This window comes from Oncorhynchus keta, unplaced genomic scaffold, assembly GCF_023373465.1.
Source record: "Oncorhynchus keta strain PuntledgeMale-10-30-2019 unplaced genomic scaffold, Oket_V2 Un_scaffold_18837_pilon_pilon, whole genome shotgun sequence".
Lineage (NCBI taxonomy): Eukaryota > Metazoa > Chordata > Actinopteri > Salmoniformes > Salmonidae > Oncorhynchus > Oncorhynchus keta.
The window spans coordinates 1-69,488 of NW_026290842.1; the positions used below are offsets into that span (position 1 = coordinate 1).

At 43.0% G+C, this 69,488-nt stretch overlaps 30 non-coding genes and 13 pseudogenes across 30 annotated transcripts; all 43 read right to left on the reverse strand.

Moving 5' to 3' along the window:
- Positions 1-552: 552 nt before the first annotated feature.
- LOC127927910 (uncharacterized) lies at positions 553-672 on the reverse strand (annotated as a pseudogene).
- Positions 673-885: 213 nt separating this feature from the next.
- LOC127927917 (uncharacterized) lies at positions 886-1,004 on the reverse strand (annotated as a pseudogene).
- A 522-nt stretch (positions 1,005-1,526) lies between these two features.
- LOC127927915 (uncharacterized) lies at positions 1,527-1,643 on the reverse strand (annotated as a pseudogene).
- Positions 1,644-1,942: 299 nt separating this feature from the next.
- Positions 1,943-2,061, reverse strand: LOC127927886 (5S ribosomal RNA). Its single transcript, XR_008129446.1, has one exon. It is a non-coding gene; the product is annotated as a 5S ribosomal RNA (ribosomal RNA).
- Positions 2,062-2,302: 241 nt separating this feature from the next.
- Positions 2,303-2,421, reverse strand: LOC127927887 (5S ribosomal RNA). Its single transcript, XR_008129447.1, has one exon. It is a non-coding gene; the product is annotated as a 5S ribosomal RNA (ribosomal RNA).
- A 240-nt stretch (positions 2,422-2,661) lies between these two features.
- LOC127927888 (5S ribosomal RNA) lies at positions 2,662-2,780 on the reverse strand. Its single transcript, XR_008129448.1, has one exon. It is a non-coding gene; the product is annotated as a 5S ribosomal RNA (ribosomal RNA).
- A 239-nt stretch (positions 2,781-3,019) lies between these two features.
- LOC127927889 (5S ribosomal RNA) lies at positions 3,020-3,138 on the reverse strand. The gene has a single exon (XR_008129450.1). It is a non-coding gene; the product is annotated as a 5S ribosomal RNA (ribosomal RNA).
- Positions 3,139-3,370: 232 nt separating this feature from the next.
- Positions 3,371-3,489, reverse strand: LOC127927890 (5S ribosomal RNA). The gene has a single exon (XR_008129451.1). It is a non-coding gene; the product is annotated as a 5S ribosomal RNA (ribosomal RNA).
- Positions 3,490-3,722: 233 nt separating this feature from the next.
- Positions 3,723-3,841, reverse strand: LOC127927891 (5S ribosomal RNA). The gene has a single exon (XR_008129452.1). It is a non-coding gene; the product is annotated as a 5S ribosomal RNA (ribosomal RNA).
- A 241-nt stretch (positions 3,842-4,082) lies between these two features.
- Positions 4,083-4,201, reverse strand: LOC127927893 (5S ribosomal RNA). Its single transcript, XR_008129454.1, has one exon. It is a non-coding gene; the product is annotated as a 5S ribosomal RNA (ribosomal RNA).
- A 238-nt stretch (positions 4,202-4,439) lies between these two features.
- LOC127927894 (5S ribosomal RNA) lies at positions 4,440-4,558 on the reverse strand. Its single transcript, XR_008129456.1, has one exon. It is a non-coding gene; the product is annotated as a 5S ribosomal RNA (ribosomal RNA).
- Positions 4,559-4,797: 239 nt separating this feature from the next.
- Positions 4,798-4,916, reverse strand: LOC127927895 (5S ribosomal RNA). Its single transcript, XR_008129457.1, has one exon. It is a non-coding gene; the product is annotated as a 5S ribosomal RNA (ribosomal RNA).
- A 241-nt stretch (positions 4,917-5,157) lies between these two features.
- On the reverse strand, positions 5,158-5,276 carry LOC127927885 (5S ribosomal RNA). Its single transcript, XR_008129445.1, has one exon. It is a non-coding gene; the product is annotated as a 5S ribosomal RNA (ribosomal RNA).
- Positions 5,277-5,977: 701 nt separating this feature from the next.
- Positions 5,978-6,096, reverse strand: LOC127927896 (5S ribosomal RNA). Its single transcript, XR_008129458.1, has one exon. It is a non-coding gene; the product is annotated as a 5S ribosomal RNA (ribosomal RNA).
- Positions 6,097-6,338: 242 nt separating this feature from the next.
- LOC127927897 (5S ribosomal RNA) lies at positions 6,339-6,457 on the reverse strand. The gene has a single exon (XR_008129459.1). It is a non-coding gene; the product is annotated as a 5S ribosomal RNA (ribosomal RNA).
- A 241-nt stretch (positions 6,458-6,698) lies between these two features.
- LOC127927898 (5S ribosomal RNA) lies at positions 6,699-6,817 on the reverse strand. The gene has a single exon (XR_008129460.1). It is a non-coding gene; the product is annotated as a 5S ribosomal RNA (ribosomal RNA).
- Positions 6,818-7,059: 242 nt separating this feature from the next.
- On the reverse strand, positions 7,060-7,177 carry LOC127927908 (5S ribosomal RNA). The gene has a single exon (XR_008129472.1). It is a non-coding gene; the product is annotated as a 5S ribosomal RNA (ribosomal RNA).
- A 240-nt stretch (positions 7,178-7,417) lies between these two features.
- LOC127927918 (uncharacterized) lies at positions 7,418-7,534 on the reverse strand (annotated as a pseudogene).
- Positions 7,535-7,769: 235 nt separating this feature from the next.
- On the reverse strand, positions 7,770-7,888 carry LOC127927899 (5S ribosomal RNA). Its single transcript, XR_008129462.1, has one exon. It is a non-coding gene; the product is annotated as a 5S ribosomal RNA (ribosomal RNA).
- A 239-nt stretch (positions 7,889-8,127) lies between these two features.
- Positions 8,128-8,244, reverse strand: LOC127927911 (uncharacterized; annotated as a pseudogene).
- Positions 8,245-8,485: 241 nt separating this feature from the next.
- On the reverse strand, positions 8,486-8,604 carry LOC127927913 (uncharacterized; annotated as a pseudogene).
- Positions 8,605-8,837: 233 nt separating this feature from the next.
- LOC127927919 (uncharacterized) lies at positions 8,838-8,954 on the reverse strand (annotated as a pseudogene).
- Positions 8,955-9,195: 241 nt separating this feature from the next.
- On the reverse strand, positions 9,196-9,314 carry LOC127927920 (uncharacterized; annotated as a pseudogene).
- An 882-nt stretch (positions 9,315-10,196) lies between these two features.
- Positions 10,197-10,315, reverse strand: LOC127927901 (5S ribosomal RNA). The gene has a single exon (XR_008129464.1). It is a non-coding gene; the product is annotated as a 5S ribosomal RNA (ribosomal RNA).
- A 203-nt stretch (positions 10,316-10,518) lies between these two features.
- On the reverse strand, positions 10,519-10,637 carry LOC127927916 (uncharacterized; annotated as a pseudogene).
- A 657-nt stretch (positions 10,638-11,294) lies between these two features.
- LOC127927881 (5S ribosomal RNA) lies at positions 11,295-11,413 on the reverse strand. Its single transcript, XR_008129440.1, has one exon. It is a non-coding gene; the product is annotated as a 5S ribosomal RNA (ribosomal RNA).
- A 242-nt stretch (positions 11,414-11,655) lies between these two features.
- On the reverse strand, positions 11,656-11,774 carry LOC127927892 (5S ribosomal RNA). Its single transcript, XR_008129453.1, has one exon. It is a non-coding gene; the product is annotated as a 5S ribosomal RNA (ribosomal RNA).
- A 242-nt stretch (positions 11,775-12,016) lies between these two features.
- Positions 12,017-12,133, reverse strand: LOC127927912 (uncharacterized; annotated as a pseudogene).
- A 257-nt stretch (positions 12,134-12,390) lies between these two features.
- Positions 12,391-12,509, reverse strand: LOC127927903 (5S ribosomal RNA). Its single transcript, XR_008129466.1, has one exon. It is a non-coding gene; the product is annotated as a 5S ribosomal RNA (ribosomal RNA).
- A 241-nt stretch (positions 12,510-12,750) lies between these two features.
- On the reverse strand, positions 12,751-12,869 carry LOC127927914 (5S ribosomal RNA). Its single transcript, XR_008129475.1, has one exon. It is a non-coding gene; the product is annotated as a 5S ribosomal RNA (ribosomal RNA).
- A 241-nt stretch (positions 12,870-13,110) lies between these two features.
- Positions 13,111-13,229, reverse strand: LOC127927923 (5S ribosomal RNA). The gene has a single exon (XR_008129477.1). It is a non-coding gene; the product is annotated as a 5S ribosomal RNA (ribosomal RNA).
- Positions 13,230-13,892: 663 nt separating this feature from the next.
- LOC127927922 (uncharacterized) lies at positions 13,893-14,008 on the reverse strand (annotated as a pseudogene).
- A 233-nt stretch (positions 14,009-14,241) lies between these two features.
- Positions 14,242-14,360, reverse strand: LOC127927902 (5S ribosomal RNA). The gene has a single exon (XR_008129465.1). It is a non-coding gene; the product is annotated as a 5S ribosomal RNA (ribosomal RNA).
- A 204-nt stretch (positions 14,361-14,564) lies between these two features.
- Positions 14,565-14,683, reverse strand: LOC127927904 (5S ribosomal RNA). Its single transcript, XR_008129468.1, has one exon. It is a non-coding gene; the product is annotated as a 5S ribosomal RNA (ribosomal RNA).
- Positions 14,684-14,887: 204 nt separating this feature from the next.
- LOC127927905 (5S ribosomal RNA) lies at positions 14,888-15,006 on the reverse strand. Its single transcript, XR_008129469.1, has one exon. It is a non-coding gene; the product is annotated as a 5S ribosomal RNA (ribosomal RNA).
- A 204-nt stretch (positions 15,007-15,210) lies between these two features.
- On the reverse strand, positions 15,211-15,331 carry LOC127927921 (uncharacterized; annotated as a pseudogene).
- Positions 15,332-15,542: 211 nt separating this feature from the next.
- Positions 15,543-15,661, reverse strand: LOC127927906 (5S ribosomal RNA). The gene has a single exon (XR_008129470.1). It is a non-coding gene; the product is annotated as a 5S ribosomal RNA (ribosomal RNA).
- Positions 15,662-15,864: 203 nt separating this feature from the next.
- LOC127927907 (5S ribosomal RNA) lies at positions 15,865-15,983 on the reverse strand. The gene has a single exon (XR_008129471.1). It is a non-coding gene; the product is annotated as a 5S ribosomal RNA (ribosomal RNA).
- A 382-nt stretch (positions 15,984-16,365) lies between these two features.
- On the reverse strand, positions 16,366-16,484 carry LOC127927882 (5S ribosomal RNA). Its single transcript, XR_008129441.1, has one exon. It is a non-coding gene; the product is annotated as a 5S ribosomal RNA (ribosomal RNA).
- A 240-nt stretch (positions 16,485-16,724) lies between these two features.
- Positions 16,725-16,843, reverse strand: LOC127927883 (5S ribosomal RNA). The gene has a single exon (XR_008129442.1). It is a non-coding gene; the product is annotated as a 5S ribosomal RNA (ribosomal RNA).
- A 241-nt stretch (positions 16,844-17,084) lies between these two features.
- Positions 17,085-17,203, reverse strand: LOC127927884 (5S ribosomal RNA). The gene has a single exon (XR_008129444.1). It is a non-coding gene; the product is annotated as a 5S ribosomal RNA (ribosomal RNA).
- Positions 17,204-17,656: 453 nt separating this feature from the next.
- Positions 17,657-17,775, reverse strand: LOC127927909 (uncharacterized; annotated as a pseudogene).
- A 242-nt stretch (positions 17,776-18,017) lies between these two features.
- Positions 18,018-18,136, reverse strand: LOC127927900 (5S ribosomal RNA). The gene has a single exon (XR_008129463.1). It is a non-coding gene; the product is annotated as a 5S ribosomal RNA (ribosomal RNA).
- Between the last annotated feature and the right edge of the window lie 51,352 nt (positions 18,137-69,488).

Consider the following 69,488-nt stretch of genomic DNA (forward strand, 5'->3'; position numbering starts at 1 on the left):
GCGTACTCAGGCCGGTGTGGTCGTAAGCGAGAAACTATCTCTTGGTGCACTATATAAAGTCAGAGTGAGTCTGATTACCAGCTGTTGCATTTCATCATTTAGATAAGCATCTTTGTCACTCAAAAAGTGGAAGAAGTACATACAGCCATAATTTATGCTTCAAGATGTTGAACAAGTACAAACTCGTCTTGCTTGCATGACTAAGCGAGGCACATATTTCAGCCTTGCTGGAAGAAGCTGGACAAGAGTTGACAAAAACTTACAACTCATGTTTAAAGTAGTCCATCATGAAGTACTAACTAGGCCGGCCTGCTTAGCTCCGAGATCAGACGAGATCAGGCGTACTCAGGCCGGTGTGGTCGTGAGAAACTATCTCTTGGTACTATATAAAGTCAAGTGAGTGTGATTAGCAATGTTGCATTTTCACCATGTAGATAAGTATCTTTGTGTCAGTCAAAAAAGTGAAGAAATCAAACTAATCTTGCTTACTTATTTCAAAGCGAGGCACATATTTCAGCCCTTGTGGGAAGAAACGGACAAAGAGTTGACAAAAGCTTACAACACCTGGTATTCCCAGGCGGTCTCCCATCCAAGTACTAACCAGGCCCGACCCTGCTTAGCTTCTGAGATCCAGACGAGATCAGGCGTACTCAGGCCGGTGTGGTCGTTTTTATATATAAAGTGAGTGTGATTAACAGCTGTTGCATTTTCACCATGTAGATAAGTATCTTTGTGTCAGTCAAAAAGTGGAAGAATTGCATATACTGCAGCCATAATTTGTAGCACGGATTGTTGGATGAAATACAAACTAATCTTATCTTACTTATTTCAAGCGAGGGCACATATTTCCGCCTTGTGGGAAGAAACGGACAAAGAGTTGACAAAAAAGCACAACACCTGGTATTCCCAGGCGGTCTCCCCATCCAAGTACTAACCAGGCCCGACCTGCTTAGCTTCTGAGATCAGACGAGATCAGGCGTACTCAGGCCGGTGTGGTCGTAAGTGAGTGTGATTAACAGCTGTTGCATTTTCACCATGTAGATAAGTATCTTTGTGTCAGTCAAAAAGTGGAAGAAATTGCATATACTGCAGCCATAATTTGTAGCACAGATTGTTGGATGAAATACAAACTAATCTTGCTTACTTATTTCAAAGCGAGGGCACATATTTCCGCCTTGTGGGAAGAAACGGACAAAGAGTTGACAAAAGCTTACAACACCTGGTATTCCCAGGCGGTCTCCCATTCAAGTACTAACCAGGCCGACCCTGCCCAGCACAGAGATCAGGCAGATCAGTACTCAGGCAGGTGTGGTAGAAGTAAGTGAGTGTGATTAACAATGTGCATTTTCACCATGTAGATAAGTATCTTTGTGTCAGTCAAAAAGTGGAAAGAAATTGCATATACTGCAGCCATAATTTGTAGCACAGATTGTTGGATGAAATACAAACTAATCTTGCTTACTTATTTCAAAGCGAGGGCACATATTTCCGCCTTGTGGGAAGAAACGGACAAAGAGTTGACAAAAAGCTTACAACACCTGGTATTCCCAGGCGGTCTCCATCCAAGTACTAACCAGGCCCGACCTACTTAGCTTCTGAGATCAGACGAGATCAGGCGTACTCAGGCCGGTGTGGTTGTAAGTGGTGTGATTAACAGCTGTTTGCATTTTCACCATGTAGATAAGTATCTGTGTCAGTCAAAAGTGGAAGAAATTGCTGCTACTGCAGCCATAATTTGTAGAGATTGTTTGGATGAAATACAAACTAATCTTGCTTACTTATTTCAAGCGAGGGCATATTTCCACTTGTGGGAAGAAACGACAAAGAGTTGACAAAAGCTTACAACACCTGGTATTCCCAGAGCGGTCTCCCATCAGTGCCCAAGCCCAGGCCGAGCCTGCTTAGCCTGAGATTGGGAAGAAACGGACAAAGAGTTGACAAAAGCTTACAACACCTGGTATTCCCAGGCGGTCTCCCATCCAAGTACTAACCAGGCCCGGCCCTGCTTAGCTTCTGAGATCAGACGAGATCAGGCGTACTCAGGCCGGTGTGGTCGTAAGCGAGAAACTATCTCTTGGTGCACTATATAAAGTCAAAGTGAGTGTGATTAACAGCTGTTGCATTTTCACCATGTAGATAAGTATCTTTGTGTCAGTCAAAAAGTGGAAGAAATTGCATATACTGCAGCCATAATTTGAGCACAGATTGTTGGATGAAATACAAACTAATCTTGCTTACTTATTTCAAAGCGAGGGCACATATTTCCGCCTTGTGGGAAGAAACGGACAAAGAGTTGACAAAAAGCTTACAACACCTGGTATTCCCAGGCGGTCTCCCATCCAAGTACTAACCAGGCCCGGCCCTGCTTAGCTTCTGAGATCAGACGAGATCAGGCGTACTCAGGCCGGTGTGGTCGTAAGCGAGAAACTATCTCTTGGTGCACTATATAAAGTCAAAGTGAGTGTGATTAACAGCTGTTGCATTTTCACCATGTAGATGTATCTTTGTGTCAGTCAAAAAGTGGAAGAAATTGCATATACTGCAGCCATAATTTGTAGCACAGATTGTTGGATGAAATACAAACTAATCTTGCTTACTTATTTCAAAGCGAGGGCACATATTTCCGCCTTGTGGGAAGAAACGGACAAAGAGTTGACAAAAAGCTTACAACACCTGGTATTCCCAGGCGGTCTCCCATCCAAGTACTAACCAGGCCCGGCCCTGCTTAGCTTCTGAGATCAGACGAGATCAGGCGTACTCAGGCCGGTGTGGTCGTAAGCGAGAAACTATCTCTTGGTGCACTATATAAAGTCAAAGTGAGTGTGATTAACAGCTGTTGCATTTTCACCATGTAGATGTATCTTTGTGTCAGTCAAAAAGTGGAAGAAATTGCATATACTGCAGCCATAATTTGTAGCACAGATTGTTGGATGAAATACAAACTAATCTTGCTTACTTATTTCAAAGCGAGGGCACATATTTCCGCCTTGTGGGAAGAAACGGACAAAGAGTTGACAAAAGCTTACAACACCTGGTATTCCCAGGCGGTCTCCCATCCAAGTACTAACCAGGCCCGGCCCTGCTTAGCTTCTGAGATCAGACGAGATCAGGCGTACTCAGGCCGGTGTGGTCGTAAGCGAGAAACTATCTCTTGGTGCACTATATAAAGTCAAAGTGAGTGTGATTAACAGTGTTGCATTTTCACCATGTATCTTTGTGTCAGTCAAAAGTGGAAGAAATTGCATATACTGCAGCCATAATTTGTAGCACAGATTGTTGGATGAAATACAAACTAATCTTGCTTACTTATTTCAAAGCGAGGGCACATATTTCCGCCTTGTGGGAAGAAACGGACAAAGAGTTGACAAAAAGCTTACAACACCTGGTATTCCCAGGCGGTCTCCCATCCAAGTACTAACCAGGCCCGGCCCTGCTTAGCTTCTGAGATCAGACGAGATCAGGCGTACTCAGGCCGGTGTGGTCGTAAGCGAGAAACTATCTCTTGGTGCACTATATAAAGTCAAAGTGAGTGTGATTAACAGCTGTTGCATTTTCACCATGTATCTTTGTGTCAGTCAAAAAGTGGAAGAAATTGCATATACTGCAGCCATAATTTGTAGCACAGATTGTTGGATGAAATACAAACTAATCTTGCTTACTTATTTCAAAGCGAGGGCACATATTTCCGCCTTGTGGGAAGAAACGGACAAAGAGTTGACAAAAGCTTACAACACCTGGTATTCCCAGGCGGTCTCCCATCCAAGTACTAACCAGGCCCGGCCCTGCTTAGCTTCTGAGATCAGACGAGATCAGGCGTACTCAGGCCGGTGTGGTCGTAAGCGAGAAACTATCTCTTGGTGCACTATATAAAGTCAAAGTGAGTGTGATTAACAGCTGTTGCATTTTCACCATGTAGATAAGTATCTTTGTGTCAGTCAAAAAGTGGAAGAAATTGCATATACTGCAGCCATAATTTGTAGCACAGATTGTTGGATGAAATACAAACTAATCTTGCTTACTTATTTCAAAGCGAGGGCACATATTTCCGCCTTGTGGGAAGAAACGGACAAAGAGTTGACAAAAGCTTACAACACCTGGTATTCCCAGGCGGTCTCCCATCCAAGTACTAACCAGGCCCGGCCCTGCTTAGCTTCTGAGATCAGACGAGATCAGGCGTACTCAGGCCGGTGTGGTCGTAAGCGAGAAACTATCTCTTGGTGCACTATATAAAGTCAAAGTGAGTGTGATTAACAGCTGTTGCATTTTCACCATGTATAAGTATCTTTGTGTCAGTCAAAAGTGGAAGAAATTGCATATACTGCAGCCATAATTTGTAGCACAGATTGTTGGATGAAATACAAACTAATCTTGCTTACTTATTTCAAAGCGAGGGCACATATTTCCGCCTTGTGGGAAGAAACGGACAAAGAGTTGACAAAAGCTTACAACACCTGGTATTCCCAGGCGGTCTCCCATCCAAGTACTAACCAGGCCCGGCCCTGCTTAGCTTCTGAGATCAGACGAGATCAGGCGTACTCAGGCCGGTGTGGTCGTAAGCGAGAAACTATCTCTTGGTGCACTATATAAAGTCAAAGTGAGTGTGATTAACAGCTGTTGCATTTTCACCATGTAGATGTATCTTTGTGTCAGTCAAAAAGTGGAAGAAATTGCATATACTGCAGCCATAATTTGTAGCACAGATTGTTGGATGAAATACAAACTAATCTTGCTTACTTATTTCAAAGCGAGGGCACATATTTCCGCCTTGTGGGAAGAAACGGACAAAGAGTTGACAAAAGCTTACAACACCTGGTATTCCCAGGCGGTCTCCCATCCAAGTACTAACCAGGCCCGGCCCTGCTTAGCTTCTGAGATCAGACGAGATCAGGCGTACTCAGGCCGGTGTGGTCGTAAGCGAGAAACTATCTCTTGGTGCACTATATAAAGTCAAAGTGAGTGTGATTAACAGCTGTTGCATTTTCACCATGTAGATAAGTATCTTTGTGTCAGTCAAAAAGTGGAAGAAATTGCATATACTGCAGCCATAATTTGTAGCACAGATTGTTGGATGAAATACAAACTAATCTTGCTTACTTATTTCAAAGCGAGGGCACATATTTCCGCCTTGTGGGAAGAAACGGACAAAGAGTTGACAAAAGCTTACAACACCTGGTATTCCCAGGCGGTCTCCCATCCAAGTACTAACCAGGCCCGACCCTGCTTAGCTTCTGAGATCAGACGAGATCAGGCGTACTCAGGCAGGTGTGGTCGTAAGCGAGAAACTATCTCTTGGTGCACTATATAAAGTCAAAGTGAGTGTGATTAACAGCTGTTGCATTTTCACCATGTAGATGTATCTTTGTGTCAGTCAAAAAGTGGAAGAAATTGCATATACTGCAGCCATAATTTGTAGCACAGATTGTTGGATGAAATACAAACTAATCTTGCTTACTTATTTCAAAGCGAGGGCACATATTTCCGCCTTGTGGGAAGAAACGGACAAAGAGTTGACAAAAAGCTTACAACACCTGGTATTCCCAGGCGGTCTCCCATCCAAGTACTAACCAGGCCCGGACCCTGATAATTTGTAGCACAGATTGTTGGATGAAATACAAACTAATCTTGCTTACTTATTTCAAAGCGAGGGCACATATTTCCGCCTTAACCAGGCCCGGCCCTGCTTAGCTTCTGAGATCAGACGAGATCAGGCGTACTCAGGCCGGTGTGGTCGTAAGCGAGAAACTATCTCTTGGTGCACTATATAAAGTCAAAGTGAGTGTGATTAACAGCTGTTGCATTTTCACCATGTAGATAAGTATCTTTGTGTCACTCAAAAGTGGAAGAAATTGCATATACTGCAGCCATAATTTGTAGCACAGATTGTTGGATGAAATACAAACTAATCTTGCTTACTTATTTCAAAGCGAGGGCACATATTTCCGCCTTGTGGGAAGAAACGGACAAAGAGTTGACAAAAAGCTTACAACACCTGGTATTCCCAGGCGGTCTCCCATCCAAGTACTAACCAGGCCCGGCCCTGCTTAGCTTCTGAGATCAGACGAGATCAGGCGTACTCAGGCCGGTGTGGTCGTAAGCGAGAAACTATCTCTTGGTGCACTATATAAAGTCAAAGTGAGTGTGATTAACAGCTGTTGCATTTTCACCATGTAGATAAGTATCTTTGTGTCACTCAAAAAGTGGAAGAAATTGCATATACTGCAGCCATAATTTGTAGCACAGATTGTTGGATGAAATACAAACTAATCTTGCTTACTTATTTCAAAGCGAGGGCACATATTTCCGCCTTGTGGGAAGAAACGGACAAAGAGTTGACAAGAAGCTTACAACACCTGGTATTCCCAGGCGGTCTCCCATCCAAGTACTAACCAGGCCCGGCCCTGCTTAGCTTCTGAGATCAGACGAGATCAGGCGTACTCAGGCCGGTGTGGTCGTAAGCGAGAAACTATCTCTTGGTGCACTATATAAAGTCAAAGTGAGTGTGATTAACAGCTGTTGCATTTTCACCATGTAGATAAGTATCTTTGTGTCAGTCAAAAAGTGGAAGAAATTGCATATACTGCAGCCATAATTTGTAGCACAGATTGTTGGATGAAATACAAACTAATCTTGCTTACTTATTTCAAAGCGAGGGCACATATTTCCGCCTTGTGGGAAGAAACGGACAAAGAGTTGACAAAAGCTTACAACACCTGGTATTCCCAGGCGGTCTCCCATCCAAGTACTAACCAGGCCCGGCCCTGCTTAGCTTCTGAGATCAGACGAGATCAGGCGTACTCAGGCCGGTGTGGTCGTAAGCGAGAAACTATCTCTTGGTGCACTATATAAAGTCAAAGTGAGTGTGATTAACAGCTGTTGCATTTTCACCATGTAGATAAGTATCTTTGTGTCACTCAAAAAGTGGAAGAAATTGCATATACTGCAGCCATAATTTGTAGCACAGATTGTTGGATGAAATACAAACTAATCTTGCTTACTTATTTCAAAGCGAGGGCACATATTTCCGCCTTGTGGGAAGAAACGGACAAAGAGTTGACAAAAAGCTTACAACACCTGGTATTCCCAGGCGGTCTCCCATCAAGTACTAACCAGGCCCGGCCCTGCTTAGCTTCTGAGATCAGACGAGATCAGGCGTACTCAGGCCGGTGTGGTCGTAAGCGAGAAACTATCTCTTGGTGCACTATATAAAGTCAAAGTGAGTGTGATTAACAGCTGTTGCATTTTCACCATGTAGATAAGTATCTTTGTGTCACTCAAAAAGTGGAAGAAATTGCATATACTGCAGCCATAATTTAGCACAGATTGTTGGATGAAATACAAACTAATCTTGCTTACTTATTTCAAAGCGAGGGCACATATTTCCGCCTTGTGGGAAGAAACGGACAAAGAGTTGACAAAAAGCTTACAACACCTGGTATTCCCAGGCGGTCTCCCATCCAAGTACTAACCAGGCCCGACCCTGCTTAGCTTCTGAGATCAGGCGAGATCAGGCGTACTCAGGCGGTGTGGTCGTGGCGAGAAACTATCTCTTGGTGCACTATATAAAGTCAAAGTGAGTGTGATTAACAGCTGTTGCATTTTCACCATGTAGATGTATCTTTGTGTCAGTCAAAAAGTGGAAGAAATTATATACTGCAGCCATAATTTGTAGTACAGATTGTTGGATGAAATACAAACTAATCTTGCTTACTTATTTCAAGCGAGGGCACATATTTCCGCCTTGTGGGAAGAAACGGACAAAGAGTTGACAAAGCTTACAACACCTGGTATTCCCAGGCGGTCTCCCATCCAAGTACTAACCAGGCCCGGCCCTGCTTAGCTTCTGAGATCAGACGAGATCAGGCGTACTCAGGCCGGTGTGGTCGTAAGCGAGAAACTATCTCTTGGTGCACTATATAAAGTCAAAGTGAGTGTGATTAACAGCTGTTGCATTTTCACCATGTAGATAAGTATCTTTGTGTCACTCAAAAGTGGAAGAAATTGCATATACTGCAGCCATAATTGTAGCACAGATTGTTGGATGAAATACAAACTAATCTTGCTTACTTATTTCAAAGCGAGGGCACATATTTCCGCCTTGTGGGAAGAAACGGACAAAGAGTTGACAAAAGCTTACAACACCTGGTATTCCCAGGCGGTCTCCCATCCAAGTACTAACCAGGCCCGACCCTGCTTAGCTTCTGAGATCAGGAGATCAGGCGTACTCAGGCAGGTGTGGTCGTAAAGCGAGAAACTATCTCTTGGTGCACTATATAAAGTCAAAGTGAGTGTGATTAACAGCTGTTGCATTTTCACCATGTAGATAAGTATCTTTGTGTCAGTCAAAAAGTGGAAGAAATTGCATATACTGCAGCCATAATTTGTAGCACAGATTGTTGGATGAAATACAAACTAATCTTCTTACTTATTTCAAAGCGAGGGCACATATTTCCGCCTTGTGGGAAGAAGCGGACAAAGAGTTGACAAAAGCTTACAACACCTGGTATTCCCAGGCGGTCTCCCATCCAAGTACTAACCAGGCCCGACCCTGCTTAGCTTCTGAGATCAGACGAGATCAGGCGTACTCAGGCAGGTGTGGTAAAAGAAACTATCTCTTGGTGCACTATATAAAATCCAAAGTGAGTGTGATTAACAGCTGTTGCATTTTCACCATGTAGATAAGTATCTTTGTGTCACTCAAAAAGTGGAAGAAATTGCATATACTGCAGCCATAATTTGTAGCACAGATTGTTGGATGAAATACAAACTAATCTTGCTTACTTTTCAAGCGAGGGCACATATTTCCGCCTTGTGGAAGAAACGGACAAGAGTTGACAAAAAGCTTACAACACCTGGTATTCCCAGGCGGTCTCCCATCCAAGTACTAACCAGGCCCGACCCTGCTTAGCTTCTGAGATCAGACGAGATCAGGCGTACTCAGGCAGTGTGGTGTAATGAGAAATTATCTCTTGGTGCACTATATAAAGTCAAAGTGAGTGTGATTAACAGCTGTTGCATTTTCACCATGTAGATAAGTATCTTTGTGTCAGTCAAAAAGTGGAAGAAAGTGCATATACTGCAGCCATAATTTGTAGCACAGATTGTTGGATGAAATACAAACTAATCTTGCTTACTTATTTCAAAGCGAGGGCACATATTTCCGCCTTGTGGGAAGAAACGGACAAAGAGTTGACAAAAAGCTTACAACACCTGGTATTCCCAGGCGGTCTCCCATCAAGTACTAACCAGGCCCCGGCCCTGCTTAGCTTCTGAGATCAGACGAGATCAGGCGTACTCAGGCCAGTGTGGTCGTCGTGAGAAAAACCTATCTCTTGGTGCACTATATAAAGTCAAAGTGAGTGTGATTAACAGCTGTTGCATTTCACCATGTAGATAAGTATCTTTGTGTCAGTCAAAAAGTGGAAGAAATTGCATATACTGCAGCCATAATTTTTTTTTTTTGTTGGATGATAAAACTAATTTTTATTTCAACAGAGGCACATATTTTCCTATTGGGGAAGAAACGGACAAAGAGTTGACAAAAGCTTACAACACCTGGTATTCCCAGGCGGTCTCCCAAAAGTACCTAACTAACCAGGAATACCAAACTTCTGAGATCAAAGATCAGGCGTACTCAGGCCGGTGTTATTATTATTATTAAATTATCTCTTGGTGCACTATATAAAGTCAAAAAGTGTGATTAACAGCTGTTGAATACAAATATATACAGTATCTTTGTGTCGGTCAAAGTGGAAAAATTGCATATACTGCAGCCATAATTTCTACACAGATTGTTGGATGAAATACAAACATCTTGCTTACTTATTTCAAAGCGAGGCACATATTTCCGCCTTGTTTACAGAAACGGACAAAGAGTTGACAAAACCTTACAACACCTGGTATTCCCCAGGCGGTCTCCCATCCAAGTACTAAAACATTTACCCTGCTTAGCTTCTGAGATCAGACGAGATCAGGGGTACTCAGGCCTCGTAAGGAGTGTGATTAACAGCTCCACATATTTTTCACCATGTAGATAAGTATCTTTGTGTCAGTCAAAAAGTGGAAGAAATTGCATATACTGCAGCCATAATTTGTAGCACGGATTGTTGGATGAAATACAAACTAATCTTGCTTACTTATTTCAAAGCGAGGGCACATATTTCCGCCTTGTGGGAAGAAACGGACAAAGAGTTGACAAAAGCTTACAACACCTGGTATTCCCAGGCGGTCTCCCATCCAAGTACTAACCAGGCCCGACCCTGCTTAGCTTCTGAGATCAGACGAGATCAGGCGTACTCAGGCCGGTGTGGTCGTAAGTGAGTGTGATTAACAGCTGTTGCATTTTCACCATGTAGATAAGTATCTTTGTGTCAGTCAAAAAGTGGAAGAAATTGCATATACTGCAGCCATAATTTGTAGCACAGATTGTTGGATGAAATACAAACTAATCTTGCTTACTTATTTCAAAGCGAGGGCACATATTTCCGCCTTGTGGGAAGAAACGGACAAAGAGTTGACAAAAGCTTACAACACCTGGTATTCCCAGGCGGTCTCCCATCCAAGTACTAACCAGGCCCGACCCTGCTTAGCTTCTGAGATCAGACGAGATCAGGCGTACTCAGGCCGGTGTGGGTGTGGTGCACTATATAAAGTAAGTGAGTGTGATTAACAGCTGTTGCATTTTCACCATGTAGATAAGTATCTTTGTGTCAGTCAAAAAGTGGAAGAAATTGCATATACTGCAGCCATAATTTGTAGCACGGATTGTTGGATGAAAACCATGTAGATAAGTATCTTTGTGTCAGTCAAAAAGTGGAAGAAATTGCATATACTGCAGCCATAATTTGTAGCACAGATTGTTGGATGAAATACAAACTAATCTTGCTTACTTATTTCAAAGCGAGGGCACATATTTCCGCCTTGTGGGAAGAAACGGACAAAGAGTTGACAAAAGCTTACAACACCTGGTATTCCCAGGCGGTCTCCCATCCAAGTACTAACCAGGCCCGACCCTGCTTAGCTTCTGAGATCAGACGAGATCAGGCGGTCGTAAGCGAGAAACTATCTCTTGGTGCACTATATAAAGTCAAAGTGAGTGTGATTAACAGCTGTTGCATTTTCACCATGTAGATAAGTATCTTTGTGTCACTCAAAAAGTGGAAGAAATTGCATATACTGCAGCCATAATTTGTAGCACAGATTGTTGGATGAAATACAAACTAATCTTGCTTACTTATTTCAAAGCGAGGGCACATATTTCCGCCTTGTGGGAAGAAACGGACAAAGAGTTGACAAAAAGCTTACAACACCTGGTATTCCCAGGCGGTCTCCCATCCAAGTACTAACCAGGCCCGACCCTGCTTAGCTTCTGAGATCAGACGAGATCAGGCGTACTCAGGCCGGTGTGGTCGTAAGCGAGAAACTATCTCTTGGTGCACTATATAAAGTCAAAGTGAGTGTGATTAACAGCTGTTGCATTTTCACCATGTAGATAAGTATCTTTGTGTCAGTCAAAAAGTGGAAGAAATTGCATATACTGCAGCCATAATTTGTAGCACAGATTGTTGGATGAAATACAAACTAATCTTGCTTACTTATTTCAAAGCGAGGGCACATATTTCCGCCTTGTGGGAAGAAACGGACAAAGAGTTGACAAAAAGCTTACAACACCTGGTATTCCCAGGCGGTCTCCCATCCAAGTACTAACCAGGCCCGACCCTGCTTAGCTTCTGAGATCAGACGAGATCAGGCGTACTCAGGCCGGTGTGGTCGTAAGCGAGAAACTATCTCTTGGTGCACTATATAAAGTCAAAGTGAGTGTGATTAACAGCTGTTGCATTTTCACCATGTAGATAAGTATCTTTGTGTCAGTCAAAAAGTGGAAGAAATTGCATATACTGCAGCCATAATTTGTAGCACAGATTGTTGGATGAAATACAAACTAATCTTGCTTACTTATTTCAAAGCGAGGGCACATATTTCCGCCTTGTGGGAAGAAACGGACAAAGAGTTGACAAAAAGCTTACAACATGGTATTCCCAGGCGGTCTCCCATCCAAGTACTAACCAGGCCCGACCCTGCTTAGCTTCTGAGATCAGACGAGATCAGGCGTACTCAGGCCGGTGTGGTCGTAAGCGAGAAACTATCTCTTGGTGCACTATATAAAGTCAAAGTGAGTGTGAGTCAAAGTGAGTGTGATTAACAGCTGTTGCATTTTCACCATGTAGATAAGTATCTTTGTGTCAGTCAAAAAGTGGAAGAAATTGCATATACTGCAGCCATAATTTGTAGCACAGATTGTTGGATGAAATACAAACTAATCTTGCTTACTTATTTCAAAGCGAGGGCACATATTTCCGCCTTGTGGGAAGAAACGGACAAAGAGTTGACAAAAGCTTACAACACCTGGTATTCCCAGGCGGTCTCCCATCCAAGTACTAACCAGGCCCGACCCTGCTTAGCTTCTGAGATCAGACGAGATCAGGCGTACTCAGGCCGGTGTGGTCGTAAGCGAGAAACTATCTCTTGGTGCACTATATAAAGTCAAAGTGAGTGTGATTAACAGCTGTTGCATTTTCACCATGTAGATAAGTATCTTTGTGTCACTCAAAAGTGGAAGAAATTGCATATACTGCAGCCATAATTTGTAGCACAGATTGTTGGATGAAATACAAACTAATCTTGCTTACTTATTTCAAAGCGAGGGCACATATTTCCGCCTTGTGGGAAGAAACGGACAAAGAGTTGACAAAAAGCTTACAACACCTGGTATTCCCAGGCGGTCTCCCATCCAAGTACTAACCAGGCCCGACCCTGCTTAGCTTCTGAGATCAGACGAGATCAGGCGTACTCAGGCCGGTGTGGTCGTAAGCGAGAAACTATCTCTTGGTGCACTATATAAAGTCAAAGTGAGTGTGATTAACAGCTGTTGCATTTTCACCATGTAGATAAGTATCTTTGTGTCACTCAAAAAGTGGAAGAAATTGCATATACTGCAGCCATAATTTGTAGCACAGATTGTTGGATGAAATACAAACTAATCTTGCTTACTTATTTCAAAGCGAGGGCACATATTTCCGCCTTGTGGGAAGAAACGGACAAAGAGTTGACAAAAGCTTACAACACCTGGTATTCCCAGGCGGTCTCCCATCCAAGTACTAACCAGGCCCGACCCTGCTTAGCTTCTGAGATCAGACGAGATCAGGCGTACTCAGGCCGGTGTGGTCGTAAGCGAGAAACTATCTCTTGGTGCACTATATAAAGTCAAAGTGAGTGTGATTAACAGCTGTTGCATTTTCACCATGTAGATAAGTATCTTTGTGTCACTCAAAAAGTGGAAGAAATTGCATATACTGCAGCCATAATTTGTAGCACAGATTGTTGGATGAAATACAAACTAATCTTGCTTACTTATTTCAAAGCGAGGGCACATATTTCCGCCTTGTGGGAAGAAACGGACAAAGACAGGCCCGACCCTGCTTAGCTTCTGAGATCAGACGAGATCAGGCATACTCAGGCGGTGTGGTCGTAAGCGAGAAATTATCTCTTGGTGGTGCACTATATAAAGTCAAAGTGAGTGTGATTAACAGCTGTTGCATTTTCACCATGTAGATAAGTATCTTTGTGTCAGTCAAAAAGTGGAAGAAATTGCATATACTGCAGCCATAATTTGTAGCACAGATTGTTGGATGAAATACAAACTAATCTTGCTTACTTATTTCAAAGCGAGGGCACATATTGTGTCAGTCAAAAAGTGGAAGAAATTGCATATACTGCAGCCATAATTTGTAGCACAGATTGTTGGATGAAATACAAACTAATCTTGCTTACTTATTTCAAAGCGAGGGCACATATTTCCGCCTTGTGGGAAGAAACGGACAAAGAGTTGACAAAAGCATTTACAACTCCTGGTATTCCCAGGCGGTCTCCCATCAAGTACTAACCAGGCCCGACCCTGCTTAGCTTCTGAGATCAGACGAGATCAGGCGTACTCAGGCCAGTAAGCGAAACTATCTCTTGGTGCACTATATAAAGTCAAAGTGAGTGTGATTAACAGCTGTTGCATTTTCACCATGTAGATAAGTATCTTTGTGTCAGTCAAAAGTGGAAGAAATTGCATATACTGCAGCCATAATTTGTAGCACAGATTGTTGGATGAAATACAAACTAATCTTGCTTACTTATTTCAAAGCGAGGGCACATATTTCCGCCTTGTGGGAAGAAACGGACAAAGAGTTGACAAAAAGCTTACAACACCTGGTATTCCCAGGCGGTCTCCCATCCAAGTACTAACCAGGCCCGACCCTGCTTAGCTTCTGAGATCAGACGAGATCAGGCGTACTCAGGCCGGTGTGGTCGTAAGTGAGTGTGATTAACAGCTGTTGCATTTTCACCATGTAGATAAGTATCTTTGTGTCAGTCAAAAAGTGGAAGAAATTGCATATACTGCAGCCATAATTTGTAGCACGGATTGTTGGATGAAATACAAACTAATCTTGCTTACTTATTTCAAAGCGAGGGCACATATTTCCGCCTTGTGGGAAGAAACGGACAAAGAGTTGACAAAAAGCTTACAACACCTGGTATTCCCAGGCGGTCTCCCATCCAAGTACTAACCAGGCCCGACCCTGCTTAGCTTCTGAGATCAGACGAGATCAGGCGTACTCAGGCCGGTGTGGTCGTAAGTGAGTGTGATTAACAGCTGTTGCATTTTCACCATGTAGATAAGTATCTTTGTGTCAGTCAAAAAGTGGAAGAAATTGCATATACTGCAGCCATAATTTGTAGCACGGATTGTTGGATGAAATACAAACTAATCTTGCTTACTTATTTCAAAGCGAGGGCACATATTTCCGCCTTGTGGGAAGAAACGGACAAAGAGTTGACAAAAAGCTTACAACACCTGGTATTCCCAGGCGGTCTCCCATCCAAGTACTAACCAGGCCCGACCCTGCTTAGCTTCTGAGATCAGACGAGATCAGGCGTACTCAGGCCGGTGTGGTCGTAAGTGAGTGTGATTAACAGCTGTTGCATTTTCACCATGTAGATAAGTATCTTTGTGTCAGTCAAAAAGTGGAAGAAATTGCATATACTGCAGCCATAATTTGTAGCACAGATTGTTGGATGAAATACAAACTAATCTTGCTTACTTATTTCAAAGCGAGGGCACATATTTCCGCCTTGTGGGAAGAAACGGACAAAGAGTTGACAAAAAGCTTACAACACCTGGTATTCCCAGGCGGTCTCCCATCCAAGTACTAACCAGGCCCGACCCTGCTTAGCTTCTGAGATCAGACGAGATCAGGCGTACTCAGGAAACTATCTCGGTGTATCGTCAAAGTGAGTGTGATTAACAGCTGTTGCATTTTCACCATGTAGATAAGTATCTTTGTGTCAGTCAAAAAGTGGAAGAAATTGCATATACTGCAGCCATAATTTGTAGCACAGATTGTTGGATGAAATACAAACTAATCTTGCTTACTTATTTCAAAGCGAGGGCACATATTTCCGCCTTGTGGGAAGAAACGGACAAAGAGTTGACAAAAAGCTTACAACACCTGGTATTCCCAGGCGGTCTCCCATCCAAGTACTAACCAGGCCCGACCCTGCTTAGCTTCTGAGATCAGACGAGATCAGGCGTACTCAGGCCGGTGTGGTCGTAAGTGAGTGTGATTAACAGCTGTTGCATTTTCACCATGTAGATAAGTATCTTTGTGTCAGTCAAAAAGTGGAAGAAATTGCATATACTGCAGCCATAATTTGTAGCACGGATTGTTGGATGAAATACAAACTAATCTTGCTTACTTATTTCAAAGCGAGGGCACATATTTCCGCCTTGTGGGAAGAAACGGACAAAGAGTTGACAAAAGCTTACAACACCTGGTATTCCCAGGCGGTCTCCCATCCAAGTACTAACCAGGCCCGACCCTGCTTAGCTTCTGAGATCAGACGAGATCAGGCGTACTCAGGCCGGTGTGGTCGTAAGTGAGTGTGATTAACAGCTGTTGCATTTTCACCATGTAGATAAGTATCTTTGTGTCAGTCAAAAAGTGGAAGAAATTGCATATACTGCAGCCATAATTTGTAGCACGGATTGTTGGATGAAATACAAACTAATCTTGCTTACTTATTTCAAAGCGAGGGCACATATTTCCGCCTTGTGGGAAGAAACGGACAAAGAGTTGACAAAAGCTTACAACACCTAAGTATCTTTGTGTCAGTCAAAAAGTGGAAGAAATTGCATATACTGCAGCCATAATTTGTAGCACAGATTGTTGGATGAAATACAAACTAATCTTGCTTACTTATTTCAAAGCGAGGGCACATATTTCCGCCTTGTGGGAAGAAACGGACAAAGAGTTGACAAAAAGCTTACAACACCTGGTATTCCCAGGCGGTCTCCCATCCAAGTACTAACCAGGCCCGACCCTGCTTAGCTTCTGAGATCAGACGAGATCAGGCGTACTCAGGCCGGTGTGGTCGTAAGCGAGAAACTATCTCTTGGTGCACTATATAAAGTCAAAGTGAGTGTGATTAACAGCTGTTGCATTTTCACCATGTAGATAAGTATCTTTGTGTCACTCAAAAGTGGAAGAAATTGCATATACTGCAGCCATAATTTGTAGCACAGATTGTTGGATGAAATACAAACTAATCTTGCTTACTTATTTCAAAGCGAGGGCACATATTTCCGCCTTGTGGGAAGAAACGGACAAAGAGTTGACAAAAGCTTACAACACCTGGTATTCCCAGGCGGTCTCCCATCCAAGTACTAACCAGGCCCGACCCTGCTTAGCTTCTGAGATCAGACGAGATCAGGCGTACTCAGGCCGGTGTGGTCGTAAGCGAGAAACTATCTCTTGGTGCACTATATAAAGTCAAAGTGAGTGTGATTAACAGCTGTTGCATTTTCACCATGTAGATAAGTATCTTTGTGTCACTCAAAAAGTGGAAGAAATTGCATATACTGCAGCCATAATTTGTAGCACAGATTGTTGGATGAAATACAAACTAATCTTGCTTACTTATTTCAAAGCGAGGGCACATATTTCCGCCTTGTGGGAAGAAACGGACAAAGAGTTGACAAAAGCTTACAACACCTGGTATTCCCAGGCGGTCTCCCATCCAAGTACTAACCAGGCCCGACCCTGCTTAGCTTCTGAGATCAGACGAGATCAGGCGTACTCAGGCCGGTGTGGTCGTAAGCGAGAAACTATCTCTTGGTGCACTATATAAAGTCAAAGTGAGTGTGATTAACAGCTGTTGCATTTTCACCATGTAGATAAGTATCTTTGTGTCAGTCAAAAAGTGGAAGAAATTGCATATACTGCAGCCATAATTTGTAGCACAGATTGTTGGATGAAATACAAACTAATCTTGCTTACTTATTTCAAAGCGAGGGCACATATTTCCGCCTTGTGGGAAGGCGTACTCAGGCCGGTGTGGTCGTAAGTGAGTGTGATTAACAGCAGTTGCATTTTCACCATGTAGATAAGTATCTTTTGTGTCAGTCAAAAAGTGGAAGAAATTCCATATACTGCAGCCATAATTTGTAGCACAGATTGTTGGATGAAATACAAACTAATCTTGCTTACTTATTTCAAAGCGAGGGCACATATTTCCGCCTTGTGGGAAGAAACGGACAAAGAGTTGACAAAAAAGCTTACAACTCCTGGTATTCCCAGGCGGTCTCCTATCCAAGTACTAACCAGGCCCGACCCTGCTTAGCTTCTGAGATCAGACGAGATCAGGCATCCTCAGGCCGGTGTGGTCGTAAGCGAGAAACTATCTCTTGGTGCACTATATAAAGTCAAAGTGAGTGTGATTAACAGCTGTTGCATTTTCACCATGTAGATAAGTATCTTTGTGTCAGTCAAAAAGTGGAAGAAATTGCATATACTGCAGCCATAATTTGTAGCACAGATTGTTGGATGAAATACAAACTAATCTTGCTTACTTATTTCAAAGCGAGGGCACATATTTCCGCCTTGTGGGAAGAAACGGACAAAGAGTTGACAAAAAGCTTACAACACCTGGTATTCCCAGGTGGTCTCCCATCCAAGTACTAACCAGGCCCGACCCTGCTTAGCTTCTGAGATCAGACGAGATCAGGCGTACTCAGGCCGGTGTGGTCGTAAGTAAGTGTGATTAACAGCTGTTGCATTTTCACCATGTAGATAAGTATCTTTGTGTCAGTCAAAAAGTGGAAGAAATTGCATATACTGCAGCCATAATTTGTAGCACGGATTGTAGCTAGCTACATAGCCGTCCTTGTATCAGAGATAATTGCATTAATTATCGTATTTCGTATTTCGTCGCCCTAACGTAGCCTTCACTGCTATTCGCCCAGGAGCTAGCAAACGCTAGCTAACGCACACAGATTAGCATCACTGTAGTGCTATTCACTCAACTGTACGACTTGATTAGTTCAGTGTTAGCTAGCTACATAGCTGTCTTTGTTTCCAAGATAATTGTGTAGTTTAGTGTGTGTAGCCTTGGAGTGATTATCTTAATTCACTGAGGTTCGCTAGCCAGCTATTTGTCGTCCTTAACGTAGGAGACTCTGCTAGCTAGCCAACAGCTAATAGCTAACAGCTAGCCAACGTCACCAACGTTTACTGATTCAATTCAATCACCATTCAGGGAGTACCACATTTTCATTTCATTACAGTACAACGGTTTGATTTGTTTGATCGTAGCTAGCTACATAGCTAGCTACATAGCCGTCTTTGTTTCAAAGATAATTGTGTAGTCTAGACCGATTTCCTAGGTTAGCTAGCCAGCTATTGTCGTTCTTTTAACTCAACGTAACGTAAACAACACTGCTAGCTAGCCAGCTAGCCCCCGAACAGCAGCACTGTAGAAATTATTACACTCAACGGAACGACTTGATTAGTGTAGTGTCAACAACGCAGCTACTGCCAGCTAGCCTACTTTAGCAGTACTGTATCATTTTAATCATTTTAGTCAATAGATTCTTGCTACGTAAGCTTAACTTTCTGAACATTCGAGGCGTGTAGTCCGCTTGTCATTCCAATTTCCTTGCATTAGCGTAGCCTTTTCTGTAGCCTGTCAACTATGTGTCTGTCTATCCCTGTTCTCTCCTCTCTGCACAGACCATACAAACGCTCCACACCGCGTGGCCGCGACCACCCTAACCTGGTGGTCCCAGCGCGTACGACCCACGTGGAGTTCCAGGTCTCTGGTAGCCTCTGGAACTGCCAATCTGCGGCCAACAAGGCAGAGTTCATCTCAGCCTATGCCTCCCTCCAGTCCCTTGACTTCTTGGCACTGACGGAAACATGGATCACCACAGATAACACTGCTACTCCTACTGCTCTCTCCTCGTCCGCCCACGTGTTCTCGCACACCCGAGAGCTTCTGGTCAGCGGGGTGGTGGCACCGGGATCCTCATCTCTCCCAAGTGGTCTTTCTCTCTTTCTCCCCTTACCCATCTGTCTATTGCCTCCTTTGAATTCCATGCTGTCACAGTTACCAGCCCTTTCAAGCTTAACATCCTTATCATTTATCGCCCTCCAGGTTCCCTCGGAGAGTTCATCAATGAGCTTGATGCCTTGATAAGCTCCTTTCCTGAGGACGGCTCACCTCTCACAGTTCTGGGCGACTTTAACCTCCCCACGTCTACCTTTGACTCATTCCTCTCTGCCTCCTTCTTTCCACTCCTCTCCTCTTTTGACCTCACCCCTCTCACCTTCCCCCTACTCACAAGGCAGGCAATACGCTTGACCTCATCTTTACTAGATGCTGTTCTTCCACTAACCTCACTGCAACTCCCCTCCAAGTCTCCGACCACTACCTTGTATCCTTTTCCCTCTCGCTCTCATCCAACACTTCCCCACTGCCCCTACTCGGATGGTATCGCGCCCGTCCCAACCTTCGCTCTCTCTCCCCGCTTCTCTCTCCTCTTCCATCCTATCTTCTCTTCCCTCTGCTCAAACTTTCTCCAACCTATCTCCTGATTCTGCCTCCTCAACCCTCCTCTCCTCCCTTACTGCATCCTTTGACTCCCTATGTCCCCTATCCTCCAGGCCGGCTCGGTCCTCCCCTCCCCGCTCCGTGGCTCGACGACTCATTGCGAGCTCACAGGAACAGGGCTCCGGGCAGCCGAGCGGAAATGGAGGAAAACTCGCCTCCCTGCGGACCTGGCATCCTTTCACTCCCTCCTCTCTACATTTTCCTCCTCTGTCTCTGCTGCTAAAGCCACTTTCTACCACTCTAAATTCCAAGCATCTGCCTCTAACCCTAGGAAGCTCTTTGCCACCTTCTCCTCCCTCCTGAATCCTCCCCCTCCCTCCTCCCTCTCTGCAGATGACTTCGTCAACCATTTTGAAAAGAAGGTCGATGACATCCGATCCTCGTTTGCTAAGTCAAACGACACTGCTGGTTCTGCCCACACTGCCCTACCCTATGCTCTGACCTCTTTCTCCCTCTCTCTCCAGATGAAATCTCGCGTCTTGTGACGGCCGGCCGCCCAACAACCTGCCCGCTTGACCCTATCCCTCCTCTCTTCTCCAGACCATTTCCGGAGACCTTCTCCCTTACCTCACCTCGCTCATCAACTCATCCCTGACCGCTGGCTACGTCCCTCCCGTCTTCAAGAGAGCGAGAGTTGCACCCCTTCTGAAAAAACCTACACTCGATCCCTCCGATGTCAGCAACTACAGACCAGTATCCCTTCTCTCTTTTCTCTCCAAAACTCTTGAGCGTGCCGTCCTTGGCCAGCTCTACCGCTATCTCTCTCAGAATGACCTTCTTGATCCAAATCAGTCAGGTTTCAAGACTAGTCATTCAACTGAGACTGCTCTTCTCTGTATCACGGAGCGCTCCGCACTGCTAAAGCTAACTCTCTCTCCTCTGCTCTCATCCTTCTAGACCTATCGGCTGCCTTGATACTGAACCATCAGATCCTCCTCTCCACCCTCTCCGAGTTGGGCATCTCCGGCGCGGCCCACGCTTGGATTGCGTCCTACCTGACAGGTCGCTCCTACCAGGTGGCGTGGCGAGAATCTGTCTCCTCACCACGCGCTCTCACCACTGGTGTCCCCCAGGGCTCTGTTCTAGGCCCTCTCTTATTCTCGCTATACACCAAGTCACTTGGCTCTGTCATAACCTCACATGGTCTCTCCTATCATTGCTATGCAGACGACACACAATTAATCTTCTCCTTTCCCCTTCTGACCAGGTGGCGAATCGCATCTCTGCATGTCTGGCAGACATATCAGTGTGGATGACGGATCACCACCTCAAGCTGAACCTCAGCAAGACGGAGCTCCTCTTCCTCCCGGGGAAGGACTGCCCGTTCCATGATCTCGCCATCACGGTTGACAACTCCATTGTGTCCTCCTCCCAGAGCGCTAAGAACCTTGGCGTGATCCTGGACAACACCCTGGCGTTCTCAACTAACATCAAGGCGGTGTCCCGTTCCTGTAGGTTCATGCTCTACAACATCCGCAGAGTACGACCCTGCCTCACACAGGAAGACGGCGCAGGTCCCTAATCCAGGCACTTGTCATCTCCCGTCTTGATTACTGCAACTCGCTGTTGGCTGGGCTCCCTGCCTGTGCCATTAAACCCTACAACTCATCCAGAACGCCGCAGCCCGTCTGGTGTTCAACCTTCCCAAGTTCTCTCACGTCACCCCGCTCCTCCGCTCTCTCCACTGGCTTCCAGTTGAAGCTCGCATCCGCTACAAGACCATGGTGCTCGCCTACGGAGCTGTGAGGGGAACGGCACCTCAGTACCTCCAGGCTCTGATCAGGCCCTACACCCAAACAAGGGCACTGCGTTCATCCACCTCTGGCCTGCTCGCCTCCCTACCACTGAAGAAGTACAGTTCCCGCTCAGCCCAGTCAAAACTGTTCGCTGCTCTGGCCCCCAATGGTGGAACAAACTCCCTCACGACGCCAGGACAGCGGAGTCAATCACCACCTTCCGGAGACACCTGAAACCCCACCTCTTCAAGGAATACCTAGGATAGGGTAAGTAAGGGTAAGTAATCCTTCTCACCCCCCTTCTCACCCCCCCAACAAGATTTAGATGCAAGTGGCTGTTCCACTGGTTGTCATAAGGTGTATGCACCAATTTGTAAGTCGCTCTGGATAAGAGCGTCTGCTAAATGACTTAAATGTAAATGTAAATGGATGTAATGAGAGACCATAGCAATATCAGTCACCATTGGATGTAATGACCATAGCAATATCAGTCACCATTGGATGTAATGAGAGACCATAACAATATCAGTCACCATTGGATGTAATGAGAGACCATAACAATATCAGTCACCATTGGATGTAATGAGAGACCATAGCAATATCAGTCATCATTGGATGTAATGAGAGACCATAACAATATCAGTCACCATTGGATGTAATGAGAGAACATAACAATATCAGTCACCATTGGATGTAATGACCATGACAATATCAGTCACCATTGGATGTAATGACCATACCAATATCAGTCACCATTGGATGTAATGAGAGACCATAACAATATCAGTCATCATTGGATGTAATGACCATAACAATATCAGTCATCATTGGATGTAATGAGTGACCATAACAATATCAGTCACCATTGGATGTAATGACCATAACAATATCAGTCACCATTGGATGTAATGAGTGACCATAACAATATCAGTCACCATTGGATGTAATGACCATAACAATATCAGTCATCATTGGATGTAATGAGAGACCATAGCAATATCAGTCACCATTGGATGTAATGACCATAGCAATATCAGTCATCATTTGATGTAATGAGTAACCATAACAATATCAGTCACCATTGAATGTAATGAGAGACCATAGCAATATCAGTCACCATTGGATGTAATGACCATAGCAATATCAGTCACCATTGGATGTAATGACCATAACAATATCAGTCACCATTGGATGTAATGAGAGACCATAACAATATCAGTCACCATTGGATGTAATGACCATAACAATATCAGTCACCATTGAATGTAATGAGAGACCATAGCAATATCAGTCACCATTTGATGTAATGACCATAACAATATCAGTCACCATTGGATGTAATGACCATAGCAATATCAGTCACCATTGGATGTAATGACCATAACAATATCAGTCACCATTGAATGTAATGAGAGACCATAGCAATATCAGTCACCATTGGATGTAATGACCATAACAATATCAGTCACCATTGGATGTAATGAGAGACCATAACAATATCAGTCACCATTGAATGTAATGAGAGACCAAAACAATATCAGTCACCATTGGATGTAATGAGTAACCATAACAATATCAGTCACCATTGAATGTAATGAGAGACCATAACAATATCAGTCACCATTGAATGTAATGAGAGACCATAACAATATCAGTCACCATTGAATGTAATGAGAGACCATAACAATATCAGTCACCATTGAATGTAATGAGAGACCATAACAATATCAGTCACCATTGAATGTAATGAGAGACCAAAACAATATCAGTCACCATTGGATGTAATGAGTAACCATAGCAATATCAGTCATCATTGAATGTAATGAGAGACCATAGCAATATAATAATATAATAATAATAATATGCCATTTAGCTGACGCTTTTATCCAAAGCGACTTACAGTCATGTGTGCATACATTCTACGTATGGGTGGTGATCGAACCCACTACCCTGGCGTTACAAGCGCCATGCTCTACCAACTGAGCTACCATTGGATGTAATGAGAGACCAAAACAATATCAGTCACCATTGGATGTAATGAGAGACCATAGCAATATCAGTCATCATTGGATGTAATGACCATAACAATATCAGTCACCATTGGATGTAATGACCATAACAATATCAGTCATCATTGGATGTAATGAGAGACCATAACAATATCAGTCACCATTGGATGTAATGACCATAGCAATATCAGTCACCATTGGATGTAATGAGAGACCATAACAATATCAGTCACCATTGGATGTAATGAGAGACCAAAACAATATCAGTCACCATTGGATGTAATGAGATACCATAGCAATATCAGTCACCATTGGATGTAATGACCATAACAATATCAGTCACCATTGGATGTAATGAGTAACCATAGCAATATCAGTCACCATTGGATGTAGTGACCATAACAATATCAGTCACCATTGGATGTAATGAGAGACCAAAACAATATCAGTCACCATTGGATGTAATGAGTGACCAAAACAATATCAGTCACCATTGGATGTAATGAGAGACCATAGCAATATCAGTCACCATTGGATGTAATGAGAGACCATAGCAATATCAGTCAACATTGGATGTAATGACCATAACAATATCAGTCACCATTGGATGTAATGACCATACCAATATCAGTCACCATTGGATGTAATGACCATAACAATATCAGTCACCATTGGATGTAATGAGAGACCATAGCAATATCAGTCACCATTGGATGTAATGACCATAGCAATATCAGTCACCATTGGATGTAATGAGAGACCATAACAATATCAGTCACCATTGGATGTAATGACCATAGCAATATCAGTCACCATTGGATGTAATGACCATAACAATATCAGTCACCATTGGATGTAATGACCATAACAATATCAGTCATCATTGGATGTAATGACCATAACAATATCAGTCACCATTGGATGTAATGACCATAGCAATATCAGTCACCATTGGATGTAATGAGAGACCATAACAATATCAGTCACCATTGGATGTAATGAGAGACCAAAACAATATCAGTCACCATTGGATGTAATGAGAGACCATAGCAATATCAGTCACCATTGGATGTAATGACCATAACAATATCAGTCACCATTGGATGTAATGAGTAACCATAGCAATATCAGTCACCATTGGATGTAGTGACCATAACAATATCAGTCACCATTGGATGTAATGAGAGACCAAAACAATATCAGTCACCATTGGATGTAATGAGTGACCAAAACAATATCAGTCACCATTGGATGTAATGAGAGACCATAGCAATATCAGTCACCATTGGATGTAATGAGAGACCATAACAATATCAGTCACCATTGGATGTAATGAGTGACCAAAACAATATCAGTCACCATTGGATGTAATGAGAGACCATAGCAATATCAGTCACCATTGGATGTAATGACCATAGCAATATCAGTCACCATTGGATGTAATGAGAGACCATAGCAATATCAGTCACCATTGGATGTAATGACCATAGCAATATCAGTCACCATTGGATGTAATGACCATAGCAATATCAGTCACCATTGGATGTAATGAGAGACCATAGCAATATCAGTCACCATTGGATGTAATGAGAGACCATAGCAATATCAGTCACCATTGGATGTAATGACCATAGCAATATCAGTCACCATTGGATGTAATGAGAGACCATAGCAATATCAGTCACCATTGGATGTAATGAGAGACCATAGCAATATCAGTCACCATTGGATGTAATGAGAGACCATAGCAATATCAGTCACCATTGGATGTAATGAGAGACCATAGCAATATCAGTCACCATTGGATGTAATGAGAGACCATAACAATATCAGTCACCATTGGATGTAATGAGAGACCATAACAATATCAGTCATCATTGGATGTAATGAGAGACCATAGCAATATCAGTCATCATTGGATGTAATGACCATAACAATATCAGTCACCATTGGATGTAATGAGAGACCATAACAATATCAGTCACCATTGGATGTAATGAGAGACTATAACAATATCAGTCACCATTGGATGTAATGACCATAGCAATGTCAGTCACCATTGGATGTAATGACCATAGCAATGTCAGTCACCATTGGATCTATTGACCATAGCAATATCAGTCATCATTGGATGTAATGAGTGACCATAACAATGTCAGTCACCATTGGATCTATTGACCATAACAATATCAGTCACCATTGGATGTAATGACCATAGCAATATCAGTCATCCTTGGATGTAATGACCATAACAATATCAGTCACCATTGGATGTAATGAGAGACCATAGCAATATCAGTCATCATTGGATGTAATGACCATAACAATATCAGTCACCATTGGATGTAATGAGTAACCATAGCAATATCAGTCACCATTGGATGTAGTGACCATAACAATATCAGTCACCATTGGATGTAATGAGAGACCAAAACAATATCAGTCACCATTGGATGTAATGACCATAACAATATCAGTCACCATTGGATGTAATGAGAGACCAAAACAATATCAGTCACCATTGGATGTAATGACCATAACAATATCAGTCACCATTGGATGTAATGAGAGACCATAGCAATATCAGTCACCATTGGATGTAATGAGAGACCATAACAATATCAGTCACCATTGGATGTAATGAGTGACCAAAACAATATCAGTCACCATTGGATGTAATGAGAGACCAAAACAATATCAGTCACCATTGGATGTAATGACCATAGCAATATCAGTCACCATTGGATGTAATGAGAGACCATAGCAATATCAGTCACCATTGGATGTAATGAGAGACCATAGCAATATCAGTCACCATTGGATGTAATGACCATAGCAATATCAGTCACCATTGGATGTAATGAGAGACCATAGCAATATCAGTCACCATTGGATGTAATGAGAGACCATAGCAATATCAGTCACCATTGGATGTAATGACCATAGCAATATCAGTCACCATTGGATGTAATGAGAGACCATAGCAATATCAGTCACCATTGGATGTAATGAGAGACCATAGCAATATCAGTCACCATTGGATGTAATGAGAGACCATAGCAATATCAGTCACCATTGGATGTAATGAGAGACCATAGCAATATCAGTCACCATTGGATGTAATGAGAGACCATAACAATATCAGTCACCATTGGATGTAATGAGAGACCATAACAATATCAGTCATCATTGGATGTAATGAGAGACCATAGCAATATCAGTCATCATTGGATGTAATGACCATAACAATATCAGTCACCATTGGATGTAATGAGAGACCATAACAATATCAGTCACCATTGGATGTAATGAGAGACTATAACAATATCAGTCACCATTGGATGTAATGACCATAGCAATGTCAGTCACCATTGGATGTAATGACCATAGCAATGTCAGTCACCATTGGATCTATTGACCATAGCAATATCAGTCATCATTGGATGTAATGAGTGACCATAGCAATGTCAGTCACCATTGGATGTAATGACCATAGCAATGTCAGTCACCATTGGATCTATTGACCATAGCAATATCAGTCATCATTGGATGTAATGATGACCATAACAATATCAGTCACCATTGGATGTAATGACCATAGCAATATCAGTCATCCTTGGATGTAATGACCATAACAATATCAGTCACCATTGGATGTAATGAGAGACCATAGCAATATCAGTCATCATTGGATGTAATGACCATAACAATATCAGTCACCATTGGATGTAATGAGTAACCATAGCAATATCAGTCACCATTGGATGTAGTGACCATAACAATATCAGTCACCATTGGATGTAATGAGAGACCAAAACAATATCAGTCACCATTGGATGTAATGAGTGACCAAAACAATATCAGTCACCATTGGATGTAATGAGAGACCATAGCAATATCAGTCACCATTGGATGTAATGAGAGACCATAACAATATCAGTCACCATTGGATGTAATGAGTGACCAAAACAATATCAGTCACCATTGGATGTAATGAGAGACCATAGCAATATCAGTCACCATTGGATGTAATGACCATAGCAATATCAGTCACCATTGGATGTAATGAGAGACCATAGCAATATCAGTCACCATTGGATGTAATGAGAGACCATAGCAATATCAGTCACCATTAGATGTAATGAGAGACCATAACAATATCAGTCACCATTGGATGTAATGAGAGACCATAGCAATATCAGTCACCATTGGATGTAATGAGAGACCATAGCAATATCAGTCATCATTGGATGTAATGACCATAACAATATCAGTCACCATTGGATGTAATGAGAGACCATAGCAATATCAGTCACCATTGGATGTAATGAGAGACCATAGCAATATCAGTCACCATTAGATGTAATGAGAGACCATAGCAATATCAGTCACCATTAGATGTAATGAGAGACCATAGCAATATCAGTCACCATTAGATGTAATGAGAGACCATAACAATATCAGTCACCATTGGATGTAATGAGAGACCATAACAATATCAGTCATCATTGGATGTAATGAGAGACCATAGCAATATCAGTCATCATTGGATGTAATGACCATAACAATATCAGTCACCATTGGATGTAATGAGAGACCATAACAATATCAGTCACCATTGGATGTAATGACCATAGCAATGTCAGTCACCATTGGATGTAATGACCATAGCAATGTCAGTCACCATTGGATCTATTGACCATAGCAATATCAGTCATCATTGGATGTAATGAGTGACCATAACAATGTCAGTCACCATTGGATCTATTGACCATAACAATATCAGTCACCATTGGATGTAATGACCATAGCAATATCAGTCATCCTTGGATGTAATGACCATAGCAATATCAGTCATCCTTAATGGAATGACCATAACAATATCAGTCACCATTGGATCTATTGACCATAGCAATATCAGTCATCCTTGGATGTAATGACCATAGCAATATCAGTCATCCTTGGATGTAATGACCATAAAAATATCAGCCACCATTGGATGTAATGAGAGACCATAGCAATATCAGTCATCATTGGATGTAATGACCATAACAATATCAGTCACCATTGGATCTATTGACCATAGCAATATCTGTCATCCTTGGATGTAATGACCATAGCAATATCAGTCATCCTTGGATGTAATGACCATAAAAATATCAGTCACCATTGGATGTAATGAGTGACCATAGCAATGTCAGTCATCATTGGATGTAATGAGTGACCCTAGCAATATCAGTCACCATTGGATGTAATGAGAGACCATAGCAATATCAGTCACCATTGGATGTAATGACCATAGCAATATCAGTCACCATTGGATGTAATGAGAGACCATAGCAATATCAGTCACCATTGGATGTAATGAGAGACCATAGCAATATCAGTCACCATTAGATGTAATGAGAGACCATAGCAATATCAGTCACCATTAGATGTAATGAGAGACCATAGCAATATCAGTCACCATTAGATGTAATGAGAGACCATAACAATATCAGTCACCATTGGATGTAATGAGAGACCATAGCAATATCAGTCACCATTGGATGTAATGAGAGACCATAGCAATATCAGTCATCATTGGATGTAATGACCATAACAATATCAGTCACCATTGGATGTAATGAGAGACCATAGCAATATCAGTCACCATTGGATGTAATGACCATAGCAATGTCAGTCACCATTGGATGTAATGACCATAGCAATGTCAGTCACCATTGGATCTATTGACCATAGCAATATCAGTCATCATTGGATGTAATGAGTGACCATAACAATGTCAGTCACCATTGGATCTATTGACCATAACAATATCAGTCACCATTGGATGTAATGACCATAGCAATATCAGTCATCCTTGGATGTAATGAGAGACCATAGCAATATCAGTCATCATTGGATGTAATGACCATAACAATATCAGTCACCATTGGATCTATTGACCATAGCAATATCAGTCATCCTTAGATGTAATGACCATAGCAATATCAGTCATCCTTAATGGAATGACCATAACAATATCAGTCACCATTGGATCTATTGACCATAGCAATATCAGTCATCCTTGGATGTAATGACCATAGCAATATCAGTCATCCTTGGATGTAATGACCATAAAAATATCAGCCACCATTGGATGTAATGAGAGACCATAGCAATATCAGTCATCATTGGATGTAATGACCATAACAATATCAGTCACCATTGGATCTATTGACCATAGCAATATCTGTCATCCTTGGATGTAATGACCATAGCAATATCAGTCATCCTTGGATGTAATGACCATAAAAATATCAGTCACCATTGGATGTAATGAGTGACCATAGCAATGTCAGTCATCATTGGATGTAATGAGTGACCCTAGCAATATCAGTCACCATTGGATGTAATGAGAGACCATAGCAATATCAGTCACCATTGGATGTAATGACCATAACAATATCAGTCACCATTGGATGTAATGACCATAACAATATCAGTCATCATTGGATGTAATGACCATAACAATATCAGTCACCATTGGATGTAATGACCATAGCAATATCAGTCACCATTGGATGTAATGAGAGACCATAACAATATCGGTCACCATTGGATGTAATGAGAGACCAAAACAATATCAGTCACCATTGGATGTAATGAGAGACCATAGCAATATCAGTCATTGGATGTAATGACCATAACAATATCAGTCACCATTGGATGTAATGAGTAACCATAGCAATATCAGTCACCATTGGATGTAGTGACCATAACAATATCAGTCACCATTGGATGTAATGAGAGACCAAAACAATATCAGTCACCATTGGATGTAATGAGTGACCAAAACAATATCAGTCACCATTGGATGTAATGAGAGACCATAGCAATATCAGTCACCATTGGATGTAATGACCATAACAATATCAGTCACCATTGGATGTAATGACCATAACAATATCAGTCATCATTGGATGTAATGACCATAACAATATCAGTCATCATTGGATGTAATGACCATAACAATATCAGTCACCATTGGATGTAATGACCATAACAATATCAGTCACCATTGGATGTAGAGACCATAACAATATCAGTCACCATTGGATGTAATGAGAGACCATAACAATATCAGTCACCATTGGATGTAATGAGAGACCATAGCAATATCAGTCACCATTGGATGTAATGACCATAAAAATATCAGTCACCATTGGATGTAAAGAGTAACCATAGCAATATCAGTCACCATTGGATGTAGTGACCATAACAATATCAGTCACCATTGGATGTAATGAGAGACCATACCAATATCAGTCACCATTGGATGTAATGAGAGACCATAGCAATATCAGTCACCATTGGATGTAATGAGTGACCATACCAATATCAGTCACCATTGGATGTAATGAGAGACCATAACAATATCAGTCATCATTGGATGTAATGACCATAACAATATCAGTCATCATTGGATGTAATGAGAGACCATAGCAATATCAGTCATCATTGGATGTAATGACCATAACAATATCAGTCATCATTGGATGTAATGACCATAACAATATCAGTCATCATTGGATGTAATGAGAGACCATAGCAATATCAGTCACCATTGGATGTAATGAGTGACCATACCAATATCAGTCACCATTGGATGTAATGAGAGACCATAACAATATCAGTCATCATTGGATGTAATGACCATAACAATATCAGTCATCATTGGATGTAATGAGAGACCATAGCAATATCAGTCATCATTGGATGTAATGACCATACCAATATCAGTCACCATTGGATGTAATGAGAGACCAAAACAATATCAGTCACCATTGGATGTAATGAGTGACCAAAACAATATCAGTCACCATTGGATGTAATGAGAGACCATAGCAATATCAGTCACCATTGGATGTAATGAGAGACCATAACAATATCAGTCACCATTGGATGTAATGAGAGACCATAACAATATCAGTCATCATTGGATGTAATGAGAGACCATAACAATATCAGTCATCATTGGATGTAATGACCATAACAATATCAGTCACCATTGGATGTAATGAGAGACCATAACAATATCAGTCACCATTGGATGTAATGAGAGACTATAACAATATCAGTCACCATTGGATGTAATGACCATAGCAATGTCAGTCACCATTGGATGTAATGACCATAGCAATGTCAGTCACCATTGGATCTATTGACCATAGCAATATCAGTCATCATTGGATGTAATGAGTGACCATAACAATGTCAGTCACCATTGGATCTATTGACCATAACAATATCAGTCACCATTGGATGTAATGACCATAGCAATATCAGTCATCCTTGGATGTAATGACCATAACAATATCAGTCACCATTGGATGTAATGAGAGACCATAGCAATATCAGTCATCATTGGATGTAATGACCATAACAATATCAGTCACCATTGGATGTAATGAGTAACCATAGCAATATCAGTCACCATTGGATGTAGTGACCATAACAATATCAGTCACCATTGGATGTAATGAGAGACCAAAACAATATCAGTCACCATTGGATGTAATGAGTGACCAAAACAATATCAGTCACCATTGGATGTAATGAGAGACCATAGCAATATCAGTCACCATTGGATGTAATGAGAGACCATAACAATATCAGTCACCATTGGATGTAATGAGTGACCAAAACAATATCAGTCACCATTGGATGTAATGAGAGACCATAGCAATATCAGTCACCATTGGATGTAATGACCATAGCAATATCAGTCACCATTAGATGTAATGAGAGACCATAGCAATATCAGTCACCATTGGATGTAATGAGAGACCATAGCAATATCAGTCATCATTGGATGTAATGACCATAACAATATCAGTCACCATTGGATGTAATGAGAGACCATAGCAATATCAGTCACCATTGGATGTAATGAGAGACCATAGCAATATCAGTCATCATTGGATGTAATGACCATAGCAATATCAGTCACCATTGGATGTAATGACCATAGCAATATCAGTCACCATTGGATGTAATGAGAGACCATAGCAATATCAGTCACCATTGGATGTAATGAGAGACCATAGCAATATCAGTCACCATTGGATGTAATGAGAGACCATAGCAATATCAGTCACCATTGGATGTAATGAGAGACCATAACAATATCAGTCACCATTGGATGTAATGAGAGACCATTACAATATCAGTCATCATTGGATGTAATGAGAGACCATAGCAATATCAGTCATCATTGGATGTAATGACCATAACAATATCAGTCACCATTGGATGTAATGAGAGACCATAACAATATCAGTCACCATTGGATGTAATGACCATAGCAATGTCAGTCACCATTGGATGTAATGACCATAGCAATGTCAGTCACCATTGGATCTATTGACCATAGCAATATCAGTCATCATTGGATGTAATGACCATAGCAATATCAGTCATCCTTGGATGTAATGACCATAACAATATCAGTCACCATTGGATGTAATGAGAGACCATAGCAATATCAGTCATCATTGGATGTAATGACCATAACAATATCAGTCACCATTGGATCTATTGACCATAGCAATATCAGTCATCCTTGGATGTAATGACCATAGCAATATCAGTCATCCTTGGATGTAATGACCATAACAATATCAGTCACCACCATTGGATCTATTGACCATAGCAATATCTGTCATCCTTGGATGTAATGACCATAGCAATATCAGTCATCCATGGATGTAATGACCATAAAAATATCAGTCACCATTGGATGTAATGAGTGACCATAGCAATGTCAGTCATCATTGGATGTAATGAGTGACCATAGCAATATCAGTCACCATTGGATGTAATGAGAGACCATAGCAATATCAGTCACCATTGGATGTAATGACCATAACAATATCAGTCACCATTGGATGTAATGACCATAACAATATCAGTCATCATTGGATGTAATGACCATAACAATATCAGTCACCATTGGATGTAATGACCATAGCAATATCAGTCACCATTGGATGTAATGAGTGACCATAGCAATATCAGTCACCATTAAATGTAATGAGTGACCATAGCAATATCAGTCACCATGGGATGTAATGACCATAGCAATATCAGTCACCATTGGATGTAATGAGTGACCATAGCAATATCAGTCACCATTGGATGTAATGACCATAGCAATATCAGTCACCATTGGATGTAATGAGAGACCATAACAATATCAGTCACCATTGGATGTAATGAGTGACCATAACAATATCAGTCACCATTGGATGTAATGACCATAACAATATCAGTCACCATTGGATGTAATGAGAGACCATAACAATATCAGTCACCATTGGATGTAATGAGAGACCATAGCAATATCAGTCACCATTGGATGTAATGACCATAACAATATCAGTCACCATTGGATGTAATGAGAGACCATAACAATATCAGTCACCATTGGATGTAATGACCATAACAATATCAGTCATCATTGGATGTAATGACCATAGCAATATCAGTCACCATTGGATGTAATGAGTGACCATAACAATATCAGTCACCATTGGATGTAATGACCATAACAATATCAGTCACCATTGGATGTAATGAGTGACCATACCAATATCAGTCACCATTGGATGTAATGACCATAACAATATCAGTCACCATTGGATGTAATGACCATAACAATATCAGTCATCATTGGATGTAATGACCATAACAATATCAGTCACCATTGGATGTAATGAGAGACCATAACAATATCAGTCACCATTGGATGTAATGACCATAGCAATATCAGTCATCATTGGATGTAATGACCATAACAATATCAGTCACCATTGGATGTAATGACCATAACAATATCAGTCATCATTGGATGTAATGACCATAGCAATATCAGTCATCATTGGATGTAATGACCATAACAATATCAGTCACCATTGGATGTAATGACCATAACAATATCAGTCATCATTGGATGTAATGACCATAGCAATATCAGTCACCATTGGATGTAATGAGAGACCATAACAATATCAGTCACCATTGGATGTAATGAGAGACCATAACAATATCAGTCACCATTGGATGTAATGAGAGACCATAACAATATCAGTCACCATTGGATGTAATGACCATAGCAATATCAGTCACCATTGGATGTAATGAGAGACCATAGCAATATCAGTCACCATTGGATGTAATGACCATAGCAATATCAGTCACCATTGGATGTAATGAGAGACCATAACAATATCAGTCACCATTGGATGTAATGACCATAGCAATATCAGTCACCATTGGATGTAATGAGAGACCATAACAATATCAGTCACCATTGGATGTAATGACCATAACAATATCAGTCACCATTGGATGTAATGACCATAACAATATCAGTCACCATTGGATGTAATGACCATAACAATATCAGTCATCATTGGATGTAATGACCATAACAATATCAGTCACCATTGGATGTAATGAGAGACCATAACAATATCAGTCACCATTGGATGTAATGACCATAACAATATCAGTCACCATTGGATGTAATGACCATAACAATATCAGTCACCATTGGATGTAATGACCATAACAATATCAGTCACCATTGGATGTAATGAGAGACCATAGCAATATCAGTCACCATTGGATGTAATGACCATAGCAATATCAGTCACCATTGGATGTAATGAGAGACCATAACAATATCAGTCACCATTGGATGTAATGAGTGACCATAGCAATATCAGTCATCATTGGATGTAATGACCATAACAATATCAGTCACCATTGGATGTAATGAGTGACCATAACAATATCAGTCATCATTGGATGTAATGACCATAACAATATCAGTCACCATTGGATGTAATGACCATAACAATATCAGTCACCATTGGATGTAATGAGTGACCATAACAATATCAGTCACCATTGGATGTAATGAGTGACCATAACAATATCAGTCACCATTGGATGTAATGACCATAACAATATCAGTCACCATTGGATGTAATGAGAGACCATAGCAATATCAGTCACCATTGGATGTAATGACCATAACAATATCAGTCATCATTGGATGTAATGAAAGACCATAACAATATCAGTCACCATTGGATGTAATGACCATAACAATATCAGTCACCATTGGATGTAATGAGAGACCATAGCAATATCAGTCACCATTGGATGTAATGACCATAGCAATATCAGTCACCATTGGATGTAATGAGAGACCATAACAATATCAGTCATCATTGGATGTAATGAGAGACCATAACAATATCAGTCACCATTGGATGTAATGACCATAACAATATCAGTCATCATTGGATGTAATGACCATAGCAATATCAGTCACCATTGGATGTAATGAGTGACCATAACAATATCAGTCACCATTGGATGTAATGAGAGACCATAACAATATCAGTCACCATTGGATGTAATGAGAGACCATAGCACTGTGGTAATTAGAAGGAGAGCCAAACGTTCGGGCCAAAAGTAATTTACAAGAAATCATACAAGATGTTTTCTCCAGGACTCTTTTGTTGAAAACGTAAACATGTATGTTGGTTCTGATGCGGATCAGGAAGTGAAACCAGATGCAACACTGGAAGTATTTATAAAATGATTTGTTGTAATTGTTGACAAGCAGCTGTTAAAGCTTGAGTCTGTGGGCAGAGAGCGTCGGAGTAGAATTCTATTGGCAAGGGGATAGGCTAAGAGCGGTGTCTCCATCACCCCTGAATGCTCATTTCAGATCAGCTCAGATCAGAGCGCAGAGCCGCGCGTGGGCACATTTGTTGATATTCTTTGATAGTTAGTAAGTTATCAGTCCAGTTAATAGAGACAGTAAATATCTGTCAGCTGTGTGGAGTCACTGCTTCCGACAAGACAATTAAACATGCCGAGGCACCATCTCAAGCTGTGTGGAGTCACTGCTTGCGACAAGTCAATTAAACACGCCGAGGCAACATCTCAAGCTGTGTGGAGTCACTGCTTGCGACAAGTCAATTAAACACGCCGAGGCACCATCTCAAGCTGTGTGGAGTCACTGCTTGCGACAAGTCAATTAAACACGCCGAGGCAACATCTCAAGCTGTGTGGAGTCACTGCTTCCGACAAGTCAATTAAACACGCCGAGGCACCATCTCAAGCTGTGTGGAGTCACTGCTTGCGACAAGTCAATTAAACACGCCGAGGCAACATCTCAAGCTGTGTGGAGTCACTGCTTCCGACAAGACAATTAAACACGCCGAGGCAACATCTCAAGCTGTGTGGAGTCACTGCTTCCGACAAGTCAATTAAACACGCCGAGGCAACATCTCAAGCTGTGTGGAGTCACTGCTTCCGACAAGTCAATTAAACACGCCGAGGCAACATCTCAAACTGTGTGGAGTCACTGCTTCCGACAAGTCAATTAAACACGCCGAGGCAACATCTCAAGCTGTGTGGAGTCACTGCTTCCGACAAGTCAATTAAACACGCCGAGGCAACATCTCAAGCTGTGTGGAGTCACTGCTTCCGACAAGACAATTAAACACGCAGAGGCAACATCTCAAGCTGTGTGGAGTCACTGCTTCCGACAAGTCAATTAAACACGCCGAGGCAACATCTCAAGCTGTGTGGAGTCACTGCTTCCGACAAGTCAATTAAACACGCCGAGGCAACATCTCAAGCTGTGTGGAGTCACTGCTTCCGACAAGTCAATTAAACACGCCGAGGCAACATCTCAAGCTGTGTGGAGTCACTGCTTCCAACAAGTCAATTAAACATGCCGAGGCAACATCTCAAGCTGTGTGGAGTCACTGCTTCCGACAAGTCAATTAAACACGCCGAGGCAACATCTCAAGCTGTGTTTGAAAAGCCAGTCAGATAAAAAAAAAAGGCTAGTGTCTTTTTAATTTTAACTTTATTTAACCAGGCAAGTCAGTTAAGAACAAATTCTTATTTTCAATGACGGCCTAGGAACAGTGGGGTAACTGCCTGTTCAGGGGCAGAACGACAGATTTGTACCTTGTCAGCTCGGGGATTCGAACTTGCAACCTTTCGGTTACTAGTCCAAAACTCTAACCACTAGGCTACCCTGCCGTCTTAATTAAAGGGGCGGTGTTGTATTTTGAATATGCAAATAAGCCAATAGGCAGAGGGCTAGCCGACAGTGTCTAATTCTCTGTATGGTGATAATAATACATGTTGTTTTGTAAAGTGGGTTTCTTGCATCATACAACACATTACAATGTCATTTACAGTCACCAATTTGGTCCATGGTAGGCTTACATTATGCTCCAACATCCACAATATCCTATTGGCTACTGTCTAAAACTGTAAGGATACAGCCTATTGGTTACTGTCTAAAACTGTAAGGATACAGACTACTGGCTACTGTCTAAAACTGTAAGGATACAGCCTATTGGTTACTGTCTAAAACTGTAAGGGTACAGCCTATTGGCTACTGTCTAGAACTGTAAGGGTTCAGCCTATTGGTTACTAGAACTGTAAGGATACAGCCTATTGGCTACTGTCTAAAACTGTAAGGATACAGCCGGTTGGCTACTAAAACTGTAAGGGTTCAGCCTATTGGCTACAAACAGCCTCAGTGTTCATTGCAAACGTGCTGGAAGTTGCAGATAATTCTCACGATGTTCAAGATTCCGCTCACGAGACCTACAAATTTGCACCAGAAATTCTATGCTTTATAGCACCTTACCTCATATCACAGGCAGAAAACCCAATAACATCTCCATCGTTCATTGAAGTTGACGGGTCATTTAAAACAGAACCTTTTGGATGTTGCCAATCGTTTGTCGACTACTATTTCCTTCGTAAGCACAGAAGTTGAAAGGACAACATTGACCAGTGAACCGTCATATCTTTGTATTGAAGATCCAGTAATGAAAGTTGAAAGGACAACATTGACCAGTGAATCGTCGTATCTTTGTATTGAAGATCCAGTAATGGAAGTTGAAAGGACAACATTGACCAGTGAACCGTCGTATCTTTGTATTGAAGATCCAGTAATGAAAGTTGAAAGGACAACATTGACCAGTGAACCGTCGTATCTTTGTATTGAAGATCCAGTAATGAAAGTTGAAAGGACAACATTGACCAGTGAACCGTCGTATCTTTGTATTGAAGATCCAGTAATGAAAGTTGAAAGGACAACATTGACCAGTGAACCGTCGTATCGTTGTATTGAAGATCCAGTAATGAAAGTTGAAAGGACAACATTGACCAGTGAACCGTCGTATCGTTGTATTGAAGATCCAGTAATGGAAGTTGAAAGGACAACATTGACCAGTGAACCGTCGTATCGTTGTATTGAAGATCCAGTAATGGAAGTTGAAAGGACAACATTGACCAGTGAACCGTCGTATCGTTGTATTGAAGATCCAGTAATGGAAGTTGAAAGGACAACATTGACCAGTGAATCGTCGTATCTTTGTATTGAAGATCCAGTAATGAAAGTTGAAAGGACAACATTGACCAGTGAACCGTCGTATCGTTGTATTGAAGATCCAGTAATGAAAGTTGAAAGGACAACATTGACCAGTGAATCGTCGTATCTTTGTATTGAAGATCCAGTAATGAAAGTTGAAAGGACAACATTGACCAGTGAATCGTCGTATCGTTGTATTGAAGATCCAGTAATGAAAGTTGAAAGGACAACATTGACCAATGAATCGTCTTGTCTTTTTTATATTAAAGATCCAGTAATGAAAGTGAAAGGATTGCTGTTTTTGAATTGACTATTAAGAGAAGACGGTTCCACACTCTACTTGTCAGCACCCAAAGACATTGAACTCACTGATACTCTAAATGAGAAATTACAATCAGTATCAGAACGGGTGATTCATAATTCACAACTGGTGACAGATACATCTACACCTTAATTAAAGCGTTTGGTTCACCTCATTCTCTAAGACCTACTGTAAAACTCAACTGGCCATGTGATTCATGGGACCGTTGACCAAATCGAGGAAGTTAAACTCCTAGGTAGAACATTGGATGGTAAATGATCGTCGTCAAGTCATGTGTAGCATTTCGCTACACTCGCATTAACATCTGCTAACCATGTGTATGTGACAAATACAATTTGATTTGATTTGACAAAGTTGTTGTGAAGATAGAAAGGGGGTGTCCGTAATACATTTTTTTTTTTAAGGTATTCTTTAAAAAGGGCTCTGATCTTGTCCCATCTTGATTACAGTCTGGTGACATGTTCAGGTGTAGTGATGAAAGAACTAGCAACGCTGCAGTTGGCTCAAAACAGAGCAAGCACGTCTTGCCCTCAACTACACACACAGAACTAACATCGACTGATAGTGTTTCCTGGTTGAGGATTGACCAGAGATTAACTACTTATCTTCCAGTTAAAAAAAATGAGAATTATTCATGTGACAACCATTCCAGATTGCCTGCATAATTAAATATCACACAGCTCAGACACACCTACATACCCTCACAAGACATGCCACCAGAGGTCTCTTTCAGACACCTGTACAAACCCTCACAAGACATGCCACCAGGGGTCTCTTCAGACACCCGTACAAACCCTCACAAGACATGCCACCAGAGGTCTCTTCAGACACCCGTACAAACCCTCACAAGACATGCCACCAGGGGTCTCTTCAGACACCCGTACATACCCTCACAAGACATGCCACCGGGGATCTCTTCAGACACCTGTACATACCCTCACAAGACATGCCACCAGGGGTCTCTTCAGACACCTGTACATACCCTCACAAGACATGCCACCGGGGGTCTCTTCAGACACCCGTACATACCCTCACAAGACATGCCACCGGGGTCTCTTCAGACACCCGAACATACCCTCACAAGACATGCCACCGGGGTCTCTTCAGACACCCGTACATACCCTCACAAGACATGCCACCGGGGGTCTCTTCAGACACCCGTACATACCCTCACAAGACATGCCACCAGGGGTCTCTTCAGACACCCGTACATACCCTCACAAGACATGCCACCGGGGGTCTCTTCAGACACCTGTACATACCCTCACAAGACATGCCACCAGGGGTCTCTTCAGACACCCGTACATACCCTCACAAGACATGCCACCAGGGGTCTCTTCAGACACCTGTACATACCCTCACAAGACATGCCACCGGGGGTCTCTTCAGACACCCGTACATACCCTCACAAGACATGCCACCGGGGGTCTCTTCAGACACCCGTACATACCCTCACAAGACATGCCACCAGGGATCTCTTCAGACACCCGTACATACCCTCACAAGACATGCCACCAGGGATCTCTTCAGACACCTGTACATACCCTCACAAGACATGCCGCCAGGGGTCTCTTCAGACAGCCGAACATACCCTCACAAGACATGCCACCGGGGGCCTCTTCAGACACCTGTACATACCCTCACAAGACATGCCACCAGGGGTCTCTTCACAATACCTCAAGTCCGTAAGGAGTTCATGGCAACGCGCAGTCATATACAGAGCCATGAACTCCCACCCATCTACAATTACTCAAGCAAATAGCAAACTTACGTGTGGAAAAAAAATGATGAAAAACAATGTCTCATTGATCACAGTTACTGTGAAATGGCACACACACACACACACACACACACACACACACAGCATTAAGAATCAAACACAGCCATGCATTAAGAATCCAATATCCAGACAATATGTGAATCCACTGCTTTGGTAAACACCGTCTATGAATCAGCCTTGTGTTATATTATTATACATTATGCATTATACATCATTAAAGGCTTTTCTGCAGCGATATTGGCTTTTAATAAGGAACTGTCACATCATCAATCTGTATGATGGATATACTGGAGGTGGAGTGCTATAATGCCTTCGTAATGGTGTCATAACCCTGACATAGGAATGACATAGCTTCCCATCATGGTCAGTGTCTGTATTAATCAGTGTGTTCCATGGAGACATAATAGTGACCTCGGGGCTCTCCCTCTCTCTCTCTCTCTCTCCCTCTCTCTCTCTCTCTCTCTCTCTCTCTTCTCTCCTCTCCTCTCCTCCCTCCTTCTCTACTCCCTCCTCTTGTCCTCCCTCCCACCTCCTCTCCTCTCCTAACCTTACCTATCTTCTCCTCACCTCACCTCACCTCTCCTCTCCTCTCTCCTCCCTCCTCCTCTCCTCTCCTCTCTTCACCTCTCCTCTCCTCTCCTCCTTCTCCTCTCCTCTCCTCTCCTCCCTCCTCCTCTCCTCTCCACTCATTGGGCGTGTTCTCCTCCCTCCTCCTATCCTCTCCTCTCATTGGGCGTGTTCATTATGAGGACCATGCAATACTCTATATGATCAAAATGGCACCCTATTCCCTTTATAGCACACTGCTAGACCAGAGCACTATGGGTTATATAGACCAGAGCAATATGGGATATATAGACCAGAGCACTATGGATATATAAACCAGAGTACTATGGGTTATATAGACCAGAGCACTATGGGTTATATAGACCAGAGCACTATGGATATATAGACCAGAGCACTATGGATATATAGACCAGAGGACTATGGGTTATATAGACCAGAGCACTATGGGATATATAGACCAGAGCACTATGGGATATATAGACCAGAGCACTATGAGTTATACATACCAGAACACTATGGGTTAGATAGACCAGAGCACTATGGGTTATATAGACCAGAGCACTATGGGATATATAGACCAGAGCACTATGGGTTATATAGACCAGAACACTATGAGTTAAATAGACCAGAGCACTATGGGATATATAGACCAGAGCACTATGGGTTATATAGACCAGAGCGCTATGGGTTATATAGACCAGAGCACTATGGGATATATAGACCAGAGCACTATGGGTTATATAGACCAGAGCACTATGGGTTATATAGACCAGAGCACTATGGGATATATAGACCAGAGCACTATGGGTTATATAGACCAGAGCACTATGGGTTATATAGACCAGATCACTATGGGTTATATAGACCAGAGCACTATGGGTTATATAGACCAGATCACTATGGGATATATAGACCAGAGCACTATGGGTCCTATAGACCAGAGCACTATGGGTTATATAGACCAGAGCGCTATGGGATATATAGACCAGAGCACTATGGGTCCTATAGACCAGAGCACTATGGGTTATATAGACCAGAGCGCTATGGGATATATAGACCAGAGCACTATGGGTCCTATAGACCAGAGCGCTATGGGATATATAGACCAGAGCACTATGGGTCCTATAGACCAGAGCACTATGGGTTATATAGACCAAAGCACTATGGGTTATATAGACCAGAGCACTGTGGGTCCTATAGACCAAAGCACTATGGGTCCTATAGACCAGAGCACTATGGGTTATATAAGGGATAGGGGGCCATTTGAGATTCAGGTTCTTCCTCTCTCTCGCTGTAGCTCTTGCTCTTCCTGCATGTCAACGAAGTCTGCCATGAGACTCATTCTCTCTCTCTATCATCGTGGCGCTTCCTCTGCTCGCATGTCAACGACGTCTGCTAAGACACTGCAGCTTTGTCAAACTAATGAAAATGGCGACCAGTGAAGGTCAGCGGTGTCACGCGGTGATGGAGAGGTGAACGTCAGGTGACTACATTAAACAGAGATTCAGGTTGGTGGGAAGAGACAGCCCGGAGGATATTGATTGACTTAGCCCCTGCGAGAGAGAGAGAGAGAGAGAGAGAGAGAGAGAGAGAGAGAGAGAGAGAGAGAGACAGACAGACAGACAGACAGACAGACAGACAGACAGACAGACAGACAGACAGACAGACAGACAGACAGACAGACAGACAGGGAGGGAGGGAGGGAGGGAGGGAGGGAGGGAGGGAGGGAGGGAGGGAGGGAGGGAGGGAGGGAGGGAGGGAGGGAGGGAGGGTGTCATGACAAGAGAAAGCGAGAGAGACAGAGCTGCATTTCCTGACAAAATGTAAAAAATATAAAAACAATTAGAGAGGGTAATTTCCCCAAATGTGAAACCCTGATTCAAGGTTTCAAAGACCTCTCTGATGAGGATAGGCCACCCGTCCTGCTGGGGGAGGACGCAGAGAGCTGTGGGTTGGCAGTGCACTACATTGAAGACCTCTCTGATGAGAATAGGCCACCCGTCCTGTTGGGGGAGGACGCAGAGAGCTGTGGATTGGCAGCGCACTACATTGAAGACCTCTCTGATGAGGATAGGCCACCCGTCCTGTTGGGGGAGGACGCAGAGAGCTGTGGGTTGGCAGTGCACTACATTGAAGACCTCTCTGATGAGAATAGGCCACCCGTCCTGTTGGGGGAGGACGCAGAGAGCTGTGGGTTGGCAGTGCACTACATTGAAGACCTCTCTGATGAGAATAGGCCACCCGTCCTGCTGGGGGAGGACGCAGAGAGCTGTGGGTTGGCAGCGCACTACATTGAAGACCTCTCTGATGAGAATAGGCTACCCGTCCTGCTGGGGGAGGACGCAGAGAGCTGTGGGTTGGCAGTGCACTACATTGAAGACCTCTCTGATGAGAATAGGCCACCCGTCCTGCTGGGGGAGGACGCAGAGAGCTGTGGGTTGGCAGCGCACTACATTGAAGACCTCTCTGATGAGAATAGGCCACCCATCCTGCTGGGGGAGGACGCAGAGAGCTGTGGGTTGGCGGACCACTACATTGAAGACCTCTCTGATGAGGATAGGCCACCCGTCCTGCTGGGAGAGGACGCAGAGAGCTGTGGGTTGGCAGCGCACTACATTGAAGACCTCTCTGATGAGAATAGGCCACCCGTCCTGTTGGGGAGGACGCAGAGAGCTGTGGGTTGGCAGTGCACTACATTGAAGACCTCTCTGATGAGGATAGGCCACCCGTCCTGCTGGGAGAGGACGCAGAGAGCTGTGGGTTGGCGGACCACTACATTGAAGACCTCTCTGATGAGGATAGGCCACCCGTCCTGCTGGGAGAGGACGCAGAGAGCTGTGGGTTGGCAGCGCACTACATTGAAGACCTCTCTGATGAGAATAGGCCACCCGTCCTGTTGGGGAGGACGCAGAGAGCTGTGGGTTGGCAGCGCACTACATTGAAGACCTCTCTGATGAGAATAGGCTACCCGTCCTGCTGGGGAGGACGCAGAGAGCTGTGGGTTGGCAGTGCACTACATTGAAGACCTCTCTGATGAGAATAGGCCACCCGTCCTGCTGGGGAGGACGCAGAGAGCTGTGGGTTGGCAGCGCACTACATTGAAGACCTCTCTGATGAGAATAGGCCACCCATCCTGCTGGGGAGGACGCAGAGAGCTGTGGGTTGGCGGACCACTACATTGAAGACCTCTCTGATGAGGATAGGCCACCCGTCCTGCTGGGGGAGGACGCAGAGAGCTGTGGGTTGGCAGCGCACTACATTGAAGACCTCTCTGATGAGAATAGGCCACCCGTCCTGTTGGGGGAGGACGCAGAGAGCTGTGGGTTGGCAGCGCACTACATTGAAGACCTCTCTGATGAGAATAGGCCACCCGTCCTGCTGGGGGAGGACGCAGAGAGCTGTGGGTTGGCAGCGCACTACATTGAAGACCTCTCTGATGAGAATAGGCCACCCGTCCTGCTGGGGGAGGACGCAGAGAGCTGTGGGTTGGCAGCGCACTACATTGAAGACCTCTCTGATGAGAATAGGCCACCCGTCCTGTTGGGGGAGGACGCAGAGAGCTGTGGGTTGGCAGACCACTACATTGCTGCCTGCCATAAGATGAAGGACAATGTGTGACAGACCAATCAACATCAACATGTCCTCTACTGTTTTCTTATTGTTATTGTTCAATGTGTTGGTTGTTTTGACCCTTGGTTATTATTGTTACTGTCGTCCCGTTGACAATTTTATTATTATTTTCATATTGTAAATATCCAAAGTAAGCTTTGGCAATATGTACATTGTTATATGTGGAGGTAGAGAGAGAAGAGAGGGGTGGTAGTAGGTAGTAGTGGAGGTAGTGAGAGTAGAGAGGGGTGGTAGTAGGTAGTAGTGGAGGTAGAGAGAGAAGAGAGGGGTGGTAGTAGTGGAGGTAGAGAGAGAAGAGAGGGGTGGTAGTAGGTAGTAGTGGAGGTAGAGAGAGAAGAGAGGGGTGGTAGTAGGTAGTAGTGGAGGTAGAGAGAGAAGAGAGGGGTGGTAGTAGTGGAGGTAGAGAGAGAAGAGAGGGGTGGTAGTAGGTAGTAGTGGAGGTAGAGAGAGAAGAGAGGGGTGGTAGTAGGTAGTAGTGGAGGTAGAGAGAGAAGAGAGGGGTGGTAGTAGGTAGTAGTGGAGGTAGAGAGAGAAGAGAGGGGTGGTAGTAGGTAGTAGTGGAGGTAGAGAGAGAAGAGAGGGGTGGTAGTAGTGGAGGTAGAGAGAGAAGAGAGGGGTGGTAGTAGTGGAGGTAGAGAGAGAAGAGAGGGGTGGTAGTAGGTAGTAGTGGAGGTAGTGAGAGTAGAGAGGGGTGGTAGTAGGTAGTAGTGGAGGTAGAGAGAAGAGAGGGGTGGTAGTAGGTAGTAGTGGAGGTAGAGAGAAGAGAGGGGTGGTAGTAGTGGAGGTAGAGAGAGAAGAGAGGGGGGTGGCAGTAGTGGAGGTAGAGAGAGAAGAGAGGGGTGGTAGTAGGTAGTAGTGGAGGTAGAGAGAGAAGAGAGGGGTGGTAGTAGGTAGTAGTGGAGGTAGAGAGAGAAGAGAGGGGTGGTACTAGGTAGTAGTGGAGGTAGAGAGAGTAGAGAGAGGTGGTAGTAGATAGTAGTGGAGGTAGAGAGAAGAGAGGGGTGATAGTAGGTACAAGTGGATGTAGAGAGAGAAGAGAGGGGTGATAGTAGGTAGTAGTGGAGGTAGAGAGAGAAGAGAGGGGTGGTAGTAGTGGAGGTAGAGAGAGAAGAGAGGGGTGGTAGTAGGTAGTAGTGGAGGTAGAGAGAGAAGAGAGGAGTGGTAGTAGGTTGTAGTGGAGGTAGAGAGAGAATAGAGGGGTGGTAGTAGGTAGTAGTGGAGGTAGAGAGAAGAGAGGGGTGGTAGTAGGTAGTAGTGGAGGTAGAGAGAGAAGAGAGGGGTGGTAGTAGGTAGTAGTGGATGTAGAGAGAGAAGAGAGAGGTGGTAGTAGATAGTAGTGGAGGTAGAGAGAAGAGAGGGGTGATAGTAGGTACAAGTGGATGTAGAGAGAGAAGAGAGGGGTGATAGTAGGTAGTAGTGGAGGTAGAGAGAAGAGAGGGGTGATAGTAGGTAGTAGTGGAGGTAGAGAGAAGAGAGGGGTGATAGTAGGTACAAGTGAAGGTAGAGAGAGAAGAGAGGGGTGGTAGTAGGTAGTAGTGGAGGTAGAGAGAAGAGAGTGGTGGTAGTAGGTAGTAGTGGAGGTAGTGAGAGTAGAGAGGGGTGGTAGTAGGTAGTAGTGGATGTAGAGAGAGAAGAGAGGGGTGGTAGTAGTGGAGGTAGAGAGAAGAGAGGGGTGGTAGTAGTGGAGGTAGAGAGAGAAGAGAGGGGTGGTAGTAGGTAGTAGTGGAGGTAGAGAGAGAAGAGAGGGGTGGTACTAGGTAGTAGTGGAGGTAGTGAGAGAAGAGAGGGGTGGTAGTAGGTAGTAGTGGAGGTAGAGAGAGAAGAGAGGGGTGGTAGTAGGTAGTAGTGGAGGTAGTGAGAGAAGAGAGGGGTGGTAGTAGGTAGTAGTGGAGGTAGTGAGAGAAGAGAGGGGTGGTAGTAGGTAGTAGTGGAGGTAGAGAGAGAAGAGAGGGGTAGTAGTAGTGGAGGTAGAGAGAGAAGAGAGGGGTGGTAGTAGGTAGTAGTGGAGGTAGAGAGAGAAGAGAGGGGTGGTAGTAGGTAGTAGTGGAGGTAGAGAGAGAAGAGAGGGGTAGTAGTAGTGGAGGTAGAGAGAGTAGAGAGGGTGGTAGTAATGGACTATGACCTCAGACTATGTGTGATCCCAAATAGCACTACTTTTTACCAGGGACTCAGACCAAAGGCCAGAAGGATGGATTTTACGGCCATTTGGACTAGAATACTATCAGGTGTCCAGTAGCAGTGTGTAAACGCCCTGTGAATGGAGAGATTGAGGGATGGAGGGATGGAGGGATGGAGGGATGGAGGGATGGAGGGATGGAGGGATAGAGGGATGGAGGGATGGAGGGATGGAGGGATGGAGGGATGGAGGGATAGAGGGATAGAGGGATGGAGGGATAGAGGGATAGAGGGATGAGGGAGGGATGGAGGGATGGAGGGATGGAGGGATGGAGGGATGGAGGGATGGAGGGATGGAGGGATAGAGGGATGGAGGGATGGAGGGATGGAGGGATAGAGGGATGGAGGGATAGAGGGATGGAGGGATGGAGGGATAGAGGGATGGAGGGATGGAGGGATGGAGGGATGGAGGGATGGAGGGATGGAGGGATGGAGGGATGGAGGGATGGAGGGATAGAGGGATGGAGGGATGGAGGGATAGAGGGATGGAGGGATGGAGGGATAGAGGGATGGAGGGATGGAGGGATGGAGGGATGGAGGGATGGAGGGATGGAGGGATAGAGGGATGGAGGGATAGAGGGATGGAGGGATAGAGGGATGGAGGGATGGAGGGATGGAGGGATAGAGGGATGGAGGGATGGAGGGATGGAGGGATGGAGGGATGGAGGGATGGAGGGATGGAGGGATGGAGGGATAGAGGGATGGAGGGATGGAGGGATAGAGGGATGGAGGGATGGAGGGATAGAGGGATGGAGGGATAGAGGGATGGAGGGATGGAGGGATGGAGGGATAGAGGGATGGAGGGATGGAGGGATGGAGGGATGGATAGAGGGATGGAGGGATGGAGGGATGGAGGGATAGAGGGATGGAGGGATAGAGGGATGGAGGGATGGAGGGATGGAGGGATGGAGGGATGGAGGGATGGAGGGATAGAGGGATGGAGGGATGGAGGGATGGAGGGATGGAGGGATGGAGGGATGGAGGGATGGAGGGATGGAGGGATGGAGGGATGGAGGGATAGAGGGATAGAGGGATGGAGGGATGGAGGGATGGAGGGATGGAGGATAGAGGGATAGAGGGATAGAGGGATGGAGGGATGGAGGGATGGAGGGATGGAGGGATAGAGGGATGGAGGGATAGAGGGATGGAGGATGGAGGATGGAGGGATGGAGGATAGAGGGATGGAGGGATGGAGGGATGGAGAGATGGAGGGATGGAGGGATAGGGACAGAGGATAGGGATGGAGGGATGGAGGGATGGAGGGATGGAGGGATGGAGGGATGGAGGGATGGAGGGATAGAGGGATGGAGGGATGGAGGGATAGAGGGACAGAGGGATAGAGGGATGGAGGGATGGAGGGATGGAGGGATGGAGGGATGGAGGGATGGAGGGATGGAGGGATAGGGATGGAGGGATGGAGGGATAGAGGGATAGAGGGATGGAGGGATGGAGGGATGGAGGGATGGAGGGATAGAGGGATGGAGGGATGGAGGGATAGAGGATAGAGGGATGGAGAGAGATGTGATGGAGGGATGGAGGGACAGAGGGATGGAGGGATGGAGGGATAGAGGGATGGAGAGATATGGATGGAGGGATGGAGGGACAGAGGGATGAGGGATGGAGGGATGGAGGGATGGAGGGATAGAGGGATAGAGGATGGAGGGATGGAGGGATGGAGGGATGGAGGGATGGAGGGATGGAGAGATGGAGGGATGGAGGGATAGAGGGATATGTGATGGAGGGATGGAGGGATAGAGGGATGGAGGGATGGAGGGATGGAGAGATATTTGATGGAGGGATAGAGGGATGGAGGGATGGAGGATGGAGAGGATGAGGATAGAGGGGATGGAGGGATGGAGGGATGGAGGGATAGAGGATAGAGGGATGGGAGATATGTGATGGAGGGATGGAGGGATGGAGGGATGGAGGGATGGAGGGATGGAGAGATGGAGGATAGAGGGATGGAGGGATGGAGGGATAGAGGGATAGAGGGATGGAGGGATAGAGGAATGGAGGGATGGAGGATGGAGGGATAGAGGATGGAGGGATGGAGGGATGGAGAGATGGAGGGATGGAGGGATGGAGGATGGGGATATGGATGGAGGGATGGAGGGATGGAGGGATGGAGAGATGGAGGGATGGAGGGATAGAGGGATGAGGGATGGAGGATAGAGGAATAGAGGGATAGAGGGATAGAGGGATGGAGGGATGGAGGGATGGAGGGATAGAGGGATGGAGGGATGGAGGGATGGAGGGATAGAGGGATGGCTAAAGTAATGGAAGAGTGACCTTTGAGTGAAGAAAGAAACGATCTGGTTGGAGGAGGAGGCGATGGGCTGTGCTTGGTGTCTGACCGTGATGAATGGTGACCCATCCCAATCTGAGGAAACGGAGGGGGCACGACATCGACATCCACTCTCTCCCCGAACTCGGCTCCTATATCACTTAACGGCAGACGCAGCGTAGCCCAAAGCACGAGGGGGGTGGACACGTGAAGGTGCTTGTCTAGTCCATCTATTCCCAAGGGGGTTTGGAGACAAGCCATTTGTCAAAGTTTGTCATCGGCTCGGAGGTTACCTTTCCTCTCTGATAGAACATGATGGTAGGGTGTAGAGAGGGATGAGGTCGGAGGGGAGGGGGGGGGTTCATTTTCTGTCTGTATATAAAACATCCATCACCCATCAGACATTACATGTCACCAAACCAGGCAAATCTAATGATGTGATCTTGAAGAGGAGGGAGGAGGAAGGTGATGAAGATATGGAGGAGAGGAGGGAGGAGGAAGGTGATGAAGATATGGAGGAGAGGAGGGAGGAGGAAGGTGATGAAGAGATGGTGGAGGAGGGAAGGAATGATGAAGAACATCAGAGGAGGAACATCAGATGTGACAAGATGAGAGTGAAGTTTAGCCAACTGGCGCTACAGGTGTTAAGGTGTGTGTTGCTAGGGGCAACATACCATGGTTACGCTGGAATGCTGAAAGAATCAATTCAAATACAATTTTAACTGCAGTAACTGCCGTTCTGGAAAGATATACACTACAGTCTGTGAAGGCGTTAGACTGAACGCTAAAACTACATTCTTATATTCTACATTCCTATATATATATATATATAATTCTTATATATATATTCTTACATTCTTATATTCTATATTATATTCTATATTCTTATATATATATAATTCATATATATATATTCTTATATTCTTATATTCTATATTATATTCTATATTCTTATATATATATAATTCTTATATATATATTCTTATATTCTTATATTCTATATTATATTCTATATTCTTATATATATATATAATTCTTATATATATATTCTTATATTCTTATATTCTATATTATATTCTATATTCTTATATATATATATAATTATTATATATATATATTCTTATATTCTTATATTCTATATTATATTCTATATTCTTATATATATATATAATTATTATATATATATATTCTTATATTCTTATATTCTTATATTCTATATTCTTATATATATATATATATTTATTATATATATATTCTTATATTCTTATATTCTATATTATATTCTATATTCTTTATATATATATATATATTCTTATTATATATATATTCTTATATTCTTATATTCTATATTATATTCTATATTCTTATATTCTTATATTCTTATATATATTCTACATTCTTCTACATTCTTATATATTCTTATTCATTTTTATATATATACAGTTCATTCAGAAAGTATTCAGACCCCTTGACTTAATAATCTATGTTTTGTTATGATACAGCCTTATTCTAAAATGGATGAATTCATTTCCTCCCTCATCAATCTACACACATAATTATAAAGCAAAAACAGATTGTTAGAATTTTTTTGGCAAATGCATAATTTCTTTAAAACTGAAAAATTACATTCACATAAATATTCAGACCCTTTTCTCAGTACTTTGGCAGCGATTACAGCCTTGAGTCTTGTTGGGTATGACGCTACAAAGTTGGCACACTTGTATTTGGTGAGTTTATCCCATTCTTCTCTGCAGATCCTCTCAAGCTCTGTCAGGTTGAATGGGGAGCATCTCTGCAAAGCTATTTTCAGGTCTCTCCAGAGATGTTTGATCGGGTTCAAGTCCGGGCTCTGGCTGGGCCACTCAATGACATTCAGAGACTTGTACCGAAGCCACTCCCACGTTGTCTTGGCTGTGTGCTTCGGGTCGTTGTCCTGTTGGAAGGTGAACCTTCACCCTAGTCTGAGGTCCCGAGTGCTCTCAAGTTGGTAAAGGATCTCTCTATACTTTGCTACGTTCATCTGTCCCTTGATCCTGACTAGTCACCCAGTCCCTGCCGCTGAAAAATATCCCCAAAGCATGCTGCTGCCACCACCATGCTTCACCGTACAGATGGTGCCAGGTTTCCTCCAGATGTGACACTTGGCATTTAGGTCAAAGAGTTCAATCTTGGTTTCATCAGATCAGATAATGTTGTTTCTCATGGTCTGAGTCCTTTAGGCACCTTTTGTCAAACTCCAAGCTGGCTGTCATGTACCTTTTACTGAGGAGTGGCTTCCGTCTGGCCGCTCTACCATAAAGGCCTGATTGGTGGAGTGTTGCAGAGATGGTTGTTCTTCTGGAAGGTTCTCCCATCTCCACAGAGGAACTCTGGAGCTCTGTTAGAGTGACCATCGGGTTCTTCGTCACCTGCATGAAAGTGCTAGCTACTGCCCTCATTCAATGCTATTTTGACTATGCAGCTACTTCCTGGTTTGGGGGTCTTATCTAAACGTATGAAGGGGAAGCTCCAGATATCCCATAATAAGCTGATCAGGGTAGTATTGAAGGTGAGTACACGTACTCACATAGGCAGGAGCTGCTTTCAGGAACTAAACCGGCTGCCTGTTGAGGCTAGGGTGTCCCAGATTAGACTAGGTCTAGTTTACAGGAGTATTTATGGTCCTGCGCCTAGATATCTAAGTGATTACTTTCCTCGTGTTAGGGATGCACACAATCACAGCACCAGATCAGGTGATGCTGATGTGTGCTTATACAGGTTCAGGAGTAATGCTGGGAAAGGTACGTTCTTGTATACTGGAGCCTCAGAATGGAATGAGTTGCCTCTGCCTATGAAAACAACGTCCTCTCTGGGCAGCTTTAAACATAAAGTAGAAATATGTTTGATGTCTTCTGTGCCCATATGAATAACCCCTATGATGTAACTGGAATGATGAGAGAGATGTTCTTCTTCTCTGTTTTTGATGAGATCGATGTTCTTCTTCTCTGTTTTTGATGAGATCGATGTTCTTCTTCTCTGTTTTTGATGAGAGAGATGTTCTTCTCTGTTTTTGATGAGAGAGATGTTCTTCTCTGTTTTTGATGAGAGAGATGTTCTTCTCTGTTTTTGATGAGAGAGATGTTCTTCTCTGTTTTTGATGAGAGAGATGTTCTTCTTCTCTGTTTTTGATGAGAGAGATGTTCTTCTCTGTTTTTGATGAGAGAGATGTTCTTCTTCTCTGTTTTTGATGAGAGAGATGTTCTTCTTCTCTGTTTTTGATGAGAGAGATGTTCTTCTTCTCTGTTTTTGATGAGAGAGATGTTCTTCTTCTCTGTTTTTGATGAGAGAGATGTTCTTCTTCTCTGTTTTTGATGAGAGAGATGTTCTTCTTCTCTGTTTTTGATGAGAGAGATGTTCTTCTTCTCTGTTTTTGATGAGAGAGATGTTCTTCTTCTCTGTTTTTGATGAGAGAGATGTTCTTCTCTGTTTTTGATGAGAGAGATGTTCTTCTTCTCTGTTTTTGATGAGAGAGATGTTCTTCTTCTCTGTTTTTGATGAGAGAGATGTTCTTCTTCTCTGTTTTTGATGAGAGAGATGTTCTTCTTCTCTGTTTTTGATGAGAGAGATGTTCTTCTTCTCTGTTTTTTTGAGAGATGTTCTTCTTCTCTGTTTTTGATGAGAGATGTTCTTCTTCTCTGTTTTTGATGAGAGATCTTCTTCTTCTTCTCTGTTTTTGATGAGAGAGATGTTCTTCTTCTCTGTTTTTGATGAGAGAGATGTTCTTCTTCTCTGTTTTTGATGAGAGAGATGTTCTTCTTCTCTGTTTTTGATGAGAGATGTTCTTCTTCTCTGTTTTTGATGAGAGAGATGTTCTTCTTCTCTGTTTTTGATGAGAGAGATGTTCTTCTTCTCTGTTTTTGATGAGAGAGATGTTCTTCTTCTCTGTTTTTGATGAGAGAGATGTTCTTCTTCTCTGTTTTTGATGAGAGAGATGTTCTTCTTCTCTGTTTTTGATGAGAGAGATGTTCTTCTTCTCTGTTTTTGATGAGAGAGATGTTCTTCTTCTCTGTTTTTGATGAGATAGATGTTCTTCTTCTCTGTTTTTGATGAGAGAGATGTTCTTCTTCTCTGTTTTTGATGAGAGAGATGTTCTTCTTCTCTGTTTTTGATGAGAGAGATGTTCTTCTTCTCTGTTTTTGATGAGAGAGATGTTCTTCTTCTGTTTTTGATGAGAGAGATGTTCTTCTCTGTTTTTGATGAGAGAGATGTTCTTTCTGTTTTTGATGAGAGAGATGTTCTTCTTCTCTGTTTTTGATGAGAGAGATGTTCTTTCTGTTTTTGATGAGATCGATGTTCTTCTTCTCTGTTTTTGATGAGAGAGATGTTCTTCTTCTCTGTTTTTGATGAGAGAGATGTTCTTCTTCTCTGTTTTTGATGAGAGAGATGTTCTTCTTCTCTGTTTTTGATGAGAGAGATGTTCTTCTTCTCTGTTTTTGATGAGAGAGATGTTCTTCTTCTCTGTTTTTGATGAGAGAGATGTTCTTCTTCTCTGTTTTTGATGAGAGAGATGTTCTTCTTCTCTGTTTTTGATGAGAGAGATGTTCTTCTTCTCTGTTTTTGATGAGAGAGATGTTCTTCTTCTCTGTTTTTGATGAGAGAGATGTTCTTCTTCTATGTTTTTGTTTTATTATTTCACTGCCATACTGTGTTTAACTGTGTTCCATCTTGTCCAGCCATCTTGTCTCAAGAGGACCACATTGGAAATAAGTCCCAGACTGTATTGTGTGTTGTCCTTGATGATTTTATTAAAGTGCATGGCTTTTTCAAGTTTTATGTGTGCTTTTTTTTTTAAACGGTCGAATTAATAAACTAAACTAAACTAAACTAAAATCCCTGACCAAGGCCCTTCTCCCCCGGTTGCTCAGTTTGGTCAGGCGGCTCTAACAAGAGTCTTGGTGGTACCAAACTTCTTCCATTTAAGAATGATGGAGGCCACCGTGTCCTTGGGGACCTTCAATGCTGCAGAAATGTTTTGGTACCCTTCCCCAGATCTGTGCCTCCTGTCTCGGGGCTCTACGGACAATTCCTTCGACCTCATGGCTTGGTTTTTGCTCTGACATGCACTGTCAGCTGTGGGACCTTATATAGACAGGTGTGTTTCTTTCCAAATCATGTCCATACATTAGATTGGACTCCAATCAAGTTGTAGAAACATCTCAAGGATGATCAATGGAAACAGGATGACTCTGAGCTCAATTTCGAGTCTCATAGCAAAGAGGTATGAATATTTATGTAAACAAGCTATTTCTGTTTTTACCTTGTAATAAATGTACAACATTTTCGAAAAAACTGTTTTCGCTTTTTCGATTATGGGGTATTATGTGTAGATGGATGAGGATTTTTATTTATTTAATCAATTTTAGAATATGGCTGTCACGTACATATTATGGGGGGGAAAAGTCAAGGGGTCTGAATAGTCAAGGGGTCTGAATACACTGTAATTGCTGCATTTTACAAAAAGGTTCAAATTCGATTAGTTTCATAATTTATGAGTGTGGTATTCAGACATGTTGCCTTTGAAAAAAAATATATATGTTTTTTAAAAAGTTAAATAAGTGCTCGTGGCCACTGTCATGAGCCGCTGTTCAACATGACCTATCCCTCAGCAGCTTGGTGACGCTGGTCGACGGACTTTTGGAGTTGTTTTTACTGAGAGACAGATCAAGAGTCCCAAATGACACCCTATTGTCTTTATAGTGAACTATCCCATAGGGTTCTGGTTAAAAGTAGTGCACTATGTAGGGTATAGGGTGCCATTTGTGAGGTAATCAGAGATGTCCCCTGGAAGGTGCTGAGCGGCGAAGAGAAGAGAAAACTGTCGAAACAGATTTTGTGGACAGGATTGAGCCGGGGTCTATGGATGGGTGACATGACACTAAGGGTCGCTAAGCAATAATGACATCCTGTCGCGTTACCGTGTCAACAATGACACTTCTACAAGGCCATTACATCTAAATGGATTGGCTTCCAAAATAGTTACCCTATTTCCCTATGTAGTGCACTACTTTTGACCAGGGCTCCAAGGGAACCCATTGGGCTCTGGTCAAAAGTAGTGCACTAACTAGGGAATAGTGTGCCAGGGCTCCAAGGGAAACCATTGGGCTCTGGTCAAAAGTAGTGCACTAACTAGGGAATAGTGGGCCAGGGCTCATAGGGAACCCATAGGGCTCTGGTCAAAAGTAGTGCACTAACTAGGGAATAGTGGGCCAGGGCTCATAGGGAACCCATAGGGCTCTGGTCAAAAGTAGTGCACTAACTAGGGAATAGTGGGCCAGGGCTCATAGGGAACCCATAGGGCTCTGGTCAAAAGTAGTGAACTAACTAGTAGTGCACTAACCTCTGTCTCAGTATGTGTAGCCCATGTATCTGATATTTATATATATGTATATGCCATTTAGCAGACGCTTTTATCCAAAGCGACTTACAGTCATGTGTGCATACATTCTACATATGGGTGGTCCCGGGAATCGAACCCACTACCCTGGCGTTACAAGCGCCATGCTCTACCAACTGAGCTACAGAAGAAGCTACAGATGCCGTCTGGAACAAAAGAGTAGGACATGTTGCCATCGTAGCATTAGCAAATCAGTGTTGAGCTGAGCTCAACTTTGGGTTTTTCTGGTGCATCAGTAGCTAGCTAGTCACAGCTAGCCATGGATGGAGATGTGGATTTGAACTTGTGGTTTTGACTAAACTCTCCGTACAGGCCAATCATTATGACGTTGATTCTGATCTAACCATGAATGTAAATGTTGTGCCTCTGGTCTGAGACGATGGAAGTTCAATATGTAACCAAGGTGTAGTTTAATAGGCTCACGTTAGCCAGCTAGCTAACATAGCTAACATAGCTAATGTAGCTAACATAGCTAATGTAGCTAACGTAGCTAACATAGCTAATGTAGCTAACATAGCTAATGTAGCTAACATAGCTAACTAACATAGCTAATGTAGCTAACATAGCTAATGTAGCTAACATAGTTAACATAGCTAGCTAGCACTGTTGCCCATGCCAGGAATTTAGGCTACCAAGCTAAAAATGCTTGCTAGCCTTTGACAGCAAAAACCTAAAGCGTACAGTATGACAGAGTCATAGACCGTTTTGCCAACATGAAAGAGTGGAGTTCAACTAGTCTACAAGTAGGATGAGTCAACTTTTTTTAACGCACGAACACACACACACACACACAAAATTACGTGTTTTGGTCAATCTCTGCGCTTAGAATACTAGAATTACATCATCATCACTGGTGTGTTTAATTAACAATACTGGTGTGTTGTCAGAGGGGTTTAATTAACAATACTGGTGTGTTGTCAGTGGGGTTTAATTAACAATACTGGTGTGTTGTCAGAGGGGTTTAATTAACAATACTGGTGTGTTGTCAGAGGGGTTTAATTAACAATACTGGTGTGTTGTCAGAGGGGTTTAATTAACAATACTGGTGTGTTGTCAGAGGGGTTTAATTAACAATACTGGTGTGTTGTCAGAGGGGTTTAATTAACAATACTGGTGTGTTGTCAGAGGGTTTAATTAACAATACTGGTGTGTTGTCAGAGGGGTTTAATTAACAATACTGGTGTGTTGTCAGTGGGGTTTAATTAACAATACTGGTGTGTTGTCAGAGGGGTTTAATTAACAATACTGGTGTGTTGTCAGAGGGGTTTAATTAACAATACTGGTGTGTTGTCAGTGGGGTTTAATTAACAATACTGGTGTGTTGTCAGAGGGGTTTAATTAACAATACTGGTGTGTTGTCAGAGGGGTTTAATTAACAATACTGGTGTGTTGTCAGAGGGGTTTAATTAACAATACTGGTGTGTTTAATTCACTGGTGTGTTGTCAGAATTAACAATACTGGTGTGTTGTCAGAGGGGTTTAATTAACAATACTGGTGTGTTGTCAGAGGGGTTTAATTAACAATACTGGTGTGTTGTCAGAGGGGTTTAATTAACAATACTGGTGTGTTGTCAGAGGGGTTTAATTAACAATACTGGTGTGTTGTCAGAGGGTTTAATTAACAATACTGGTGTGTTGGTTTAATTCACTGGTGTGTTGTCAGTGTTTAATTAACAATACTGGTGTGTTGTCAGAGGGGTTTAATTAACAATACTGGTGTGTTGTCAGAGGGGTTTAATTAACAATACTGGTGTGTTGTCAGAGGGGTTTAATTAACAATACTGGTGTGTTGTCAGAGGGGTTTAATTAACAATACTGGTGTGTTGTCAGAGGGGTTTAATTAACAATACTGGTGTGTTGTCAGAGGGGTTTAATTAACAATACTGGTGTGTTGTCAGAGGGGTTTAATTAACAATACTGGTGTGTTGTCAGAGGGGTTTAATTAACAATACTGGTGTGTTAATTCACTGGTGTGTTGTCAGAGGGGTTTAATTAACTATACTGGTGTGTTGGTTTAATTAACAATACTGGTGTGTTGTCAGAGGGGTTTAATTAACAATACTGGTGTGTTGTCAGAGAGGGGTTTAATTAACAATACTGGTGTGTTGTCAGAGGGGTTTAATTAACTATACTGGTGTGTTGTCAGAGGGGTTTAATTAACAATACTGGTGTGTTGTCAGAGGGGTTTAATTAACAATACTGGTGTGTTGTCAGAGGGGTTTAATTAACTATACTGGTGTGTTGTCAGAGGGGTTTAATTAACAATACTGGTGTGTTGTCAGAGGGGTTTAATTAACAATACTGGTGTGTTGTCAGAGGGGTTTAATTAACAATACTGGTGTGTTGTCAGAGGGGTTTAATTAACTATACTGGTGTGTTGTCAGAGGGGTTTAATTAACTATACTGGTGTGTTGTCAGAGGGGTTTAATTAACAATACTGGTGTGTTGTCAGAGGGGTTTAATTAACTATACTGGTGTGTTGTCAGAGGGGTTTAATTAACAGAGGGGTTTAATTAACTATACTGGTGTGTTGTCAGAGGGTTTAATTAACAATACTGGTGTGTTGTCACTGGTGTGTTGAGGTGTGTTGTCAGAGGGGTTTAATTAACAATACTGGTGTGTTGTCAGTGGGGTTTAATTAACAATACTGTTGTTGTCAGAGGGGTTTAATTTATACAGAGGGGTTTAATTACTGGTGTGTTGTCAGAGGGTTTAATTTAATTCAACAATACTGGTAATTAACTATACTGGTGTGTTCAGGGGTTTAATTAACAATACTGGTGTGTTGACAGAGGGGTCAGAGGGTCAGACTGGGGTTTAATTAACAATACTGGTGTGTTGTCAGAGGGGTTTAATTAACAATACTGGTGTGTTGTGTTTAATTAACAATACTGGTGTGTTGTCAGGGGTTTAATTAACAATACTGGTGTGTTGTCAGAGGGGTTTAATTAACAATACTGGTGTGTTGTCAGAGGGGTTTAATTAACAATACTGGTGTGTTGTCAGAGGGGTTTAATTAACAATACTGGTGTGTTGTCAGAGGGTTTAATTAACAATACTGGTGTGTTGTCAGAGGGTTTAATTAACAATACTGGTGTGTTGTCAGAGGGGTTTAATTAACAATACTGGTGTGTTGTCAGGGGTTTAATTAACAATACTGGTGTGTTGTCAGAGGGGTTTAATTAACTATACTGGTGTGTTGTCAGAGGGGTGTAATTAACTATACTGGTGTGTTGTCAGAGGGGTTTAATTAACAATACTGGTGTGTTGTCAGAGGGGTTTAATTAACAATACTGGTGTGTTGTCAGAGGGGTTTAATTAACAATACTGGTGTGTTGTCAGAGGGGTTTAATTAACAATACTGGTGTGTTGTCAGTGTTTAATTAACAATACTGGTGTGTTGTCAGAGGGGTTTAATTAACAATACTGGTGTGTTGTCAGAGGGGTTTAATTAACAATACTGGTGTGTTGTCAGAGGGGTTTAATTAACAATACTGGTGTGTTGTCAGTATTTAATTAACAATACTGGTGTGTTGTCAGAGGGGTTTAATTAACTATACTGGTGTGTTGTCAGAGGGGTTTAATTAACAATACTGGTGTGTTGTCAGTGTTTAATTAACAATACTGGTGTGTTGTCAGAGGGGTTTAATTAACAATACTGGTGTGTTGTCAGAGGGGTTTAATTAACAATACTGGTGTGTTGTCAGAGGGGTTTAATTAACAATACTGGTGTGTTGTCAGAGGGGTTTAATTAACAATACTGGTGTGTTGTCAGAGGGGTTTAATTAACAATACTGGTGTGTTGTCAGTGGGGTTTAATTAACAATACTGGTGTGTTGTCAGAGGGGTTTAATTAACAATACTGGTGTGTTGTCAGAGGGTTTAATTAACAATACTGGTGTGTTGTCAGTATTTAATTAACAATACTGGTGTGTTGTCAGAGGGGTTTAATTAACAATACTGGTGTGTTGTCAGTGGGGTTTAATTAACAATACTGGTGTGTTGTCAGAGGGGTTTAATTAACAATACTGGTGTGTTGTCAGAGGGGTTTAATTAACAATACTGGTGTGTTGTCAGAGGGGTTTAATTAACAATACTGGTGTGTTGTCAGTGGGGTTTAATTAACAATACTGGTGTGTTGTCAGTTTTTAATTAATAATACTGGTGTGTTGTCAGTGGGGTTTAATTAACAATACTGGTGTGTTGTCAGTAGGGTTTAATTAACAATACTGGTGTGTTGTCAGTATTTAATTAACAATACTGGTGTGTTGTCAGTGGGGTTTAATTAACAATACTGGTGTGTTGTCAGTGGGGTTTAATTAACAATACTGGTGTGTTGTCAGTATTTAATTAACAATACTGGTGTGTTGTCAGTATTTAATTAACAATACTGGTGTGTTGTCAGAGGGGTTTAATTAACAATACTGTTGTCAGGGTTTAATTAACAATACTGGTGTGTTGTCAGTACTGGTGTTTTAATTAACAATACTGGTGTGTTGTCAGTGGGGTTTAGAGGGTTTAATTAACAATAATGTTGTCAGTATTTAATTAACAATACTGGTGTGTTGTGTTTAATTAACAATACTGGTGTGTTGTCAGTATTTAATTAACAATACTGGTGTGTTGTCAATATTTAATTAACAATACTGGTGTGTTGTCAGTATTTAATTAACAATACTGGTGTGTTGTCAGAGGGGTTTAATTAACAATACTGTTCTGTTGTCAGTGGTCTTTTAAAAACAATACTGTTATGCTGTCAGTGGTCTTTTAAAAACAATACTGTTATGCTGTCAGTGGTCTTTTAAAAACAATACTGTTATGCTGTCAGTGGTCTTTTAAAAACAATACTGTTATGCTGTCAGTGGTCTTTTAAAAACAACACTGTTATGCTGTCAGTGGTCTTTTAAAAACAACACTGTTATGCTGTCAGTGGTCTTTTAAAAACAATACTGTTATGCTGTCAGTGGTCTTTTAAAAACAACACTGTTATGCTGTCAGTGGTCTTTTAAAAACAACACTGTTATGCTGTCAGTGGTCTTTTAAAAACAATACTGTTATGCTGTCAGTGGTCTTTTAAAAACAACACTGTTATGCTGTCAGTGGTCTTTTTAAAACAATACTGTTATGCTGTCAGTGGTCTTTTAAAAACAATACTGTTATGCTGTCAGTGGTCTTTTTAAAACAATACTGTTATGCTGTCAGTGGTCTTTTATTCACTATCCTATAACATGTAACATCTTGGGCTGTGGCCTTGGTCTTGGTTTATCCCTGTTGTTGTTGTTGTTGTTGTTTTAATCCATCTTCCTGACACACGGACTCCTTCTGCATTTGTTTCACTGTTGGCCTGTAATGAGGTGAAATCTCAGCTAAATAAAGACACATGTTCTCCCATGTTCCAAATGGGATCCTATCCCCTACGTACCTCACTACTAACCCTAATCGACCCTGGTCTAAAGTAGTGCACTACATAGGGAATAGGGTGCCCCCCCCCCCGCCCGTATGATATTATGTTAATATAGAACATTTAGATGTCTTCTCTTTTTGCCTCCCTAGTCACAACAACACAAGCAGGGATTGAGTCCCAAATGTCATGCTATTTCCTATAGGGTACATAGGACTCTGATCAAAACTTAGTGCACACTACAGGGAATAGGTTTCTATTTGGGATGCAGACAAGCACCACTGGCCTACTCATATTAATCTTCATTGGATGCTTCCTCAAGCATTTCCTCAGGACCGATTACCCACAACCTTCCTGAATCGCACTGGCCAGAGTGTTACGGAGAGAGCACAGAGCTCAATGCTAAAATTAGAATTGAATGTAAGCATTGCCACAATTAATTAAGATACTAATGTTTTAAAAAATGTCTTGTAAACCGTACAGAACTCTACATACATTCTAATGGTTTATTTACATAATATTTGAACAGATGTTCCCTTTATAAAGTGACTAAATAAAAGACGACTGTAGAAGGACAGTTTATTGCAAAATATTCTGACAGCTTCATTCACACAGTAACACAAAGTAAAGACAAAACTAAAAACATTTTCAAGCTGAGTACAAAAACAACAGGAAAAATACACATGACTTTTCTTTATTTGACCGCTGTGTTCCAGTACAGCACCTCTTCAGGTTTGATCTGTGTTATCTGAAGTAAAATAATAAAGTCAAGATGACCTTGGATTAGTTGGGTTGGCTGGCATGGAAACAGCCTACACGCACGTCTGGCTGAGGGGGTCGCGGAGGGCCGCAGCCCCGGGAACAGGGGCTGCAACACAGACGGCATGCTCTTCACTGTGCTAGGGGGAGGAGAGGGAGGAGAGAGAGGAGAGGAGAGGAGAGGAGAGGTGAGGAGAAACAGACCAAAAGGGAGAGCAGGGAGAGTGGGTTAGTCAGCCTGGACCCTAGTCAGCCTGGACCCTAGTCAGCCTGGATCCTAGTCAGCCTGGATCCTAGTCAGCCTGGACCCTAGTCAGCCTGGACCCTAGTCAGCCTGGACCCTAGTCAGCCTGGATCCTAGTCAGCCTGGACCCCAGTCAGCCTGGACCCTAGTCAGCCTGGACCCTAGTCAGCCTGGACCCTAGTCAGCCTGGACCCTAGTCAGCCTGGACCCTAGTCAGCCTGGACCCTAGTCAGCCTGGACCCTAGTCAGCCTGGACCTAGTCAGCCTGGACCCTAGTCAGCCTGGACCCTAGTCCGGACCCTAGTCAGCCTGGACCCTAGTCAGCCTGGACCCTAGTCAGCCTGGACCCTAGTCAGCCTGGACCCAGTCAGCCTGGACCCTAGTCAGCCTGGACCCTAGTCCGCCTGGACCCTAGTCAGCCTGGACCGTAGTCAGCCTGGACCTAGTCAGCCTGGACCGTAGTCAGCCTGGACCGTAGTCAGCCTGGACCCTAGTCAGCCTGGACCCTAGTCAGCCTGGACCCTAGTCAGCCTGGACCCTAGTCAGCCTGGACCCTAGTCAGCCTGGACCCTAGTCAGCCTGGACCCTAGTCAGCCTGGACCCTAGTCAGCCTGGACCCTAGTCAGCCTGGACCCTAGTCAGCCTGGACCGTAGTCAGCCTGGACCCTAGTCAGCCTGGACCCTAGTCAGCCTGGACCGTAGTCAGCCTGGACCCTAGTCAGCCTGGACCCTAGTCAGCCTGGACCCTAGTCAGCCTGGACCCTAGTCAGCCTGGACCCTAGTCAGCCTGGACCCTAGTCAGCCTGGACCCTAGTCAGCCTGGACCGTAGTCAGCCTGGACCCTAGTCAGCCTGGACCCTAGTCAGCCTGGACCCTAGTCAGCCTGGACCCTAGTCAGCCTGGACCCTAGACAGCCTGGACTGTCGTCAGCCTGGACCGTAGTCAGCCTGGACCCTAGTCAGCCTGGACCCTAGTCAGCCTGGACCCTAGTCAGCCTGGACCCTAGTCAGCCTGGACCCTAGTCAGCCTGGACCCTAGTCAGCCTGGACCGTAGTCAGCCTGGACCCTAGTCAGCCTGGACCCTAGTCAGCCTGGACCCTAGTCAGCCTGGACCCTAGTCAGCCTGGACCCTAGTCAGTCTGGTAAAACCTAGTAAAACTGACTATCCTACCGATCCTCGACTTCGGCGATGTCATCTACAAAATGGCTTCCAACACTCTACTCAGCAAACTGGATGCAGTCTATCACAGTGCCATCCGTTTTGTCACTAAAGCACCTTATACCACCCACCACTGCGACTTGTATGCTCTAGTCGGCTGGCCCTCGCTACATATTCGTCGCCAGACCCACTGGCTCCAGGTCATCTACAAGTCCATGCTAGGTAAAGCTCCGCCTTATCTCAGTTCACTGGTCACGATGGCAACACCCATCCGTAGCACGCGCTCCAGCAGGTGTATCTCACTGATCATCCCTAAAGCCAACACCTCATTTGACCGCCTTTCGTTCCAGTACTCTGCTGCCTGTGACTGGAACGAACTGCAAAATTCGCTGAAGCTGGAGACTTTTATCTCCCTCACCAACTTCAAACATCAGCTATCTGAGCAGCTAACCGATCGCTGCAGCTGTACATAGTCTATTGGTAAATAGCCCACCCATTTTCACCTACCTCATCCCCATAATGTTTTTATTTATTTACTTTTCTGCTCTTTTGCACACCAATATCTCTACCTGTACATGACCATCTGATCATTTATCACTCCAGTGTTAATCTGCAAAATTGTAATTATTCGCCTACCTCCTCATGCCTTTTGCACACATTGTATATAGACTGCCCATTTTTTTTCTACTGTGTTATTGACTTGTTAATTGTTTACTCCATGTGTAACTCTGTGTTGTCTGTTCACACTGCTATGCTTTATCTTGGCCAGGTCGCAGTTGCAAATGAGAACTTGTTCTCAACTAGCCTACCTGGTTAAATAAAGGTGAAATAGAAAAAAATAATAATAAAATAAAAGGTGGAAAGCATGGCCAGCCTTATAAATATGCTTATTGAAATTCTCAATTATAGTGGATTAATCGGTGGTGACAGTGTTTCCTAGCCTCAGAGCAGTGGGCAGCTGGGAGGAGGTGCTCTTATTCTCCATGGACTTTACAGTGTCCCTGAACTTTTTTTGAGTTTGTGCTACAGGGTGCAACTTTCTGCTTGAAAAAGCTAGCCTCTGCTTTCCTAACTGCCATATATTGGTTCCTAACTTCCCTGAAAAGTTGCAGTTCACAGGGGCTATTCGATGCTAATGCAGAACGCCACAAGTTGTTTTTGTGCTGGTCAAGGGCAGTCAGGTCTGGAGTGAACCAAGGGCTATATCTGTTCCTGGTTCTCATTTCTTTGAAAGGGGCTTATTTAAGATGGTGAGGAAGGCACTTTTAAAGAATAACCAGGCATCCTCTACTAACGGGATGAGGTCAATATCCTTCCAGGATTCCCGGGCCATGTCGATTAGAAAGGCCTGCTCGCTGAAGTGTTTTAGGGAGCGTTTGACAGTGATGAGGGGTGGTCGTTTGACCGCAGACCCATTACGGGTGCAGGGAATGAGGCAATGATCGCTGAGATCTTGGTTGAAGACAGCAGAGTTGTATTTAGAGGGGAAGTTGGTTATGATGATATCTATGAGGGTGCCCGTGTTTACGGATTAGGGGTTGTACCTGGTGGGTTCATTGATCATTTGTGTGAGATTGAGCTTAGATTGTGGGATGGCCGGGGTGTTCAGCATGTCCCAGTTTAGGTCATCTAGCAGCACGAGCTCTGACGATAGATGGGGGACAATCAGTTCATGTATGGTGTCCAGGGCACAGCTGGGGCAGAGGGGGGTCTACAGCAGGGGGGTCTACAGCCTGGGCAGAGGGGGGTCTACAGCAGGGGGGTCTATAGCAGGGGGGTCTACAGCAGGGGGGTCTACAGCTGGGGCAGAGGGGGGTCTACAGCAGGGGGGTCTATAGCTGTTTCTACAAAGTTAGACTGTTATAGTTACTGTGTCTACAAAGTTAGACTGTTATAGTTACTGTTTCTACACAGTTAGACCCTTATAGTTACTGTTTCTACACAGTTAGACTGTTATAGTTACTGTGTCTACACAGTTAGACTGTTATAGTTACTGTTTCTACACAGTTAGACTGTTATAGTTACTGTTTCTACAAGGTTAGACTGTTATAGTTACTGTGTCTACACAGTTAGACTGTTATAGTTACTGTTTCTACAGTTAGACTGTTATAGTTACTGTGTCTACACAGTTAGACTGTTATAGTTACTGTTTCTACAGTTAGACTGTTATAGTTACTGTGTCTACACAGTTAGACTGTTATAGTTACTGTTTCTACACAGTTAGACTGTTATAGTTACTGTTTCTACACAGTTAGACTGTTATAGTTACTGTTTCTACACTGTTAGACTGTTATAGTTACTGTTTCTACACAGTTAGACTGTTATAGTTACTGTTTCTACAGTTAGACTGTTATAGTTACTGTTTCTACACAGTTAGACTGTTATAGTTACTGTTTCTACACAGTTAGACTGTTATAGTTACTGTTTCTACACAGTTAGACTGTTATAGTTACTGTTTCTACACAGTCAGACTGTTATAGTTACTGTTTCTACACAGTCAGACTGTTATAGTTACTGTTTCTACATAATACAGAGTTAGACTTCTATAGTTACTGTTTCTACACAGTCAGACTGTTATAATGAACTCCAGCAAGCTGCTATATGTGAGGAGGATGTTGCCAAGGCTACCATGTCTAACACATGTTCTGGGTTGAAATAGAAAAGAAGGAAGGACAAAGTCAACGTTTCAGGGCTCATCTGTACAAGAGACCTTGGTCTCGCTATGACTCCCTGAGAACATAAAGGGCTCATCTGTACAAGAGACCTTGGTCTCGCTATGACTCCCTGAGAACAGAAAGGGCTCATCTGTACAAGAGACCTTGGTCTCGCCTTGACTCCCTGAGAACATAAAGGGCTCATCTGTACAAGAGACCTTGGTCTCGCTATGACTCCCTGAGAACAGAAAGGGCTCATCTGTACAAGAGACCTTGGTCTCGCCTTGACTCCCTGAGAACATAAAGGGCTCATCTGTAAAAGAGACCTTGGTCTCGCTATGACTCCCTGAGAACAGAAAGGGCTCATCTGTAAAAGAGACCTTGGTCTCGCTATGACTCCCTGAGAACAGAAAGGGCTCATCTGTAAAAGAGACCTTGGTCTCGCTATGACTCCCTGAGAACAGAAAGGGCTCATCTGTAAAAGAGACCTTGGTCTCGCTATGACTCCCTGAGAACATAAAGGGCTCATCTGTAAAAGAGACCTTGGTCTCGCTATGACTCCCTGAGAACATAAAGGGCTCATCTGTAAAAGAGACCTTGGTCTCGCTATGACTCCCTGAGAACAGAAAGGGCTCATCTGTAAAAGAGACCTTGGTCTCGCTATGACTCCCTGAGAACAGAAAGGGCTCATCCGTAAAAGAGACCTTGGTCTCGCTATGACTCCCTGAGAACAGAAAGGGCTCATCCGTAAAAGAGACCTTGGTCTCGCTATGACTCCCTGAGAACATAAAGGGCTCATCTGTAAAAGAGACCTTGGTCTCGCTATGACTCCCTGAGAACAGAAAGGGCTCATCCGTAAAAGAGACCTTGGTCTCGCTATGACTCCCTGAGAACAGAAAGGGCTCATCCGTAAAAGAGACCTTGGTCTCGCTATGACTCCCTGAGAACAGAAAGGGCTCATCTGTAAAAGAGACCTTGGTCTCGCTATGACTCCCTGAGAACAGAAAGGGCTCATCTGTAAAAGAGACCTTGGTCTCGCTATGACTCCCTGAGAACAGAAAGGTTCGCTAAAACATAATAAAACAAGATTACAGTTGAATGATACGACCTCTGGGTTTAGACACGTTGAGGGGTTGACGATGATGGGTAGATGACAAGTTCTTTATTGCTGTGGTTGAAAAACAAGATGAGTCAACATAAAGTCGTACAATGTTCTCCTTCCACAGCTGGAAAATAACTAAAGCCACCAGCTACACCTTTGATACTTTTTGTCTTTATCACCTTCCAGCAAATGGCTTCAAAATGCATTTCAGAGCACACTAGATGGGTTAATAACCAATCAGAGGGCTTGTCTATGGGGGGGGGGGGTAATAACCAATCAGAGGGCTTGTCTATGAGGGCAGTGTCTGTCCCACTAACAGCTCTACAGATGGTCAAAATGGCAACAAATTATATGTTGATAAGAAACGGCTTGCTAAGGTTAGCATAAGGGTTAGAATAATGGTTAGCATAAGGGTTAGAATAATGGTTAGCATAAGGGTTAGCATAAGGGTTAGAATAAGGGTTAGCATAAGGGTTAGAATAAGGGTTAGAATAAGGGTTAGAATAAGGGTTAGAATAAGGGTTAGCATAAGGGTTAGAATAAGGGTTAGAATAATAATAAGGGTTAGAATAATGGTTAGCATAAGGGTTATGGAATAAGGGTTAGGATAAGGGTTAGGTTAGGATAAGGGTTAGAATAAGGGTTAGGATAAGGGTTAGAATAAGGGTTAGAATAAGGGTTAGAATAAGGGTTAGGATAAGGGTTAGAATAAGGGTTAGAATAAGGGTTAGAATAAGGGTTAGAATAAGGGTTAGAATAAGGGTTAGGATAAGGGTTAGGATAAGGGTTAGAATAAGGGTTAGAATAAGGGTTAGAATAAGGGTTAGAATAAGGGTTAGAATAAGGGTTAGAATAAGGGTTAGGATAAGGGTTAGGATAAGGGTTAGAATAAGGGTTAGAATAAGGGTTAGAATAAGGGTTAGGATAAGGGTTAGGATAAGGGTTAGAATAAGGGTTAGAATAAGGGTTAGGATAAGGGTTAGAATAAGGGTTAGGATAAGGGTTAGGATAAGGGTTTGGATAAGGGTTTGGATAAGAGTTAGGATAAGGGTTAGAGTAATGGTTAGGATAAGGGTTAGAAAAAGGGTTTGAATAAGGACACGCACGCACACACACACACACATATACACACACACTCTGAACGACTGGAGTCTGAAAGATCTTCGTTTTTATTTCACCTTTATATAACCAGGTAGACTAGTTGAGAACAAGTTCTCAGTTACAACTGTGACCCTGACCAAGATAAAGCAAAGCAGTGCGACACAAACAACAACACAGAGTTACACATAGAATAAACAAGCGTACAGTCAATAATACAGTAGAGAAAAAGAAAGGCTATATACAGTGTGTAAATGGCCTGAGGAGGGAAGGCAATACATAGGCCATAGTAGCAAAGTAATTACAATTTGGCAGATTAACACTGGAGTGATAGATGAGTAGATGATGATGAGCAGATGATGGTGTGTAAGTAGTGATACTGGTGTGAAAAATAGCAGCAAAGTAAATAAAAACAGTATGGGGATGAGGTAGGGAGATCTGGTGGGCGATCTACCCACCTAAAAACCACGCAGATGAAACAATTCCCTCCTTATAGACTGGAGATGTGAATTAAGTCCTTATTTCAGTACAATTTCAGTCTTGAGACTGGTCAAACGGTAGTGGAGAAAGTAAGGCTAGGGTGAGTGTAGATCAGAATGGAGGAGAGAGAGAGAATATGGACAGGGTGAGTTTAGATCAGAATGGAGGAGAGAGAATATGGACAGGGTGAGTTT